The following is a 72,089-nucleotide window of genomic DNA, read 5'->3' on the forward strand; positions in this document are numbered from 1 at the left end:
ATCTATACAGTAGATCTTCATGAATGTTATGTTCCTTTATACTAGATTTCTCAAATGTATAATGAAAATTAGAAGAAACTATCCCTTTTCATAGGATATTTGATCTTGATGAATACATGTTTGCCTAAAAAATCTTAAAGTTAGAATATTTTCTGATTAATATTTTTCTATATAGCATGCCATTTATAATTTTTCACACTTGATAGTTTTTCATTTTGTGTTGCCTTAGGTTTTACTTTAAGGATTATTTTTTGCCTACTACAATTATTCCTTTTTTCTCTTAAAAAATATATGCATTTGTGCTTTATAACATGATATATATATATATAACATAATATGTTACATACTGACTATATTATGTATAACAGTGAATGATGAAATACAGTTAATTAATATATTCATATCTTCTTGGATTTTATATTTTGGAAAGAGGTTCTCATGTATCCTATGCTGTCCTTAAGCACACTTCGTAGTTGGCAATGATCTTGAGGTCCAAATCTTCCTGCCTGTACTTCTCAAGTGCTGAAGTTACAGGCATGTACCACTATACCAGTTTTCTGTAGAAGCAGGGACCAAACCCAGAGTTTCTTTGTGACAATTGAACTACATCCTCAGCTTTTGCGGGAATTTTTTTTCTTACACTTAGCTATTTTTCTACTTTGGGTAATTTCCTTCATACACATGCAAACCTGTAACAATTTATAGGTCATGATTTCAATGAGCTGATCAATCAGAGTTTTGAGGACAGCTAGTAGACACACTGTCATTCATCTGATGTTTCTTCAATGTGCCAACACTCAAGAGTTAGCTAATGTCAGTGTTCTATGGCAGAATTGTTTCCCATTTCCTTTAGATAGTTGTATATTTGAACATGATAAACTGATAGAACTTAGAACAAATGTCCAAATTAATCAGAACAAAAGACAGCTTTGATACATTCTTTACATTTATTTTGTCCCCTAACCTGAAAATAATGGAAGAAAACAGGCCCTTTATTAATGATGCACAAACTTGATTTGTTCACGTGGGGCTGGAAATAAGGACTGTCAAACACTGTTCCTTCAACATCTCAGGTATCTATGGACCCTGTGTATAGAAAGTCTGCTTTTACCATTCACACAGTAACAGTGCAACAGTCATTGTCATCACCTAACTATGACTGGCTCTAACTTCTTCTTCTGTCTTTTTCTTTCATCTCTTATTAGGACCAACCCACACAGATTCCATTACTTTCACTGAAAATCACTTATTTGCACTGTTATTGACAGCATCCCATTTTTGTAAGGAAATTAAGGACAATACTGAAAAGGGTTTCTGTCATGGTAGAGTTTACTCCTTTCCCATCTCACCTTCATGTCAAACTGTTCTTCAGTAGAATACAAGGAAAATATTTAAATTTCTAAGGTCATAATTGTGTGAAAGTTTAATCATTAGAACTTTCAGGATAAGTCCTTCTTACTCCTTAGAATCCTTTGATGGAGAAGGGGACAAGCTTCCCAGGGTGCACAATGGGGACCCTATACGCTGTGCAGGGACTTTAGTTTCCTCCACCAGTGCAGAGAATAGAACAGAGTTCCTTCAGAAAGTACACATAGAACTGCTACCCTGATCCAGAATTACTTTCTTTATTAAAGTTGCATCTCACAATTTATCAGCTTCCATGTTCCTAAAAGCAATTGTTTAGCTAAGAAATATAAAAATATGCTGATAAATTTCAAAATTTTAGGAAAATATTCTTTTCATAAGAAATTGAATATATTTTAACATTAAAATATATTGAAAAAAGCCCCAAGGATTTCATTAAAAAATATTCTCCATAGTGCTAAATGCTCCATCTAGTGGCATAATTGAACCTTGATGTATTTTGTCACACCAAATATATCGCACCATTTCTTCTTTCATGCATGCTAGTTTGTGGTTAAGAGAAGACACTGACATGATACGAACCCACACACCTACAAACACTTGATTTTTGACAAAGAAGCTAAAAGTATACATTGGAAAAAGCATCTTCAACAAATGGTGCTGGCAGAACTGAATGCTGAAATGTAAAAGACTGCAGATAGACTCATGTCTATTGCCATGCACAAAACTTAAGTCCAAATGGATCAAAGACCTCAACATAAATCCAGCCACACTGACACTCTTAGAAGAGAAAGTGAGATGTACCCTTGAACGAACTGGTACAGGAGACATCTTCCTGAACATAATACCAGTAGTACAGACACTGAGATTGAGAATTAATAAATGGGTTCTCCTGAAACTGAGAAGCTTCTGTAAGGCAAAGGACACAGTCAACAAGATAAGAAGGCAGCCACTGAATGGGAAAAGGTTTTCACAAATCCCACATCTGACAGAGGGCTTATATCCAGAATTTAAAAAGAACTCAAGAAACTAGTCTCCAAAACACCAATAAATCCAATTAAAAAGTGGGGCAGAGAACTAAATAGAGAATTGTAAATAGAGGAGTCTAAAATGGCTTGAGGCATGTGAGAAAGTGCTCAACATCCTTAGCCATCAGGAAAGTGCAAATCAAAATAACTCTGAGATATCATCTTACTCCTGTCAGAATGGCTAAAATCAAAAACACCAATGACAGTTTATGCTGGAGAGTATATGGCGAGAGGAGGACACTTCTCCACTGCTGGTGAAGTGCAACTCGTACAGCTACTTTGGAAATCAGTATGGGGTTTCCTCAGGAAAATGGGAATCAATATATCACAAGATCCAGCAATTCCACTCTTAGGCATATACCCAAAGTATGCACATTCATACAACAAGGACATCTGTTTCACTATGTTTATAACAGCATTATTTGTAATAGCCAGAACCTGGAAGCAACCTAGATGCCCCTCAACTGTAGAGTGGATAGAGAAAATGTGGTACATTTACACAATGGAGTACTACTCAGCAGAAAAAAAACATGTCATCTTTAAATTTGTTGACAAATCGATGGCACTAAAAGAAACCATCATGAATGAGGTAACCCAGTCACAAAAATATAAGCGTATTTTTGTATGGATTTTAGGCCTAAAACGGGGGAGTGCTAGCCTACAATCCCAAGCCAGAAACTATGGAATACAGGGAGGATCCTAAGAGGGATATGCATGGTAATAGGACAGAATCTTATGAGGGGATTGGGAGCATGGGGGGAGGGATGAGGAAGCTGGAAGAAAGAGAGGGCATGAAGAGGAGTAGAGAGGAGGACATGGGGGAGCAGGAAAATTGAGTAGGGGGAAAAATAGAGTAGAGAAAATGAGAGATAGCATAATAGAAGGAGACATTATAGGGCTGAACAGAGATCTGGTACTAGTGAGATGTCCAGAGGCCTACAATATGACACCAACTGGCTATTTAACCAATAGTGGAGAGGCTACCTTAAATGCCCTTCCCTATAAAATGATTGAAAACTTCCTTGTGTGCCATCCTAGAACTTTCATCCAGTGGCTAAAGGAAGCAGAGACAGACATCAACAGCTAAACACTTAATTGATCCCCAGGAACCTAGTTGCCGAGAGGGAGGAGTGATGAGCAAAGGGGTTATGACTTGACGGGTGAAACCCACAGAATCAGCTGACCTAAAAAAGGGGGAGCTCATAGACCCCAGATTGAGAGCTGAGAGACCAGCATGGGATTGATCCAGACCCCCTGAATGTGGGTGCCAGTGAGGAGGCCTCAGGCAATAAATCAGCATTTAGCCCTGTCATCCAGATGGACTTTGGGAGCCCATTCCACGTGGAGGGATGCTGTCTTTGCCTGAACACATGGGGAATTTCTTAGGCCCTGCCCAGATCATATGACAGACTTTCAAGATCCCCCATGAAGTGCCTCATCCTCCTTGGAGAGTGGAGTGGTAATTGGGTAAGGGGTTGGGGGAGGGCTGAAGGGGGCCAGGAGAAGAGGGTAGGGAGAAGGAACTAGGATTGACATGTGAAGAAAACTTGTTTCTAATTTAAATTAAAAAAAAGTTCATGCATGATCTTCAAATTTTCCCATGTTATCAAGCCAAGGAACCGTTAATATAGGCATAAATAATTACACGCAAATTTTAGCTTACAAATTCATCTTCTCAATTTAATACTTAACTGTACTTTCTACCTCTTGTGTATGTGTGTACACATATTTTAATTTAAACATATATATCAAGCCATAAACAGAGAAAAGACACTGACAAAAGACTCCAAAATGTACATAATCAATACTTCTCTGTTTAAACATTCTTGATATCTTACTCAGAAAATTATACTACAGACTGAAAATTAGATACTTGTTTAATTATTTAATAATAATAATAATAATAATAATAATAATAATAAAGCAATTGAAATCCAAGATGAGGAAAATGTTTGCAAACAGACCTAATTATGGTAAGTGTAACTCTGTGACTTATGTGTACATAAATATATTCATTCATTGTCCCAGTAGGGCTATCGTTATTTTTAGAACACTTCAATGTTGAAATGAAAGCAAATATCTTAGCATTTAGATTTTTTTAAAAAAAGAAAGAAAAGAGTATATGGTTAGAATATAAACTATTAAAATTCTTCAAAGAAGTTAAACAGATGCATATTGTCAAGCTCATTTGGTTATGAAGGAAATATCAAAAACAGAATGATAATATAGTTCTATTAACTTGGCAAAATAACATTCTACAGCATAATCAAATTTTAAAGTTAAGAACATGAGCTTATGTGGAGAAACAGGAATCAAAACTTATGATGATATCATGATATAAGGAGAGTACAATCTTGTGTCCATAAAAACTAATGCAATATTGATTACAGTTTTATCAAAATCAGAGCAGGATATATTTCTTTTATTTTTACTTTAATTTTTTGTGTGCTTGTGTAATGTGTGAATTTGTGTTTTCTAATAACTATCACGATGTACATGTGTAGGTCAGAGGATAAACACATATGTCCATTTTTTCTTCCAACCATGTGAGACGAGGGGTTAAAGCTCAGGCATTTAATTCCTTCCCCTCCTGTTACTTTATTCATACATTTGTTTCCAGTTGCACCTAGGGAACGATCGTTTTATGTTTTCTTTTGTCTTCACCATTGACATGACATTTTTTATCATGAAGCCAAGAATTTTATCTCTAAAGAAATGTGAGCACAGTTGATGATGACCATTTTATCAGAACATAATTCAGAAGGATTACTGCCAGGGATAGTAGATTGATAGGCAGATTCTTGCAATAGTAAAAAACAGAACAGTACATTAAACAGCATATCCAGACCATCAGACATGCAAGCATCTAAAGGATTGTATTAATTGGTGATCTGCTTGTTTTTCTTATTCAGGAAGTAATCTGGGCATCAAACAGAAAACGGGATGGGTCAGAGTAGCATAGCACACTCCTTATCTTCAATGCTGCCGCTTTTCCTTGGCATGTTTTCAGGAAGGTTCTTTATCTTGACTCATGCTGAGGCTAGGCCAAAGTTCAGCAGCTTAGGAGGGAATCATCTTAACTAGGGAATCCCGCCTCAGTCTAATCTATACCGGTGTGCTGGTTATTTTGGAACACAAAGAAGAGAAATTTCTTCAGTGTACTTTTTTCCCACCCCCAATATCTCTGGGATCGCAAGGTTCAGATAAAATCCAACACCATCAAAAATACTACTTGCCATAGCAACCAGAAACTTTTTCCTTGTACAATTTCTGCAACTGGGGATATTTGACTGACAGAAATTGCCCCTTTCTTGGCAAGCAAAGATTGGTTCTCCAGACTGCAAATAGATTTGGATTTTTTTGTTTTCTTTTGTTTTCTTTTATTTTCCAGTTTAAATTTAGATAAGAAACAAGGTTGCTTCACAAGTCAGTTCCAGGTCCCTCTCCCTTTCTCTCCCTTCCTCCCGTGCCCTCCCCCCAACCCCCCCCCCCGGTTATCCCCTCATTCCCCCAGGGTGGGTGAGGCCCTCCATGGGGGTGTCCATAGTCTGTCATTTCATATAGGGCAGGGCCTAGACCCTTCCACAAGAGTTCAGGGTGAGAGTGCACCTCACATTGTTCTATGGGAGTCCAAAGTCCGTGTGTATACTTGGGATGGGTACTAATCTGCTGCCCAAGGCTCAATAGATTACCTAGGCCTCCTCACTGACACCCAGATTCAGGGGGTCTTGATCAGTCCCATGCTGGATTCCCAGGCTGATGCCTGGGATTTAAGTGTTAACCTTTGTCTGGTCAGCTGTTTCTGGGGGTTAAACCAGCCCAGTCTTAATCTCTTTGATCATCAGTCCTCCCTCTCTGTTACTGGCTATCTTGAGTTCAGCGCAGTACTTAACTGAGGGAGTCTGCCTCTTCTTTGATCAGCCACTAAATGAAGTTTCTGTTTCCCAGACTCTCTGGCCATAGGATTGTAGGCTGGCACTCCCCAGATCTATGTCTAAAATCCATATATGAGAGAGTACATGCCATGTTTCTCTTTTTGTGACTGGGTTACCTCACTCAGGATGGTTTCTTCTAGTGTCATCCATTTGCCTGCGATTCTCATGATTCCATTATTTTTTTCTGCTGAATAGCAGTCCATTGTGTAGACGTAACACATTTTCTCTATCCACTCTTTGGTTGAGGGGCATCTAGGTTGCTCCCAAGTTCTGGCTATTAAAATAAGGCTGCTATGAACATAGTGGAACAAACATCCTTGTTGTATGAATGGGCATCTTTTGGATATATGCCTAAGAGTGGAGTTGCTGGGTCTTGTGGTAGGTTTATTCCCATTTTTCTGAGGAATCTCCATACTGATTTCCAAAGTGGCTGAACTAGTTGGCACTCCCACCAGCAATGGAGGAGTGTTCCCCTTTCACCACATCCTCTCAAGCATAAATTGTCATTGGTGTTTTTGATTTTAGCCATTCTGACAGGAGTGAGATGGTATCTCAGAGTTGTTTTGATTTGCATTTGCCGGATGGCTAAGGGTGTTGGGCACTTTCTCAAGTGCCTCTTAGCAATTTTAGACTCCTCTATTAAAAACTCTCTATTTAGTTCTGCAGCCCACTTTTTAATTGGGTCCTTTTATGTTTTGGAGACTTGCTTCTTGAGTTCTTTGTAAATTTTGGAGATCAACCCTCTGTCAGATGTGGGATTAGTGAATATTTTTTCCCCATTCTGTGGGCTGCCTTTTTGTCTTGCTGACTGTGTCCTTTGCCTTACAGAAGCTTCTCAGTTTCAGTAGGACCTACATTGATCCTACCTATCCAAGAGCATGGGAGATCTTTCCATTTTCTGAGTGCTTCTTTAATTTCTTTCTTTAAAGATTCAAAGTTCTTACGATACAGGTCTTTCACTTGTTTGGTTAGCGTTACCCCAAGGTATTTTATGTTGTTTGTGGCAATTGTAAAGGGTGATGTTTCTCTGATTTCTTTTTCAGCCCTTTTATCATCTGTATATAGTAGGGCTACTGATTTTCTTGAGTTGATCTTGTAGCCTGCCACTTTGCTGAAGGTGTTAATCAGCTGTAAGAGTTCCCTGGTAGAGTTCTTTGGGTCATTGATGTAAACTATCATATCGTCTGCAAACAGTGAGAGTTTGACCTCTTCCTTCCCAATTTGTATCCCCTTGATCCCCCTTTGTTGTCGTATGGCGATAGCTAGAACTTCAAGTACCATGTTGAATAGGTATGGAGAGAGTGGACAGCCTTGTTTTGTTCCTGATTTTAGAGGAATTGCATTGAGTTTCTGTCCATTTAGTTTGATGTTGGCTGTTGGTTTACTGTATATAGCTTTTATTATGTTTAAGTATGTCCTGTTATCCCAGATCTCTCCAAGACCTTTATCATGAAGGGGTGTTGGATTTTGTCAAAGGCTTTTTCAGCATCTAGTGAGATGATCATGTGATTTTTTTCACCTTGTTTATATGGTGGATTACGTTGATGGATTTTCATATGTTGAACCATCCCTGCATCCCTGGGATGAAACCTACTTGATCGTGGTGACTGATTGTTTTGATGGGTTCTTGGATCCGATTTGCCAGTATTTTATTGAGTATTTTTGCATCAATGTTCATGAGGGATATTGGTCTGAAGTTCTCTTTCTTAGTTGTATCTTTGTGTGGCTTGGGGATCAAGCTTATTGAAGCCTCATAGAAAGAGTTTGGCAAAGACCCTTCTGCTTCTATTGTGTGGAACACTTTGAGAAGAATTGGTATAAGCTGTTCTGTGAATGTCTGGTAGAATTCTGCACTGAGGCCATCTGGACCTGGACTTTTTTTGGTTGGGAGACGTTTGATGAATGCTTGTATTTCCATAGGGGTTATAGGTCTATTTAAATTGATTATCTGTTCTTGATTTAGTTTTGGCAAGTGATAGCTATCCAGGAAGTCATCCATTTCCTTTAAATTTTCAAATTTTATGGAGTACAGGTTTTCAAAGTGTGACCTAATGATTCTCTGGATTTCCTCAGAGTCTGTTGGTATGTCCCCCTTTTCATTTCTGATTTTGTTAATTTGCGTGTTCACTCTCTGCTGTTTGGTAAGTTTGGACAAAGGTTTGTCTATCTTGTTGATTTTCTCAAAGAACCAACTCTTCGTTGCATTGATTCTTCGTATTGTTTTCCTAGTTTCTACTTTATTTATTTCAGCCCTCAATTTGATTATTTCCTGGCGTCTACTCCTCCTGGGGGAGTTTGCTTCCTTGTGTTCTAGAGCTTTCAGCTGTGATGTTAATTCTCTGGTATAACTGTTCTCCTCTGTCTTCATGTGAGCACTTAGTGCTATGAACTTCCCCCGTAGCACTGCTTTCAAAGTGTCCCATAGGTTTGTGTATGTTGTGTCTTCATTCTCATTGAATTTGAGGAAGTCTTTAATTTCTTTTTTTATTTCCTCTTTGACCCAGGGATGGTGCAGTTCAGCAGTATTCAACTTCCATGAGTTTGTAGGTTTTCTGCAATTTGTGTTCTTGTTGAATTCTAATTTTGAAGCATGGTGGTCTGATAAGATGCATGGAGTTATTCCAATTTTTTGTAGCTGCTGAGGTTTGATATGTTGCCAAGTATGTGTTCGATTTTTGAGAAGGTTCCATGTGGTGCTGAGAAGAAGGTATATTCTTGTTTATGTGGATGAAATGTTCTATAGATATCTGTTAATCCCAGTTGTGTCATTACTTCTATTAGACCCTTTGCTTCTTTGTTGAGTTTCTGTCTGGTATTCCTGTCTAGTGGTGAGAGTGGTGTGTTGAAATCTCCCACTATAACTGTGTGGGGCTTTAGATGAGATTTAAGTTCTAATAACGAATGTGGATGCCTTTGTATTTGGGGCATAGATGTTCAGGATAGACACTTCATCTTGGTGGGTTTCACCTGTGATGAGTATGTAATGACCTCCTTCATCTCTTTGGATTGATTTTATTTTAAAGTCCAGTTTGTTAGATATTAGGATTGCTACCCCTGCTTGTTTCTTGGGTCCATTTGATTGAAAAATTTTTTCCCAACCTTTAACTCTCAGGTAATGTCTGTCTTTGAGGGTGAGGTGTGTTTCTTTAATTCAGCAGAAGGAAGGGTTCTGTCTTCGAATCCATTCTGCTCGTCTGTGTCTTTTTATGGGTGAGTTAAGGCCATTAATATTGAGGGATATTAATGACCATTGATTGCTCATCCTTCTTCGATTTGCAATGGTTGTTGTTGGTGGAATTATGTGTGGAATTTCACCCCTTTGTTCTTTTGGCTGTTGGTAGAGAGGGATTCTCTAATGCCTATGTTTTTCTGGTTGTAGTTAGCTTCCTTGGGTTGGAGTTTTCCTTCCAAAATTTTCTGTAGGGCTGGGTTAGTGGACACATATTGCTTGAATCTAGTTTTGTCATGGAATATCTTGTTTTCTTCATCTATAGTGATTGAGAGCTTTGCCGGGTATAGTAGTCTGGGCTGGCATCCATGGTCTCTTAGTGTAGGTGGAATATCTATCCAGGACCTTCTAGCTTTCAGAGTTTCCATGGAGAAATCAGGTGTAATTCTGATAGGTCTGCCTTTATATGTTACTTGACCTTTTTCCTTAGCTGCTCTTAATATTCTTTCTTTATTCTGTATGTTTGGGGTCTTGATTATTATGTGGCGAGGGAATTTTTTTTTGTGGTCCAATCTATTTGGTGTTCTGCAGGCTTCTTGTACCTTCATTAGCATGTCTTTCTTAAGGTTGGGAAAGTTTTCTTCTATGATTTTGTTGAATATGCCTTCTGCCCCTTTGAGGTGGATTTCTTCTCCTTCTATACCTATTATTCTTAGGTTTGGTCTTTTCATGGTGTCCCATATTTCCTGGATGTTTTGTGTTAAGGATTTGTTGGATTTAAGGTTTTCTTTGGTTGATAAATCCATTTCTCCTAGTGTATCTTCAACACTTGAGATTCTCTCTTCCATCTCTTCTATTCTGTTGGTAATGCTTGTATCGGTAGTGCCTGACTGTTTGTCCAGCTTTTCTATTTTCTGCCTTTCTTCAGATTGTGTTTTTTTTAATGTCTCTATTTCAGTTTTCAACCCTTGCAGCGTTTGCATTGCTTCTTGCAATTTTCTGTTCATTTTTTCATCCATTTGTTGCCTTTTATGAATTTTTTGGTTTGTTCTTTATTTCATTTCTTGCGTTTTTTGGTTTGCTTTTTGTTCCATTTCTCGCATTTTGTGCTTTGTTTCTTCTTCCATTTCCTGCCTTTTTTGGTTTGTTTCTTCTTCCATTTTTTTCACTTTTTGCTTTGTTTTTTCTTCCATTTCTTGCACTTTTTGGTTTGTTTTTTTCTTCCATTTCTTTGAGGGATTTTCCTATATCCTCTTTTAGGGCCTCTATCATTTTCATGAAAGTGCTTTTAAGGTCGTTCTCTTCTGCTTCATTGGCATTGGAATGTTGGGGTCTTGCTGGTGTGGAGTCTCTAGAATCTGGAGGTGTCATATTTGTTTTTCTGTTGCTGAGTGTGTTTTTGTATTGTCTCTTTCCCATCTCTTCTTCTAGTAGGTGCAGAAAGCACCCCTTACTGGTCTAGTGACCAGAGTTCCCTTTTGGTGGGTGCTAGCAAGTCCAATAATCTGGTGGTTCTTCTATTCCTTGTCCAAATGCTGGTCCCGTGGGTGGAGAAGAAGAACAGGAATCTGGGGTGCTTAGCCTTCTACCTGGTCCCTTGGACCCTATGCTGGGTCCTGTTGTACCTGCTCCGGAACAGCTACTCCCCTGGTTTACCTGCTGCTGCTGGAGGAACAGCTGCTTCCCTGGACTCCCAGCCTCCTCAGGTTTCCTGGTCTCATTGGTGGGAGAGAAGACCTGGAGTCTGGGGTGCATGGCTGCTGCCAGGATTGGGAGCTCTGTGCAGTTCCCAGGTGATCTGCAGGTACTGGAACACAGGCCGGGAAGCTGGCCTGTTTACCTGATGCTGCTGCAGGAACTGCTGCTTCCCTGGACTCCCAGCCTCCTCTTGCAAATAGATTTGTAACAAAGTACATATCGTTTGTTTTGAGCCACTGAAAATTTATTTGCATGTTTATGTACCCTAATTTTGTGGAACCTAATACACTTAAGATTGCTTTGTTTGGACATTAATTTTTTCCTGAAGTACTCTCTGTTGAATGATAGGCAAGGAGAATACAGAGGTACTGTTGAGAGGTGGTATAAAACTTAGAACATTGGTCCAGATGGGAGGAGAAAGATTGGGAGAAAAGAGTGAGGGAGATACTAGAATGAACGCCTTTTCTCTCTCTTTTAGTGTCTCAGAAACTCAGATGTGAACATGATCCTCCACCGCTTCTCAGTCAAAACAGGAGGGACAAGCAATCAATGACCTCTGAAATCATTCACAGAATTAATGTTATATTTATTAAAAATTTATTCGGGTTTGTTAACATACTGACAGAATGCTGACTAATATACTAATATAAAGTTTTATTATTTATTTATTTAGTATGGATTATTTATATTTCCTGGCCTCACTTTTGGTAGGTAAGTATTCTACCAATGAGCTATGTCTTCAGTTTTTTTTTTACTTGTTATTTTGAGATGGTCTCTCATTAATTTGCTCACATTGGCCTTGAATGTTTGATCCCATTTTGCCTTCTGAGTCTCTCTGATTATAGCCTACACCAACAAGCCTGAATTAGGTAGCATTAATGGACCTTTTAATTGAAGTTATTAGTATTATGATAACAATGAGATTTGTATGTACTTCTTGACATTTATCCTAGCAAATCTTGTTCTTGGATAGAAAGTATCTGTTTATAATTCACAAAAGGAAATATTTAGACTGAAAATATATTAGTTGGCATTGGAAAACCTTTTAGGGGGTTTATTCCCTAAAATTATACATATACAGGCAAAATGAGAGATTTAGCAGGTTATATATTTTGTATTTGCTTGTTTATGTGTGTATGTTTTTTATTTGCATGTAAGAAGTATGTGAAAGAAAATGAGGTCATGAATTGGCTGAGGGGAAGGATTAGAGAAAGAAAGGGAAAGGGGAATGATGCAATTACATTTTAATTTTAAAAATTAAAACCAAAATATGCTGCATATGCCTGATTTAAATTTGAGAATTAATTCTAGATATTTAATAATCTCTGTCACATTACATGTAGAACCCCAGGCAACCTTGAAATAAGTCAAAGCATATAATTAAATACAATAAATGAATGTACATAAATATTTCTTAAAAGTAAAGGACTGTTTATAAATTTGTGTGTGAAGATTAAAATTTATATAAAATATGGACTATGGAGACATAGGTACTTGTTATACATTTGTATTGATTAGTATTACTAATAATTACCAAAATTTACTGCAATATTGAAAAATATAGTCCTCTAGAATGAAAATTATGAATCTAATAAATTGAAGAATAAGAATTAGTTCAAATTAGAGAACTCGGGCCTTCACATAAAGCATCCCTGATCAATTTACAATTACACAAAAACAGTTCAAGCCTCAGTGTTTAAGGTTCATGAGACGAGGACAATTTCCCATGGAACATTTGGAGTTAGATTAAATGGTTCAAAGAAGAAAGGGGCATGGTTTAGACTGTAAATCCACATCTATGCCATTGAGATGATACTTTTTCTGGTGAAAGATGCACATGGTATTTCTATTTAGTGAAAACAAAGGAGACAATTACATGTGATAGTAGAAATGGCCAAACTTATAAATTGTGGTGTTTAATTTACTTGAAAAAAATCCAGTATATATTATTTAATATAGGAAGTTGATATCATGTTTCAATATTCACATTTATTTTGTGTAAGTAGATCACAAATAATGTACTATATGAAATAAGAAAATCATCTGAAAAGTTATTTAAATAAATAAATAATATACTTTTATAAAATATCTGAACGCATTTGCATTTATTTTATTTAAATTTTATTTAAAAACAAGCATAAGTGTGAAGTAATTCCATGTATTCATTATACATAAAAAACAGAATGTTTTTCAGTATTTATTTTAACCATCTTTTACCTTAGCTAGATTCCATTTTGATCAAAATAAAATCTTTACTGTACATACAGTCTTCTGAGATTACAGCTGACTTCAATTTGTTCAACAGAAAGTTAACTGGTACTCCGAATAGCTATGATGTCAGGATTTCGTGCCTCATTAACTTTATATAAGCCAATTATGTAAACTTGGTTTAGTTTGTCAAATAAGAATAAGTGACACACAATTCTACTTCATTAAAAATTTATACAAAGCACAAGAACTTATGCCAGATATTCCAATATCAAATGCATCATGTAACTACGGTAATAATTGAGCCCACCAAGACCACAGTGGCTTTCAAATACGCAATCTTCTGTCAATTTTCTTCAAAAGACTAATGAAAGAATTTTGGATCAGTAGTTTTATATTTTGTTTAGTTTGGTGAAGGGAGCTATTAAAGAGCAGTAAAATGAACATATTACAAGATTTGGTAGCAAGTAAATTATATAATTTATTGCTCACATTGACATCTGTTTTCTGTCATGTAATCTTACTTGTTTTGACTAGGCAATAATATCATTCACCTTGTGCCAGGACAGAGCTTTGCCTTCTGAAGTGAGAATTGTCACCAAAGGGTACTGATTATGTAACTTCATGTAGATGTGAATTAGTTCTCAGACACATAAAATGAGTTAGCATGGTAAAACTTGTTTGATTTTATGCTTTCCAGTTGAAGATTTGCAAATGATTGTTCTAACATAGATATACCTATAAAGAATTGTATCTTTGAGTTTTTCTTACAATAATTTGTCTAACAAAATAGATGTCAGGTTATCTCACATTTATTAAGACATGCCAGACCACTTCAACATTGGCATATAAAATTCTTGGTACATAAAATATTTAACATAAAATAAGCTTTTGTATTAAATCATTGTGTAGATGTTTGGAGAATTTCTCTAAAATAAAAAAAAATGAAATTTGAATACATAAGTCATGAATGATGGTAATTTTTTGTCTAATACCAGAAGAATTCTTAAAATAATTTACGACACATGATGACATCAGTATTTTATTTTACCTTATATTTCCTTTTATTTTGTATGTATTTGAGTCATTTACCTACATATATGTATGTGTGCCACATTCATGCCTGATGGTAGTGGGAGTCAAAAGACAGCATCAAATTTCCTAGTTACTGATCTTGATGCCAGCCATGCCAATTTTGGAAACTGAACTAGTGTCCTCTGCAAGAGCTGCAAGTTCACTTAAGTATTAAAACATCCTTCTAGTACCAATTTCATTTTTACCAAATGTCCTTCAAAACAAGTTAACTATTATAATAGACTGCTGAAACTCATAACTTATCTTTAAGTATTGAAATATTGTATTTTCCTCATCTTTTTTACAGAATACATGACAAAAACAATTTTAAAGAGGAAAGTTATACTATGGCTTACAGTTTAATGGGATCCAGTTTGTGTGGTGGGAAAGCATAGGCAGTGGACAGCTGCTTCTTTTTTTTTTTCAGGTTCACCTTTTTTTTATTATTATTATTATTTATTTTTAAGTTTAAATTTAGATTAGAAACAAGGTTTCTTCACAAGTCAGTTCCAGGTCCCTCTCCCTTTCCCTCCCCTCCTCCAGTGCCCTCCCCCCAACCCCCCCATTATCCCCTCATTTCCCCAGGGAGGGTGAGGCCCTCCATGGGTGTGTCCATAGTCTGTCATTTCTTTCAGGGCAGGGCCTAGACCCTCCCCCCAAGAGTTCAGGGTGAGAGTGCATCTCACATTGTTGGATGTGAGTCCAAAGTCCGTGTGTATACTTGGGATAAATACTGATCTATTGCCCAAGGCTTAATAGATTACCTAGGACTGACACCCACATTCAGGGGGTCTTGATCAGTCCCATGCTGGATTACCAGGCTGATGCCTGGGATTCAAGAGTTAACCTTTGTCAGGTCAGTTGTTTCTGGGGGTTAAACCAACCCAGTCTTAACCCTTTGGTCATCAATCCTCCCTCTCTGTCACTGGATTTCTTGAGTTCAGCTCAGTGCTTAGCCATGGGAGTATGCCTCTTCTTCCATCAGCCACTGAATGAAGTTTCTGTTTCCCAGACTCTCTGGCCATGGGATTGTAGGTTGGCACTCCCCAGATCTATGTCTAAAATCCATATATGAGAGAGCACATGCCATGTTTCTCTTTTTGTGACTGTGTTACCTCATTCAGGATGGTTTCTTCTAGTGTCATCCATTTGCCTGCAAATTTCAGGATTCCATTGTTTTTTTTTTCTGCTGAATAGTACTCCATTGTGTAAATATACCACATTTTCTCTATCCACTCTTCGGGTGAGGGGCATCTAGGTTGCTTCCAAGTTCTGGCTATTACAAATAACGCTGCTATGAACATAGTGGAACAGACATCTTTTGGATATAGGCCTAAGAGTGGAGTTGCTGGGTCTTGTGGTAGGTTTATTCCCATTTTTCTGAGGAATCTCCATAATGATTTCCAAAGTGTCTGAACAAATTGGCACTCCCACCAGCAATGGAGGAATGTTCCCCTTTAACCACATCCTCTCCAGCATAAATTGTCATTGGTGTTTTTGATTATTGCCATTCTGACAGGAGTGAGATATCACAGAGTTGTTTTGATTTGCATTTCCCGGATGGCTAAGAATGTTGAACATTTTCTCATGTGCCTCTCAGCCATTTTAAACTCCTCTATTGAAAATTCTCTATTTAGTTCTGCAGCCCACTTTTTAATTGGATCCTTTGGTGTTTTAGAGACTTGCTTCTTGAGTTCTTTGTAAATTTTGGAGATCAACCCTCTGTCAGATTGTGGGAATAGTGAATATTTTTCCCATTCTGTGGGCTGCCTTTTTGTCTTGCTGACTGTGTCCTTTGCCTTACAGAAGCTTCTCAGTTTCAGGAGGTCCCATTTATTAACTGTTGATCTCACTGTCTGTGCTACTGGTGTTATGTTCAGGAAGCTGTCTCCTGTATCAATTCGTTCAAGGGTACCACCCACTTTCTCTTCTAAGAGGTTCAGTGTGGCTGGATTTATGTTGACAGCTGCTTCTTATTTGGCACCAAGCAGGAAATGTAGGAGTCTTGAGAGGACGACCGGATTCTGATCCCAGTGCTTACCATTCTTGTCATCCCACATCCTTATTTTGGGTTCCATCTCCTAATGGATTTAGTGTTTCCAAACACTACCACCAAATGGAGACCAAATCATTAAACAGACATATAAACCATAAATGTCATTACATTCTAAATCCATAAAGAGTGTTAGGTGAAACTTAGGAATGAATGTAATCTGTTAATTAGGTCAACTTGATTTTTGACAAAAGCATAATCAGTTTGCAGTACTAAGGGTTTTAAAACTGATCAAGCAATCACAATCAACCTATGTCCAGACTTGAGAACAAATGATTCAAGGTTCAATGTGATGTTTTAAACACAGCTCTGTCCTCCCTCACTAGCAGACCTTGTTGTAAATACTTGATTACTTCTAGGACCCCATACATCTTGGTATTGCACACAGATGCATAGTTTTGTGCCTGTTTCATCATCGTGCTATAATTAAATTACTATGATTTAAAATATTTCTTCTCAGTTAGAAAATAGCCTTGTTCTCCTAAGGTTAAAAAAATACCAATCCCCCACCCGGAATCTGACACATTTCCCTAATACTAACAGTACGTTAGAGCTTCTAGGAATTAATTTTTAATTTTCACTGTCTACTATTAATTTTCTACTAGTTTTTATACTACTTGGATAAAGAAACCAAGGTACATATGGTAGCCTGACAGCAAAGGATGTTCCAGGACAAAAGAGATTGAAAAATTATGTTATTTTTATTTGTACGTGTGTGTGTGTGTGTGTGTTTGTGTGTGTGTGTGTGTGTGCATGTTCATGTGTGTGTCCATGGAGGGCCACATATGATTTCAAATCCACTACAGCCTTTTATGAACCTAACATGAGTCCTCTTCAAATTCGACATGTGTTCCTAACCATTGAGGCATCTTCCTAGTCCTATCTGGATGGTTTTTAAGCACTTTTCTTGTATAGTATAAATCCAAGATCTTTAAATCTTGAACACTATACTAATGAGGATGAGATAACTGTCATAAATATCTATAATAAGGTGCATGTTAGGAATTACATTGTTTAGTATAATAACCAGAGTCCTTGAGTCAAGTTTATGCTGGTCTTATTAATTCTAAAGAAAACTAAATAGGACATATTTTGGGTTTATACTATCAAAATGAAAACCTGGATAGAAAGTGATGGGACAAACTTTTAAGCTAAAGGTTTACATCAAAAACATGCAAGAAGAACATTGGACTCGTTAATCTTGACTGTTTTTTTTTATTTGTTTTTATCATCCATAGGAATAGCATAAGGATAAGAAATCATTTATCGAAGCAAGGTACTTCTTCAGTCCTTTTAAAGAGTTGTGATGAAATGTGTCTGAGAATGCTAGTATCCTTTTTCAAATCACATATATTTCATCACTTAATCATCTACATATAATTTTTAAAATATATATAAATGTCGTGGAAACCGAAGAGAAAATTTCATCAATATAATTCACTACACACACCATACTATTCTGTTTGTTTGTTACAAAAAAGTTCTGTAAATATCAACAATCAGAATTTTAATAGTATGGTTTATATTAGAAATTGTGCATCCCAGATTAAATACTTCTCAGATTCTGACAATATTGCCCAGCTCAACTTTTTTGTCCAAGGTGAATTCACTACCCTGGCCATTGAAGGTATTATCCATGCCCCCAGGCTTAAATTAAGCCCTGGGGGTACTCTTTCTGTACTTAGAGTTCGCTGCATATAAAAAATAGGTTAATCCTACAAAAAAGGTTTAGAGGAAAGAATTCAATATCAAAGTGGAGCACATCATTCAATTTTCAATACATACAGTGGGCCAACTGAGACACCACGAAATGGGATGGAAGTATAGAGCATTTCAGCACAGTAAGAAGGGTCATAGCAAGTATCAACTTATGAAAGCATTTAACAAGATTAATACTTTGGAAGACATCACACAATAAATTTTAGTATTTCTCTAGTGAGAAACAAGAAAGGTACATTTTGGCATGTAAATAAAAATGGAACTACATCAAGAGTTTTTTAAATTGAAATGACTTTGTTAAATGGTTTGCATCGCAGAAATATTAGAAAACCAAAAATAAGACCATAATTAATAAAACATACACAATTTCATCTTCACTATTCATCCTGTGAGTCAATGATTTGGGAAATAAGATTTATAAATATACTCACCTACATTCCATTGTTCTTTTGACAAAAAAGTTAGAATTTGGGTTATGTACTAGCCAAACATCTCTCATACAACTATATTGAATTACTTGTGAAAATCTAAGAAGCATGAGTTTTCATTGCCTAGGATAAACTTTAAATCTTTTCCATCATACTTCTCCAAAGACTTACATACAAATAAAGAATGGTGAAATGTTATTTTTGACCTTTAAATGTGAAGCATAGTGAAAGAAAGAATGAATGAATAAATAAATGCAATAATATTTTTAAATATAAAAAACAAAGCATTTGAAATAAAAATAAAGTTTGTAAAGTTGCAATACATGTGGTCAATATAAAAATGGATGTTTTATATGAGCAAAAGACTTTCTAAAAAGAAATGTAGAAAAATTTGTTATTTGTAAAACCAAATCCATTTTATACTTAAAAAATTTACCAAGAAATTATATATTCCCTAAAATTACGTATCTATGAAACCTCTATAAAAAAACTAGAGAATGCATAAACAAGTTGGAAAATGTTCTTTTTTCATTTTGAGAATTATATTATTAATTGATGTGCACATTCAATGCCTCTAAAATAGCAATGATGACTGATGAAATAGCTCATCTGGAAAAGGTATTTATCACCACACTTGATAACCTGAATTTATTCAGCCCTCAGTAACATAGTGGAAGGAATAAAACAATTTTTACAAATTGTCCTCTGACCTCCACAAATTCATTCTGTGGCTCGCACACGTGCGCGCGCACACACACGCAGACACACACACATGCACACAGAGGGATAAAAGGGTAGGGGGATTAAATGAACTTAATAGAACATTAAAAATCCCAATGTCATTTTTGTGATAATAAAACGTCCAAATTTCAAACACTATAGAATCTAAATGGTATTTCCATGGGAATAGCACATCCATTTTGGTTGTCTATTGACAGGAGGTTAGTTCTGAAAACATATATCCAAGTAACATATGAACTCTAAAGGCTATATTTAGGAATATGTTTGTATATACAAGTGCATGCATGCATGCAATAACAATTATTATTTTAAAAAGGGGCCATGAATTTAAAAAAGACCAGGGAAAGGTATACGTTTGGAGGGAGGAAACAGAAGGTAGAAATGTAGACCAACTGCAAACTTGAAAATAAAATATTGAAAAAAATGATTATAAAGGAAAAGAAATGCAATCCCAAAGACACAACACTGTCTGACTTCAAAACATTACATTACAATTATCAAAAGACCATGGATGGTATAGCCAAATGCTTCTAACACATATTAAAGTGGTCTAACTGGCATTCAGAGCCTGGGTTATTACTTGTGTGGCTCCAAGTGCATCCCTGTGGTCACTTTTCACTCTTCCATAGAGAAGGAATATGAACCCAGTCTTTGGCATCCACACAGAAAAAAGGGGAGTGGGGAAGCTAAGCAAGTGTAGATTATTGCAAACAGTCTGCAAGGAATCTAGGCAACTGCCAATGTCTATGTGACCTGAAGCTTGCCAAAGCTGAACAAAAAATTAGTGAGCTGCCAAGATGCATAATACTACCATAGCTCTAAGGAGGAAACAAAGTGGAGGGCAAACCCAAAAATGTGGACGAGGAGGAAAAGGAGGGTACCTCCTGGGAGTCATTGGAGAGGGAGCAACATCATTGGCTATCAGGAAGCATCTATCCCCTGGGACAGGACATTGTACCCAACTCATAGTCACCTTCCAGCCCCATAGCAAATTACCATGTCATCAGCAGACTGTGAGGTGGCTGTAGGAACACATTTTTTTTTATAAATTTTAGTTTTAAATTTATATTAGAAACATTTTTGCTTCACATGTCAATCCCAGTTCCCTGTCCCTTTCCCTCCCCTCCTCCCACGCCATCCCACTACTCCTCCCATACCCCTCCCCCAATCCCCACTTCCTTTCCCCAGGGAGGGTGATACCCTCCATAGGGGATCTCCAGAGTCTATCATTTCATTCAGGGTAGGGCCTAGTTCCTCCCCACGAGTCCAGGCTGAGAAAGCATCACTCATTTGTGGGATGGGCACCTAAAATCCATTTGTATGCCAGAGAAATACTGGTCTACTACCCAAGGCCCACAGATTGCCTAGGCCTCCTCACTGATGCCCACATTCAGGGTGTCTGTATAGGTCCCATGCTGGCCTCACAGCCATCAGTCTGGGATCCAAGAAATCCCCTTAGTTCATGTCAGCTGTTTCTGTGAGCTAAACCAACCCAGACTTGACCCCTTTGGTCCTTAGTCCTCCCTCTTGGTCACTGGATTCCAAAAGTTCAGCAATGTATTTAGCTGTGGGTGTCTGCCACTGTTTCCCAGACTTTCTGGCAGTGGGAATGTAGGCCAGCACTCCGCTGATCCGTGTATAAAATCCATATATGAGTGAGTACATGCCGCGTTTGTCTTTTTGTTACTGGTTACCTCACTCAGCATGGTTTCTTCTAGTGCTGTCCATTTGCCTGCAAATTTTAAGACACCATTGCTTTTAGTAACGCAGTTTTAACTCATTCTTATCTCTCTCCTCCACAGTGTGGGTTTACCCTCTCCTAAAAAGTCTTGCTACTCATTTAGTCATAATTATTCTGTATTCTGTGGAGACATTGTTTTCCATGGTCTTGGTTTGGGAGCTCCTTTGGCTTTGCTGTTTAGGCCCTCCCTCTAGAGGATCCCCTGTCTCAGACAGATGTCATTCTAGCAAGCACCACTGACTGACCTGGCAGCAACAGGTTTGGTTATTGTAGAGGATGCTTGGATCCCTTTAAGTCCCTGAACCAAGAAAGTGTCACCAGCTGGATGTACCTTGTATTCCACCTTATCGAGTTCCTGCATATGTTGGAAAGCCCTCATCACTTGGTGCTCACCTGGGACTTGGGATCGAGTACAGCGATAGATGATGAGTTGACACCTATCTCCAAGATGAAGTCCTGTTCCTCGGTTGTATCTGATGCAGGCCGATTGATTACTCAGCTCTCTGCTTCTGTTCTATGCTGTTTTCCTACCTCTGATGAGACACTAATTAGGAGCCTGCCTGTGCCACCTCCTGCTCCTTCCTGCAGACAAAGGTACTGGTTCAATCTATTCCACTATTCACAAACTACCTCTCAACAGTTGTGTTGCTTTATGTGCAATGTGAATTCTCTGTGAGTATGAGACCAGCCTGGTCTACAGAGCGAGTTCCAGGACAGGCTCCAAAGCTATACAGAGAAACCTTGTCTCAAAAAAAATTGTGTTTATTTATTTACTTTTAGAAACAATTCTCCCAAACCTTTACCCTCCCACCCTCCCATGCCCCCCACCAACCCACCCAAGTCACCCCCCACCTACCTCCCAAGTATAGTGAGGTCTTCCACAGGAAGTCTGTCACATTATTTGAGGGAGGGCCTTGGACCTCTTTCATTTATCGGGGCCACAATTTATCCCTCCCTAGGGAATGGGCTCCCAAAGTCTATTTGTGCACTAAAAATGAATACTGGCTCCATTGTTAGAAGTCTCATAGACTTCCCAGGCCTCCTAGCTGGCACCCACATTTAGAGGTCTTTTTTCAGTTCAATGCTGGTTCTCCAGCTTTGCAACTGGGGTCCCTGTGCTCTGACTAGATCAGGTCAACACTTTCTGTGGGTTTCTTCAGCATGGCCTTTGCTCATCTGTCCTCCCTCTCTACAAGAGGATTCCAGGAGTATGGCTCAGTGTAAAGCTGTGGGTTGCTGCTTCTGCTTTGATCAGCTACTGGAGAAGGCTCCAGGATGGCAATAAATGTAGTCATCAATCTAACTATGGAGGAAGGGCATCAAAGGCAGCCTCACCACTACTGGCTAGATTCTTAGTTGGGGTCATCCCTGTGTATCCCTGAAAACTTCTTAAAAATTGTACAGGAAGCACAGATATAATAGGTACATATATAATAAGCTGGTCTTTGATGCAGACACAAACAGGACAATATAGTGACACACCATCACTTCACTGAATATTTCGTGGTAAGTAGATATCCTTATGTAGAAGAACTAGTTGCATAACAAGCCACATATACAAAATCACCTCAAAGTGGGTAAAATATTTTAATGTAATTTCTGAAATCATATAATCTCCAGTAATAAAGCAGACAAAGGTCTGTATATCCACTCTGGGTAATAAATTTTAGGGGCTGTGTATTCAAAATCAAACCCAAACAAAAACACTACATCACAACAACAGCTTTCAGTCTAACATGGGAAACAAACCGATGACTGAGGAGAGAAACTATGAAACAGAAGAATGCATTCACAGATTGTATATCACTCTAGGCTTTACTATCAAATTTGGGTAAGGACTTCAATAGAAAGACAGGTAACTTACTGGAGAAATAACCATAGACTGAGGGTATTACTCTGTGGGTAAATGAGTGATTGATATGTATTAGCTTGGCTAATGTTGATTTCATTACTGATGAACATTTTTTTAAAAATCAAGGAAATATTGGTATATCATTTAAGAGGTTTCATTTGATAATCCTTGACCCCACTGATGCCAGGCCTATAGTAAAGTCTTAAAGTAAAATGGTAAGAGCCATATTGTAGAGAATACTTACCTTTGGTAGACAGGAAGTGCAGAGAGGAGTGACCAGTACCTATATGATACTTTCAGAGTTATTCATTCAATGATCAATTCTTCCTTTCAGTTTAAAGATTCAACATTTCCTGATTTATTACCACCAGATAGAGATCACATATCAGAAATATGAGCCAATAGCTGATATTTCATATTCAAACAATAACTGTGTTTGAACACCTAGGTATCTATATATATATAATGACTAAAAATTTTTATGAATATAATATTGACTGATGATATGACTCCTTCAAAAAAGAGATTACTGAAAACAGCTTGAGAACCTGAGTTTGGATTCAAGGACTCATTAAAACTCTAGGCATAGGAATGTAAGCTACAAGAAATCCCTGTACTATGGTGAGCAAAGATTAGGGGATTACTGGGGCTTGCTGTCTCACCAGTCTAACTTGAAATCAGTGAGAGACTCTGTCTCAAGGAATAAGGAAGACAGTGATAGAGCAGGATACTAAATATACTTTCCTGCTCAAGGTAAACACACACACACACACACATGCATATATATATCTACACACCAAACTCATACACATACAAACACACACATACACACATGAAAGAAAAGGAAAGATAGCAATGTATAGAGGATCTGAATATTTCAAAAAAGAAGACATATATTTTTCAAGTAAATGTACACTATAGCTAATTATAAGAAACATGAATTAAACCACAGCCACTTATTGCTTCACACATGGTGGAGGGGATATGGTTGACCCAGAACAGTACACTGAGTACTGAGAAGGCCATGAACTGAAGTATATCCTTTCACACCACTGACAGAAACTTAAACAATCACAGTTGTTATGGAAAAGCATATAGGTACCATGTTATTTCAGAAAGCATCAAATGAGTTACAATATTTGTGTTACAGAAGTAAGCAAAGGGCACACATAAAATATCTCACCAGATCATTTCTCCCATGAATCTAAAGAAGTTGAAATCATAAAATTACAGAGTAAACTAGCAATTCATTTAACTAGTAGAATACACTTGCCAGAACAGAAGTTGAACATCATTGACTAACCACTCCCCCCAAAAAAGAAACCTCACATATTAGTAATCAGATTTGTACAATGTTACCAGAGGGTGGGATCATGGTTGAGGTTAATTTTTCATAATAAAGTGGTCTCAAATAGAAAGAAACAAGAAGTTCAAGAGGTGCATTTTACAGTGAAGCATCTACAGTTTGTAACGCCATTAATAAAAGATCAGAGACTGATATTTTGTTTGCAGAGTGCAGCCTTCCCTCTAGCCCAATTCCAGAGCCACATCAGTCCCAAATAAACAAACAGGAAGCTATATTAATTATGAAGCTATTGGCCATTTGCTGGTTTCTTCCTGGATATCTCTGACCTAAGTATTTACACTATATTTGCTAATCTAAGTATTTCTGTTACTTCTGTTCTGAAAGGGTTTGGACCTGTTATTTTATGGTGGCTATATGATGTCTCTCTGTGTTTCTCTTTCCCAGAATCCTCCTTGATTCCTAGTCCCACCTATCTTGCTTCCCTATTGGCCAACAGTACTTTATTGACATATACCTAGGACTTTCCCATCACCTCCTCTTTTCTGTCTAAATAAAAAGAAAGATCTTAACTATAGCACAGTCAAATTTATATATAACAGAACAGTTACCATGAAAAAACACAGTTACAATATTTTGTCCAACAATATTCAGCAAGATTTAAAGAAAACATAATCTATGGCATCCTTGTGAGTTCAAAGTCCTATATGTAGCTTATCTTTTATCATAACTAAGTAAAACTATAATTATAAGTATCTGTCTTCAACTCCATCAAAGACCACAGAAGGATAATATATAAACACTAGAATTGACAGAGATATCTTGCTACCTGGACAGTCATCCGAAGTTCCTCTGTAATGTTAGGGCATCCATCTTCTGCCCATATGGCCACAGTGTGTCTGGAACACTTCTCAGCAAAGTAGGAAATTTCTAACTGTCCATCTGCACTGGTAGTCTGTCATTCATTTTTCTGTGTACTGCAGAAAGTCTTGTAGACTTTTCCATGAATCAGGAACGCTAAAGGACTGTTTGAGTTCACCAGTCACTTTCCTGTGGGTCCTACATGTCCAGTTTGTTCAGCAACAGTCAAGCAGTCTAGGCAAGAGCAGTTTCTTGCCCAAATGGCTAATCTTGTCATGTTGAAAGCAAATTCCATAATGAGTTTCTTCGATGCCCATCTTCCTCTCAGACATCATTGATGTGACATTTCTCATTGTCAAGAAAAACCCTAAACCATTTTAAATACCACTTTCTGAAGGTCTTTGAAAGGTTTGAAGACTGTCTAACTCAAATACAACTATGTATCTAGAAAACCTAACTAACTTAAGTTCTGAATATAATAAGTCTATATTCTGTATTTAATTATGCATTACATTTTAAAAGATCAGTGTAAGTACATTACTTAATCAAGAGGAAAAATATACATATCACAAAATTGACCTTGAATTTGTATCAATAAATGAAAAACTATACCCATACCAAGTATTCATTTCCATACCATAATCCCCCTTTTACCATGAAAAAGAGATCAGTTGTGATCATTAACCAATTACAAGCAACCCAACTTAAATGAAAACAAGGATTTATAAACAATATATTAGTTTGGACAATGCTCATTCCAAACTACTTCCTGCTGGATGGGGGTGCTGTTCATACCATCGGGATCATGACAAAACTCCGACACCTGGCTAAGTCCTTTTTTGTAGTCTGTAAGACTGCATCATCTTAGCTGTCTTAATTGTTGGAACACCTGGCCCATTGCTTCCAGGGGTCTTGGTTCATCAAACCACAGAAGACTGGAAGGAATCCACAGTTTTCTATTTTCTGTGGAAGCAGAAATAAAATATATTTTCCAAAGTAACATATCCTTATACTTAAATTTTGAATTCAAGGCATTTTCAAAAGACATAAGTTGAATTAATTCAGCAGCATTTATAATCAAGTGTATTTCAGCAGTTGTTACTTCCTTAGCCATTGAACAACTGAAAAACACAATAGTATACAATATCCAGATTTTCTGTGTATTTTCCATCTTTACATGGCTTAAATTGCTCTATTTCTTTTACTTTTATTTATTTATGTATTTCTCCAAGACAGGGTTTTTCTGGAATTTTCCTGCCTCTGCCTCTGGAGCAAATCCTACTGGTGTGAGCCACCACAGCTGGCTTCTCTATTTATTTTCCATTAAGCTGTTTCTCTTTCTCTCTCAATCCTACATATATTTTCAAACACACTGTAAACCTTTAGAGGTTTTTCTTCATCTGAATCTGACTTTACTATAACTCCAGCTAATCGCATCAGTCTATGCTGACATCCAGCAAAAGCTGCCTGCTTGGAGATATGGTCACTGCCACTTTCAGCTGTACATACACACCTTCAATTGTTAGCAGAGCCTCTTAAAAGAACCTTGCTTTTTTATGCTGAGTCAGGAAGACTAACTTAAGTGAGCCACATGAATCTCTGCTAACAAAACAGAGCCCACCTGAGTAAAATGCTGCTACAAAGAAGCTGTGCTTCTGTCTGTTCTTTTGTTTCTAAAATTCTTTTTAAGCTTTTGTCATTCTATGTGGAAATTCAATCCCATTCCTGCTTCTTTGGTTTCTTACTGTCTATCTCTTACTTAGGTATTTACCCTGTAGTTTCTTTTTTTTTTATTTTATCATTTTTTATTTTAATTTTAAATAGCTTGTTTTACATGTCAATCCCAGTTCCCTCTCCCTCCCCTCCTCCAGTACTCCCCTCCCCCCCACCCTCCCACCCTATTGCCAAATCCTTCCACATAGGGGATATCTAGAGTCTGTCATTTCACTCTGGGTAGGGTGAGGCACTCCCCTAAGAGTCCAGGCTGAGAGAGCATCCCTCTTTGTGCTATAGGCACACGATGACTGTTTGTATTCCAGGGATAGACACTGATCCACAGCTCAGGGCCCCATAGGTTGCCCAGGCCTTCTCGCTGACACTCACATTTGGGGGGGTCCAGATCAGTCTCATGCTGGCCTCCCCACTGTCGCTCTGGGGTCCAAGAGCTCTCCCCTGTTCAGATCAGCTGTCTCTGCTTGTTTTGCCAGCCCATTCTTTGCCAATTTGCTCATCACTCATCTCTCTCTGTCACTGGGTTCCTTGGGTTCAGTTCAGTGATTGTGTCTTTGCCTCTGCTTCCATCAGTCACAGGATGAAGGCTCCCGGATGGTTATAGACATCAAGTTCATTATCAGGAATGGGCATTCGAGGTGGTCTCTCCACTATTGCTTAGCTTGCCAATTGATGTTATCCCTTTAGATCACTCGAGGTCACTCTGGTGCCTGATCTGTCTTCTATCCTATGATTCCCTCTTCCCCCTATTCTACCCCCACCCACTCAACTTCCTGTTCGCCCATGACCAACTCTCTTCCTCTTCACCCACTCTCTTCTTCCCAGCTCCCACTCCCCCCCACCTCTTGCCATGTTCCCCATCCATTCAGAGGTTCTTGTCTCAATCCTCTTCTCTTGGGTACTATGCATATATGCATATCTTTTAGGTTCTTTCCTGTTTCCCAGACTCTCTATCAGTGGAACTGCAGACTAGCACTATCCTGATCCACGTCTTACATCCATAAATGAGTGAGTACATACTATGTTTGTCTTTTTGCGACTGGGTTACCACACTCAGGAATGGCTAAAATCAAAAACACGGAAGACAATTTATGTTGGAGAGGATGTGGAGAGAGGGGAACACTCCTTCACTGCTGGTGGGAGTGCCGACTCATACAGCCTCTTTGGAAATCAGTATGGAGATTCCTCAGGAAAATGGGAATTAATCTACCACTAGACCCAGCAATTCCACTCTTAGGCACATATCCAAATGAGGCAAATTCATACAACAAGGGCATCTGCTCCACTATGTTCATAGCAGCATTATTTGTAATAGCCAGAACCTGGAAGCAACCTAGATGCCCCTCAACTGAAGAGTGGATAGAGAAAATGTGGTACATTTACACAATGGAGTATTACTCAGCAGAAAAAAACAATGGAATTTTGAAATTCGCAGGTAAATGGATACCCTGTAATTTCTAATCTAAGTATTTCTTTTACTGGAGAAAGGGTCCGGACCTGTTACTTCTATGGCAGCTACATAATGTCTCTCTGTATTTCTCTTTCCCAGAAACTTCCTCGACTCCTAGCCCCACCTATCTTGCTTCCTTATAGGCCAACAGTGCATTATTGACATATACACAGGACTTTCCCATCATGTGTTCAAGTTTCAAACTGAAGTTCAGAGAAGCAAAGCAGCCAAGCCAGTATATTTTACTTCTACAAAACTGGCAATACTTTGGCCACGAATCCTAAGGGGCAAGATCTCTCAGATTCTGTCTCCTACTTCTATTCCTTTCTCTGCCCAGCCATATCACTCTGTTCTCTACCTCTCTAGGCATGAGTTATGCTATTCTTTACTCTTGTGTAGAACAAGGTGGCCTTGAACTCAGAGAGATCCATCTGCCTGCCACCTGGGATTAAAGGTGTGTGCCACTACTAGCTGGCTCTAAATTTTGCTACTATGGCTGCAGGGATTAAAGGTATATATCACCATTGCCTGGACTCTATGGCTTGCTGCTAGCTTTGAATTCTAAACCTCAACTTTTAATGAATCATACAGAATATGTCACCACTGTAAAAGGAGGATTTTTCCTTGAGAGAAGCCTTCCCGCCAGCCTGATTCCAGAGCCGCATGAGTCCCAAATAAACACACAGGAGGCTATATTAATTATGAAGCTGTTGGCCTTGCTTGTTTCTTACTGGCTAGCTCTGACTTAAGTAATTATCTCATAATTGTTAATCTATGTATTTTTCTTACTGGAGAGGCTTCCAGGCTTCCTACCCCATGGCGTTACATCTCGACTCTCCTATATTTCTCCTTCCCAGAGTTCTCCTGGACTCCTAGTCCCACCTATCTAGATTCCTATTGGCTCAACAGTGCTTTATTGACATAATCACAGGACTTCCTCTACATCTCCTCTTTTCTGTTTAAACAAAAGAAAGGTTTTAACTTTAACATATTCAAATTATATACAACAGAACAGCTATCAAGCAAGAACACAGTTACAACATTTTGTCTATCAACATTTAACAAGATTTAAAGAAAATATCATCTATCTCTTCTTGTGAGTCCAAAGTCCTATATGTAGTTTATCTCTTATCATAACTAAGGAAAACTATAATTATAACTATCTGTCTTCAACTCCATCAAAGACCTCAGAAGGATAATATGTAAACACTAGACCTGACAGAGACATCTTGCTTCCTGGACAGTCACCTGAAGTTCCTCTGTAGCGTTGGGGCATCCATCTTCAGCCCATAGGCCACAGTGTGTCTGGAACACTTCTCAGCAAAGCAGGAAATTTCAAACTGTCCATCTGCATTGGCAGTCTGTCAGTCATTTCTCTGTGTCCTGCAGAACATCTCGTAGACTCTTCCATGAGGCAGGAACCCTGTAAGACTGAGTTCAGCAGTCACTTTCCTGTGGGTCCTGCATGTCCAGATTATACAACATCAGTCAAGCAGTACAGGCCAGATTGGTTTCTTGCCCAAATGGCTAATCTTGCCATGTTGAAAGCAAACTCCATAACAAGTTTCTTCGATGCCCATCTTCCGCTCAAAACTCCTGACACCAAACTGATGCTGTAACAATATACGACACACTTACTGAAAGTAAAACTAAGTATTTATTGTAGAAATTACTCACAAGATACCAAGCAAGTAACCCAGATGAGCCCAGTAGTTTTCTGCTGCCAAACTGGAAGCCGAAATCCGGGAAAAGAGACCAAGACTTCCTGTGTGCTGTCTTTTATGCCTTCCCCCGTAACGCCCCCTAGCCATGCCCAAAAGTGGGCCTGGCTAGTGACGTAGTGCACTGCCTATGTACGTATATGTCTTTATGTCAGTCATTATACGTCTTTAGTCATGCCTAAAGTGGGTGTGGTTAGCGGTGTGGTAAACTGTTCTTTTATTACCTCATCTGTATGCGCCTCTAGTAAGTCACATGGTTAATGGTGGTATACAGGCTTCCTCCTACACACCACAACAGTTAATAATGATTATTCAAATACTATAGGGGTAGATCTGAGTCATTCAAATGACAAAACAAAAGACAATGCTTCGGTCAATGCATAGTCCCATGCTCATGAGACTTAGGACAAAACACCCCACACAAAATCCTACAGGTCCATATCATCTAGGTAATACTTCAGCAGAGGTTACTTTTTAACAATTATAGTTTGTGAAGATGACAGTAAATCTGAACAGTGTAACAGAATATCAGCTTTCAGCTTTAATAGCTGCCAACAGTGATGGCAAAAGATATCAGTGTCTTGACAGGAAACTGCCCTTCAGAAACTCTGGTGTCGTGGTGTTCTGTTCTGCCACAGAGCTTATTCTGCAGCTTCCTCAAGAAAGTTCAATGCAAATACAGGAGGGAAACCTCTCACTATCTATCTACCTCCACAGTTCCCAGATGGAAAGGAGTTACTCACACAGTGAGAATAGGCATGTTTGCCAGGGATTATGGATGACTTGTTCTTGTGACTCAGATACTGCCAAACTTACCTAACATTGAAGGCATTTGTTCACAAGCAGCTTAAAGTGGGAGAGTAACAATGAAAAATCGTGAATCGATGGCTCCATGACTGACAGGACAACTTTGGATTTGCTCTGTAACTCCATCTTCCTCTTTGTTTTTCAAAGGCTGTGTGGTGTTTGTGAGCAAATAGGCTTTTTCACACTTATGTCTGTAACATTGTTAAGAGTAAGTTAAAGTACAGTTTGTTAGGGATATAATTCTTATAGGAAATAATACTGAAAAGAAGAAGTTGGGAGGTAGAAAGGGAGGAGCAGAGTATTAACATGACTAAATATGTGCTCCCTCTGGTCCTCCTAATGAATTATTTATAGTGTTGCTCATGTTTACTTAGTTTAGTTCTTGAATTTTTACTCTAAAATTCATCATATTCATGAATTTTCTAATTTCCTAAAAATAATGAGGTACCCTGGGGAAACTTGCTGACAAAGTTAGAAGTGCCCATGCCAGTAGTGTTCAATGTGTTTACACCAGACTATATTTGATTCTGCCAATGCCAGGTCTATTTATAAACTGTATTGGCTAGAGACAGTGGAATATGCACTCCTGAATGTGTCTCATAGATGATATGTTTAGATAGGTGGCTTAGAGATAAAATAGGAGGCATGATTGATCAAGTTGGACCTTAATAGGCCAAGATATAATAGTATATAATCAAGAAAAAGATTGTGTTTTTATAATACACAAGTAAAGTTTAAATATCAAACAGAAAACCTGTATATCCAGGAATGAAAATTTTACATACAATGAAAAATAACTCATACAACACCTCCTTATTTATGTATTTCTTAGATAAGTGAAAACCTTTTTAGGCAAAAAAGGTCTTATATTTATTTTATAGATATATATTAATGGGTTTCAATGTGGCTTTTCATGTATATGTGTCCTTATGCTTTGCTACAAATCATCCATCTCCCCACCTATCATATTCCCCACAGTAGTTCATTTCCTTACCCTCGCCCCTTCCTCCCTTTCATATTCCCTGTCTGCTTTCCTAGTTTTCCTGTCACATGTGTCTAATTACACTCCATTGTCACATGTTTCCCTCCCTTAAGGTTTTTTTCCCTATCTTTCATGGCTCCCTTTCTACTATTCTTATGTACACACACACATACACACACACACACACACACACACACACACACACACACACACACACAAGCTTAAATATAGGTTTGACACAGGAGAAAAGAAAAGTGATTTCCCCACTTTGATGAGCTTATTTTGCTTAATAAAATGATTTCTAGTTCTGTTCATTTTCTACTAAATATCATTTTTCTTGTTATCTAAATACAATTCTATTGTATATGTGTACCATGTGTTATGATTCCATTCAATGATGGGCATCTAGACTGGTTCTATTTTCTAGATATAAATTATGCACTGATACAAATGTTTTGGTGATGAGCTCTATGGTATGTTTACTTGGTGACATTCTGGTATACCTAGAACACGCAAAGTAGCTGTTCCTCCTCTTCCTTACTCCTCCATTTCTTCTTGCCTTCTCTTTCTCCTTTGATCTTCTTCCCTCCTTCCCCCTCCTCCAGTTCTGTCTCTCCCTCATGTTGTCCAGTGTATCTTCTCCTTCTTTCCTAGCTTCTCCTCTTCTGCCTCATTATTGTCATCATATCCTTTTCTCTACCTTCCTCTTTGTCTTCTCACTCTTCATCACTAAATAAGGAAATAAGGGATTCCCTTGATTCACCTCCTTGCTAGCATGTGTTGCTACTTGTTTTCTGCACAATAGACATTATAGGTGGGGTAGAATTTCAAACAGGTTTCATTTGTATTCTTTCTGAAAATAATTATTTGACCATTTATTGTTTTGAAAGTTGACCATTAAATTCTTTTGTCTGGTTGTTCGTTTCGAGATAGGGTTTCTCTATGTAACAGTCCTAACTCTGCTGGAACTCACTCTGCAGAGTACATTTCTTTGTTTTTAAGTTTATTCATTTATTTAAGTATTTAGTTAGTTGTCAGGTAGCTGTTTATTGTATTCAAGTCAGGAATTCTCTGTGTAGCTTTGACTGCCCTGGAACTGCTTTGTAGAGCATGGAAGTCTTGAACTCACAGAGATTCTCATGCCTCTGCCTCCTAAGTGCTAGAATTAAAGGCATAAATGAAAACCAATGGGCTCATAAAGGTCTTTTCCCCTTATCGATTTGGTTTCAGTTTTTTTCATTTAAATTAGAAACAGTCTTGTATTACATGGCAATCCCACTTCTCTCTCCCTTACCTCCTCCCCTGACTCCCACTAACCCCCTATCCCATGCCCTTTCTGCTCCCCTGAGAGAGTAAGGCCTTCCATGGGGTATCTTCAAAGTGTGTCATATCATTTGGAGCAGGATCTAGGCCTTCCCACATATGTCTAGGCTGAGAGAGAATCCCTTTATGTGGAATGGGCTCCCAAAGTCCATTAGTATACTAGGGAAAAACACTGATCCACTGCCAGACGCCCCATAGGTTACCAAGGCCACCTAATTGACACCTAGTAACTGTAAACATGTAAAACAATACAAAGAATCAATGTAACAAAGGGGTGGTTCTTAGAGAAAATCAACAAGATAGACAACCTTTTATCCAAACTAAGCAAAAGACAGAGAGAACATGCAAATTAACAAAATCATAAATGAAAAGGGAGATATAACAATGAACACTGAGGATATCCGGACAATCTTTAGGTCATATTTTGAAAATCTTTAGCATATTCATTTATTAAGTGTATTTGTTAACAACATGACTTGGCTATTTTTGTTCATATTTTTTTCGGCTTATATAATGTTCATACACAAAATGAGTCTTCCAGTTCTGCATTCTGCCATGTCACTCTTATGAATATTTTTTTTGCTGGGCAAGTTTATTTTTTATAAAATATTGCATTAATTATATCACGATCTTTACATTACTCTATGAGTTAAATCTTGGGATTTCACACTTTTCTAACAACAAGTCCTCAAATGACCAATTGAAATTCTTTACCTGTGCTTTTCGTTGACAATTTTAAAGGTTCATATCTTATATTAAGTTTTGAAATATAGATCATCTTTTGTTCTTTTATATAAACATATCTAACCCTGCGAAACACCATTTGCTTCTTGAGGATATTTCTCCAGTATACAGTTTTGGCACCTTTGTGGAAAATCACGCGGCTGTAGCTGTGGATATTTATTTCTCTATTTATTTCATTGGTTTCATGTTTGCTGAGATTTCATCTCACACCAGTCAGAATGGCAGTCATTCTGCAATCAAACTACAGCATATGCTGGGACAGATGTTGACAAAATTGAGGTCTTTTATACTGTGAATGGGAATGTAAACAAGTCTAGACCTTGGAAAACAGTATGGAGGAGACTCAAAACACAAGAGAAATTGATATGGCTCTGCTGCACCAATCCTAAGGATGTAGACTAAAGACTCCAGGTCAACACATCACAGAGATTATGGCACACAAGTGTTTACTAATGAACTGTTTTCCATAGCTAAGTTGTAAAAACAGGCTTGATTTCTTAAACAGGGAAATATATAAGGGGAAATTACCACGACACAAAATTCAATTTTTTGGCAATAAAAACTGAAGGTTTGCATAGATAAAGAATGAAGTTTTGCCATTTTATGTAAATTGGATGATACTAGATTACATATTGAGAGGAAAAAAAGGCCTAACAAAGGCAAGCCTCATATGCTTCTGTTAACTTCATTTCTTTATTGAAAAAAATTCATGTATGTATGAAAGTAAAAGTAAACTGTTTTAGGGGAACAGAGTAGATAAATGGAAAGCTGAGGTGACAATAAAGAGAATTTAGGAGGTATGGGGGGTTGAAGTCAGACACTCAGGTGATTGTTGCGACAGAGCACAGGGCAAAAGCAAGTTAAGGAAGGAAGGACATACTTTAGCTCACAGCTTGAGTCCACAGAATGTCATGATCCAGAAGGCATAGCTTTAGAAACATGAAGGAGCTGGTCACTTTCCTCTCACTTCCAGGAATCAAAAAGTGATGGATGCCAGTGCTCAGCACATTGCTGCTTCTTTATTAAGACCAGGACCTTAGCCCATTGAATATAACTACTTGCCAGGTGTTGGTGGCACACTTCTTTAATCCCAGCAATCGGGAGGCAAAGGCAGGCGATGGATCTCTGTGAGTTCGAGGCCAGCCTGGTCTACAGAGCAAGTTCCAGGACAGCTTACAAAACAATACAGAGAAACCCTGTCTCAATAAAACAACAAAAGAAAATACTGACTGTAGCTACTCACCTTTAGTTCCAAGACTGTCCAAAGGTGTAAGTGAACACTCTCTTAGGAGATTGAGGCAGCTGCTTATCTGTGAGACACTACAATGAAAAATTAATTTGCATTATTTCAACATGAGTAGATTTTACCATTCAAACGAGAGGAGCAGTTACCAAGGAAACTTAGATAAGGCAAGAAAGAAATTCAGATGGGCAAGTGTCAACTCCTGCAGGACTATGTAGCCAGGTATTTGGAATTCATTATGACATAATTATAGCTCCACAGTGCTTTGGCAGCACTGCCCCTCCAGCTGCATCAACCTTTTGGTACATAGGTTTATCTTGCAGCAGTCATTCTCTGTGTCCAGTTTTCTTGGACAGACATCCTGTATTTTTGTCACTACCAATATCATATGGCATTATTGCAGCTTACACTTCTTCCCAGATTCACAAAATAGATCTCCCTGATTCCTGACCAAGCCACACATTGTCTCAGCTAAGCAGTTCTATGGTAAAAAAACTACATGACTCCCTAATGTCTCATCTTTCATGATGAAGTTCAGCTGTCAGCTCCACATGGAGTCTATAGTCCTTCTACCATAGTTCCATCTTCTTTGAGTGTTATCTATAGCTGTGGAAATATTCTTTTAGAATGTTGTTTAGGGGCACATACCAATTTTTCAGTGACATTCTTAGCTCTGGTTCACCTTTTAAATAACTTTGCATTTTTAATGAGTGATGTTTGCTCCCAGGAAAGACATTTTTGTTGACCTGCTGTAGAAGGTAATTTCCTTTTTAAATGCTACTACAATCATGAATTACAAATGCTTTTAAACCCTGCTTGCCTATAATATTGAACATGCTGAAATGATTTTGCTTGCTAAACTGGACCTTTTCCACAAGTTTCTCCTTTTTATTTTACTCCTTTTTACTCTAGACAAAGATGAAATCAGTAAGTAACTATGCCTTAGCTAGAATGTTCTCTATAATTTTTTCAACATGATCATACTTGAGATAAACTAAGGGCATATTTCTTACCAAGTGTGTGAAGGTATTTCCTGAAGGTTGAAAAGGAAAGATCCTCCCGCAAATTGGCAGTACTTTCTGACAATAGCCCAGATATCAAGAGGTCTACCAGCATAGCAAGATTTTCTTTTATTTTGCCTGAATACCTTCCTTCAATCTTTGCTAATATGTGCCTTTCCTCTTTTGTTACACCTGCTTGCTTTTGACTCTATAATGCAGCATCTTTCATTTTCCAACATGAAATCCAGCTGCTTTCCAGAAATTCTTTTCCTGTCTTCAGCACCAAATTGAAGCAGCTGAAGCACAGCAATCTACAGATTAAGCCATTAGTGTGTTCTCAGGATCTCTAGTGTGTGGTCAGCTATTACCTGATTCTATTGCGTACATTGTGTAAACAAAACTATTAACCCTTTTTGCAATATATATCTATCCAGTCAGTTATGTTCTAGATAATTCTGAAGGATATCCAATGCTATCTTGAAATTTACAGTGTCAAATAAATTATTTCATTATCATTGTACACTTTAAGTTATCAAGTTTTCATAGGAAGGCAAAATGTGTCTAGATCCTTTGCTGGCATATAACATGGACAGATTTTACTACAATTACTCATAAAGTCCTTGTTCTTTACAGAAAACTTATAAGCCAGGTTGCCACTCTCTAGATGTCTCTCAGTATGACAGTCTCTCAAATCTCACAAGAATGGTTAATTAAACTCTACGTAGTGTATATTACAACATCTCTAGCCTCAAATCCCCAACTCTGCTTCATTCCATCCACAAACCAGTTCCAAAATTTAGGAACCATATAGTTTTACCATAGTGTCTGCCCCATTAGCTGGTACTGATTTTGTGTATTAGCTATTTCTCTCGTGTGGGAAATTTTATGATAAAGGCAATTTAATGAAATTAGGACTTTTGACCTACAGTTTAAGGCTACAGTCTATCAGGAGTATGAAACAGCTGGTAATATTACATCTGTAATCAGGAAACAGAAAGCTCTGCATGTCAGGACTAAGTTTACTTTATCACTTATGTTTATGTCAGTACCCAAGCATATGAAATGGAACCATCAACATCAAAAGTGATCATTTTCCTTAATTAACTTGTTCCTTTGCCCAACAGTCTGTTTCTCTAGTTATTCTAATTTCTTTCAAGTTGTAAGTTATAAGAGAGTATGATGAACTTGTATAAAAATTTAAATACATTAATATTAAAAAGTAAAAATTTCATCTAATAACATAAAATACTACTATATGTTTGGTTAAAATAAAAAAGAAATCTTTTGGGGAAAACTAACAAAAATGCTATTTGAAAATTAAAATAAAAGGTATACTTTTATCATACCCTTTCAGGATTTTTTGAAGTTGAGCATGTGCAACGAAAGAGGAAGATGAGTTCAACTGTGGACTATTGCTTATCCTGTAGTTTATACTTATAATGAACAAATGTCTAAAAGAACTGTCACCTTAATAGCTTCCCTATTTTTGTGTGTGTGTAGTCTCCCTCTCCTGATCATATTAGCTTAACAGATATGATTTGAATATAATTTTCCTTCCCAAGCTTCACAGATCTTTTATCTTGAGGTCTGTAAATTTCTGACTGGGGGTTATTTTCTAGTTTTATTTGGAAATACAGGGGAAATATCAAGAGAACCTGCTGCCGTCCATTTAGGACCTCCTGGTTACTAAACACCCTGGTGGAGTGATGCAGCTGCTGATGTCATGTATGCAGTTGAAACTTCAGAATTTTGGGGGTCTCCAGAAATAATGGCCAACACGTGGCCCCTAACTTTGTCCACCCCCTGATGATAAATTCCTCAGAAAATATTCAGAGACAAGGCTACAAAATTATACAGTTTAGGGATTTTGACTGACTTAGTTTCCTCTGAGAATTAAAATATTAAAACCCAAGAACAAAATCTGAAGCACAACAGGTTACAGTGGAGAAATTTCAAGCTCAAGAGAGAAAATCAAATGTTGAAGAATCAGGGATGCAAAGATGGCTAGGTGGTCCAGAACAGTAGCTGGTCTCTTAGAGGTCCTGAGTTCAATTCCCAGCAACCAGATGGTGGTTCACAACCATCTGTAATGAGATCAGATCTGAATCCCTCTTCTGGTCTGCAGGCATCCATCTAGACAGAACACTGTGTATATGATAAAATAAATCTATTTATTTATTAATTTGTTTTCAAGACAGATTACTTTGTGGCTTTGGAGAATGTCCTGGAACTAGCTCTTGTAGACTAGACTGGTCTTGAACTCACAGAGATACTCCTGCCTCTGCCTCCCTAGTACTGAGATTAAAGGCATGCACCACCAATGCTTAAAAACAAAGAGTTGAAGAATCGTATTAGTTGTGAATTAGAAAACACATGTACACAACAGACAAACAGAGAAAAAGACATTCTACAAATCAGAGCCAAACTCAGGAAGCCAAACATTCAATCTCTTTTTCAAAGATGCATAGTTAAAGTGTCTTCAAAGTTTCCTTATCCTAATATGGGTTTGGACAGTTTAAAGAAAGATGTCATTCCTTATGGGCCACAAATTATTGTGCAACATATTTCAATCTGTCCTTGAAATTGTTGAGTCAGTCCATTAGCCAGGACCATGTTGGTGGGAAACAGAGCTTCAAGTCCTTTGTTTTAGGTTGCAAATCTTTGTGTCAAATCTGGAGGGTGAGGAAAAGCCTCAGTCTTGGAAATTTGCCTCCTTTATTACCTATTCATGAATTATCTCCTATTTGTTTGCCTACCGAGGAGTCTAACTTGTAGTTTCTCAGGTTTCTCTTAGTTGCTCAACTCTTCAAATACCATGAGAATTCTCAGGTAATATGTGATTTCCCCCTCCTGTTAAGATTGGAGTTACCTTTCTTTGTGCAGCTGAAATGAATTTACTGCTGCCTACATCCTTTGCCTAGCTTCACAGGGGTTCTCTTCCCATACCTGCCTCCAAAGACTGTGGCTCACCCTTAAGTTAAATGTAGATTTCTGAACTTATGCTTATCCCCTCAGAGTAGTTAATATTTAAACAAGACATTTCCTCTGAACTATGCCTCGTCACCATGTCCATGGTGATGCAGTAGCAGGATGGAATTCCTTGGACGGCTGATGCATCTGCTGAAATCCCCAAGTGGATCTAAGGCTTATGAGAACTCTTAGCTTTTCCTGAGTGTTAGGCTCCCAATATTTCACTGCAAAGATTACAAATCCAACATGTGGATGAATCTTATGCCTCTTTTTTCAATGAAGCGAGCAGATGGAGTCATGATCAGCATGGACTGTGTCTTTGTAACACATCATGCTTTATATAGATCTAGATAGCTTATCACTGCCTTTGGCTATTTTTGAGAAATTTTCCTTCCATTTCTCTTTCTGGGACAGTGATTTCTTCTTGTTCTAACTCTCTTCTTCACCATATACCAGAGAAACACCCTATCCCATCAGGGTACCCAGTCTTCTCCATGTTGAATTTTTTAAAAGGAGAAATTTATGAACTTAGAATCTTATTATCATTTTAGCTACATGTTTCAGGGACAGTGATATTTCAGCCTGCAAAACTTTATAAGGATGTAAACTATATAAAACTCAAGTATGTAGCTATAAAAATTAAAAAGTAGCAAAAATTTGAACTTCAAAGTTACAAGACATGCTGCTTTATTAATATCTGGAGATTTTTATAAAATCCATATATACCCAAATAGTTATTCTTATAATTTTCATTTATTTTCATTGATTGTTAACTTAGCATATATCTACACACAGACTATGAAATGAAGCAAATAATCCAATCCACAGAATATCATAATTGTGATTTACGAATTTTTCTTCAAGCGTCATTTGTATGATATGGGATGACTACAGCTTTAAAATGACTCACCTAATTCAACAGTGGTGGCAAAGATTCACCTTTTGAGACTTGGAGTCAATTTCAAGCTCATTATTTATTGACATTTCTCAGAGAGTGACAACTCACTTCTACAAACTATGTTAACTTTTCCTCAGTGTCATTCTTAAATATAAACATATCAGATGGATGCCCACTATATCCTTGTGAATGCTGTTTTAATTTACTTATTTTCCTTCCAAACCTAATTGTAAAGTCTTTGATGTTTAATAGCCACACTACTATATAAAAAGTGGGATTTACTTTTGATTTAAATATAATACAGGGGGAGATGGTAAGGGAGGGAATGAGATAGAGTAAGAACGGGAGAGAGAGAGCAGAAAGACAAAGAGAGAAGGAGAGAGAGAGAGAGGGAGAGAGAGGGAGAGAGAGAGAGGGGAGAGAGAGACTTTTGACTGTGTTACCAAAAATTTTGGTTATAATGACAAATAAAGTCAAATATAGCATTCTATTTTTATTTAGAATGCAATAATATTATTCTGTATTAGCCACAACCAAATGTTGCTTCTAAATTCATATGTTTGTAACACTATTGCCTAAACCACTGTGTCCACATCACAGTAAAGGCAAGACTGCTGTGGGAAATGCCTCACAGCTCTGCTGACCAATCATGAGGGACCACTTGGCCCCAGGGGCAGATTTAAAGAGAAAGATACATGACCACAACACCTGAATAAAAGCCTGAGACAGGGTGAAGACCACTCTCTTGGGCTGAGGAGGGCTAGAGGTTTTGAGATTTCCCAAGACCAAAATATTTTTTTTTTGTAATCATGCTCACAAATTCACAGCTTCAATGCACAGGCTGACAATCTGCCTCCTACATTTGATGATGTGGAATATACAGATCTCAACGGCATTATAAATTTTTTCCTTTCTCATTATTTGCATTACCATAATTCTTAGTATTTTACACACTTTTTTTTAACCAGGCAAGAGGTGGTTATAACACATGTAAGAAAAAAATATTCAAAACTTCCAAAGAAAATTTTATTTGTGATACTAATGATATAAACTGGTATCTAGATAGATATTTTTCAATCTCTATTTTATGCCACACACTGTAAGCTTACTATTATTTTGAAACTTCCACATAAAAGCTAACAAAGTTTTCAGACAAGTCTTTTACTTTGAAACAACTTTCTTCATATTACTTCAGAAGCCTGAAGGTTGTTTCTCATTTTTACTTTCTTTATTTTTGTTCTTAGTAACAGTTCCTGAAACTTTTACAGCTTAAATACTCTCAGTCATAAACTGTGTTGATTAAATTTTGACATTTAAACTATATGATTTAGAAGATTTTTCCATTCTGATTAAACATGAGAATGTTCATAATTTTCAGTTTTTATTACATAATTTTGAGCTCTGAATATATTAAGCATTAGCAAGAAGATGGTAGTTATTTTTCTTGAAATAAACATGCTGATTTAGATTTGACTTTTTATTCTTACTCTGACAGTGTCAAAGTATGTTTCTGACACTTCTAAGTGTTCAATGTGTCAAAAATAAATTCTATACTAAAGTTCATTTTTAGCTCCCTTGTTATCTCTCACTATTTTTGTAATGTTTAAAGGAAACTATAAGAAAATTCTTGACCTTAGTTATGTTTTCAATGTCTTTTCCCATTTTTATCATAAATTCTTGAGGTTTTTAATATACTCTGCTTTGAAAGAAAAATATATAAATAAAAATAAGCCTAAACCAGGTTCATGAAATTTCAACTGTGCTGAAGATCACTGTAAACTGCTGATTGTCCCAATGGTAGACTCCTTAAAGCATCCTCAGTCTTGCCACATTGTCCAACTCTTCAAAGGAAACTGAGCAGTTGTAGCATTAGACACACAGATTCACTTCTCTGGGAACACTATGAAACTGAACCACTAACATCAGAAGCATCAACTTAATCTATTTGTGTCAAGTGTCCTAGAACAGAGACAATATGACATTCTGTGAAAGAGCCATGTGACACTATTATCTTGATTCTTTAATTGTCAAGTATATTAACATTTCCCTAAGGATGATATCATCATCACTACAGACTCAGATAAAGAACAGTGATGGTGAGAAATAATGTATTAAATTATTAAATAATGTATGGAAGAAACCTAAGGACTATACTGGAATTAATATTTTTTGTTAGAGCTCACAATATGCTTGTACCATTTAGACATATTATTTTGATCAAACTTAGTATCAATGATTTCTATCGTTCAATTTTGTCATTTTTTAAATTTAGACAAGATAATTTTTATAACAAGATTTAACTGTGTACTATTTGTAAATTATGGTATATGAATCAGAACATTAAGTTATCAAGGAATTCTTGGGGAAAAATCTCAAGTGGATGTCCAGTATCAAATCATAATATCATTTATAAATTCATCCAGTTGTGGGCCTTGATAAGTAGAAAAATTTAAAATCATTTATTTCTTTATGAATATCCCATTGATCACTCTATGCTCTCTTAGTTATTAATGTAAACTTGTACTGAGTCAACAAGGCTAACTGCTATTAAATGATCTAATTTTGTGTTTTGCAATTATCATTGACCTCAAGGGAGCCTCATCTCACAGTTCAAAGATAAAAATAGGCAGAAGCCGTGTTGTTTTCTGATGAGACGGTCAGGACAGAACCCCACGAGCTGCATGGGGCAGCTCATGCACACTGTTGCAGATTTGCTGACTCACCTTTGTGATCTGTTGGTGCTGTCACTCACAGCTCCATAATCTTCCTCCAGATAACTTGCTTTTGTTCTGTAGCTATTCATTGGTTACACATGTCTCTAGAATGTTAGCTTTGCCAGAAGAACTGTAGGCTTTGAGATGTCAGTGATGTCTAGTGTCGATATGTCTGGGTCCACATTTATAATTTCTGTCCTGCCTGACAGAACTCTACTCTCCACTCACAGCAGAAGAAATATCTGTGGAATCAATTATATAATGAGCATCTAACATGTAGAGGTTGAAGACTTTTGTATAAATTCTTTATTCTGCCAGTCCCAGCAACTCTCTTTTTATGATCAAACCCAGTATATTATACTCACTATTTTGAATTTTAATGTAATTCTGTTCCATGATGAATATTAACATTATGATGTGAGAGATGAAAGATTAAATTAAATAATGGGAAACTTTAAAGATCTTCTACTAAAAAATTTAAACATTTTCATACAATTAAAATATTCTTTCCAAATTCACAAATGAGTAATTGACAATATGTATTTTTTTCTGGTACTAAATAACAACATCAAATTTAGAATTAAAAAAAAGCAGAGATATTTAAACCCAAAACAGTAACTGGAATAGCATGAAGAAAAGTAAAAAGGAAGGACTCAAGGATAAAAAAATATTGTATCTGAATATTTTTGTAATCTTCCCTAGAGTAGACTACTTCTGCTGCTTCCAGAAGTCCTACCCAGCTATGACGTCTATGAACCGAAACACCAACCACAACTACCCTAACAGTGTAGTAGTAGCACATATAACTTTGCCATTTCTGGTCCTGGAAACTTTCCTGAGTGCTGCAGCTTGGAAGGGAAAGGTCAGTTGCCTCCCAAACCATAGCGGGCAGGGGCAGGTGGTGATGGGCAGGGATAGCATGTCCTGCTGTTGGTGATACAGATGGTGCTGCAGGTGAGGAGGGGCAGAGGTGTCTCTACTGCTCTTATGGTTTCAGGGCCAGCTCTCCACCCACATCAGGCATAGAAGGATGCAGGAGAGCACATCTCTTCCCTGCCCATACCATCATACGGCAGATAAGGAGCAGGGGAAATGTTGTCTTATTCATGTCTTAGACCATAGAAGATGGAACTATTGTGCAAGCACTCTAGACTCCATGTGGAGCTGGCAGCTGAACTTGACGATGCTCTCTGGAAGATATTGGTTTGACAGTCATGAAAGATGAAACATTAGGGAGTCATGTAGTCTGCTGAGGTGAGACAATGTGTGGCATGATCAGGAATCAGGGAGATCTATTTTGTGAATCTGGGAAGAAGTGTAAGCTGCTATGATGCCATATGATATTTTTAGTGACAAAAATACAGGATGTCTGTCCAAGAAAACTGGACAGAGACTGACTGCTGCAAGATAAACCTATGAGTCAAAAAGTTGATACAGCTGGAGGGGAAGTGCTATCAAAGCACTGTGGAGACAAAATTATGCCATAATGAATCCCAAATACCTGACCACATAGTTCTGCAGGAGTTGACACTTGCACACCTGAATTTCTTTCTTGCCTTAGCTAAGTTTCCTTGGTAATTTCTTCTCTCGTTTCAATGGGAAAATCTACTCATGTTGAAATACCATCAGGAGAAACAGACATCAACAGAGATCATGGCTGCATCAGAACATGAACCCAGACATGGGTCCCAGCAGCATCCCGGACCCAGAAGTCATGGTGTCTCTGGGCATCAATCAAGTTACCCACTTCAGTCTGCTCTTCACTTCCTTTGCCTCTTCAGATATGCCTCTGTCCACAGAACATGAACCATTCTGTCTCTTTTTCTCTCCCATACCACACTATATATTTGCTATCTATAGTAGTGTCTATCTGGCTGGTGCCACCAGGTGCCATGCTGGTCTTGTTTTCCTCTTGGACCCTGGTGTGGACTGCCCAAGGCCTAAATGTATGTATTACTCTTCTGCTCAATCAGTCATGATGCAAGGCAGGAAAGACCATGTTTCCTCATCCTAAAGAGACTATAATTGTGACACACCTCCTGATGTCTCTGCTATCCAGTTGGCTCCTGGTTGGTGTGCAACTGTTGCTGGAATTTTTTGAGGGCTGGGTCTAGAAAGCCCAGGCAGTGTTTGCTTGAGTTCACAGATCATGGTGTCAGGGACATGAAGTTTTAAGGACGCAAGGGTGGTATATGGGAGGTTTTGAAAAAAATAAAACTCACAAAGGAAAATAATTTTGTGTATAAATTTCAACTGAATTATGTTCCTGAAAATACCAAAGTATGCTCAGAACTATAGTTTAAATTTACTCATATTTTATATTGCATTGTAAACACTTTAACAGAACATTAAATATGAGGAATCAGTATGTACAATGAGTTTAAATGTACTTATTTCACTTTCTTTTATGAAGAGCTGTCGTGTTTTTCAAAAGCTTCACACACTTTCATAGTTTCTAGATTATCATATGGTCAGGTAAATGCCACCCACACAGAAAAGAACAGTAAACAAGCTATTGTGTTCAGGAATAACTATTTGAATATTTTATGGTTGAAACATGTTTTAAGCATTAGTGACTTCAAGTTGAAAATAACAATTGACTTTTATCTTGAAAACATCAAGCTCTGAGTTCAGTTTCTTCCTCAAAGGACACTCAGTTGAAGCCATGGATGTGCTTAGTTGTTATTCCAGTACTCAATATGCTGAGTCAGGAGGATTTTGAGTGCAAAGTTAGCTGGTGCTATTTAGAGATTTTTGTCTTGAAATCAAAACAAAACAAATCACAAAAATAAAGGCTTCCAACTCCTGATATTTCCCAAATATAAATTCTATGAATATTCATTTGTCTAGAAATACATTTTTTTGTATTAGAAAAATAGTTTCAAGGGATTAGTCATATCATTAAGTGAGGCCCTCCATGTGAGATCTCCAAAGTCTGTTATATCATCTGTGACATTCTCTAGGCCCTGTCCCATGTGTCCAGGATGAGAGAACATCCCTCCATGTGGAATGGACTCCTGAAGTCCATTCATATGCCAAGGATAAATACTGATCTACTACCTGAGGCACCATAGGCTGCTGAGGCCTCCTCACTGACACCGAAATTTAGGGGAACTGAATCAGTCTCATGCTGGACTCTCAGCCATCAGTCTGGGGTCCAAGATCTTCCTCAGTTCATCAGTTTCTGTGGGTTTCACAAGCCTGTTCTTAATCCCTTTGCTCATCACTCCTCCTTCTCTTCAACTGGGTTCCAGGAATTCAGGTCAGTGTTTAGCTGTGGGTGTCTGACTCTGCTTCCATCAGTCATTGGGTGAAGGTAGTCATCAATCTCATTATCAGGGAGGGGAAATTAAGGTAGTTTCTCCATTATTGCTTAGATTGACAGTCTGTGTCATCCTTGTGGATCTCTGGACATCTCACTAGTGCCAGATCTCTCCTCAAACCTATAATGATTCCCTCAATTATGGTATCTCTCATCCCGCTCTCTGCTATTCTACCCCTGATTCAACCTTCCTGCTCCCCCATGTCTTCCTCTCTCTTCCTCTTCTCCCCCTCTCTTTCTCTCAGCTCCCTGTCTCCTCCCCAAATACTCCCAATCTGCTGAGGAGATACTGGGTTTTTGGTTGTTGAATGTGTTCTTATATTGGTTTCTTCCTATCCATTCTACCAGTGAGTATAGTTGGGGTCTCTTCCTCTCCTGGTGGGTAGGGAGAACTTCCTCTCCACAGTTCTCTTCTGATAGGTACTAGCAGGTTAATACTCTAATGGGTCTCTTGGTGGGTGCAGGCAGGTCTGAGGCACTCCTTCTTCTGGTGGGTGGGAGCTATATTACCACAATGTAGTAAGCAAATTTGAAGTAGGTTGGTGAACCAGGGAAGTTGACCTGCTTGCAATTCCCAGGCCAGGAGATCCCAGAGTGGGCAAGCAGAAGTCAGATCCAAGAAGAGGGCTGGAGCTCACCTCTGCCCTGAAACAGGGCAGGTGTAGCCTAACAATCTCAACAGACTCACAGTTGTTAAAGTATTTAATTTCATTAGAAGCAATGATCATATATATATATATATATATGAATACATATTTTCTTCTAACAAAATATATCTGTTGCATGTAAATGTATGGGTATATTTCTGTGTGTGATGTGTATGATGTGGGTGTAACTGTGTTTATGCTATTGATGTGCATGTTTGCAGCAGCACATGTTATAGAATGCATGCAAAGGTCACCAGTAAACTTACTAGTATTGGCCCTTGTCCTTCCACCTTGAGACACCATCTTTTCACTACTGAGGATGCCAGGCTAGGTAGCTCACAACCCTTCTGAGATTCTCCTCTCTGCCTCCCATTTTCCATAGACTCAGTGGCAATTCAGACACTTAGCATAGTGCATCTAGCTTTTAACATGAGACTTATGGCTAAACACTGGCCATCAAGGTGTTTCTCCAGCTCTGAATGTCTTTTTAAACATAATACAACCATATCGATTTATAAAGTATAAGATAGATATAAGTATTATATGTTTATGAAAATGTAATATTACATTAAACTAGCATTGAACAAAGGAACAATGAAATGGCTATTTTAAAAAATCAGTTAGATTTTATGTTGATTTTTAATTTCTTATTTAAATATATTCACTTAAACCTAGCTTTAGCCAGGCAATGGTGGTGTACACCTTAATCCCAGCACTCGGGAGGCAGAAGCAGGCAGATCTCTGTGAGTTTGAGAGCAGCCTGGTCTACAAGAGCTAATTCCATGACAGCCTCCAAAGAAATACAGAGAAACCCGGTCTCGAAACCCCATCCCAAAAAGATAACCTAGCTTTATATTTTACTATTACACACATGAGCTATTTATGCATATACTTATTTTTATGACCTCAAGCATATTCATCTCATCCATGCTAGACAGCTCATATTAACTGTCTATTTTTCTCCATAAGACAGATACTCAGTGTCCTAGTTCTCTTTTTTCTTCTGGTGATAAGAAACATGTGAAAAGAAAAGAGTATCTGCCTTATAGCTAACAGTTCATCAGGAAGGTTAAGTCAAGGTAGGAATCTGGAGGCATGAACTAAAGCAGAGACCCAGGAAGAATTCTATTAACTGATCTAGAACCCATGACTTTCTCTGCTTGTTTTCTTATGTAAACCAAGGTCACCCTACTCAGTACTGGCACTGCCCATGGTGAGTTTGACTGTCCTGCATCAATAATTAACAGAGACAATTTCCCATAGAGATGGCTCCAAACTAATCTCACAGATGCAAATATTAAATCAAGTCTCACCGTACATATTAAAAACTAACCAGCACACTCAATATGCTTTAAGAGCTGTCTCTACTCACATTTTAGTTTCTTTTACCTTTAAGGGTAAATCTAAGATTCTTATGGTATGATTCTACAAAAACATCACAAGATAAAATCATAACAGATAACATGGAGTCCTCTATTAAAAAATGAATTCAGTATCCATAATTTCCCATTTCAGTCTCTATGAGCCCATGTGAGCCTGCGTAGTTGATTCAGTGAGCCATGTTCTCCTGGTGTCCTCTGACACCTCTGACTCCTACTGTTTTCCTCACCCTCTTCTGTGGGATTTCCTAATCTCCTAGGGGATAGGCCAGAAGAAAACCTCCAACTTAGACTATCTCTCTGCTTAAGGACTGGCTATGGGTCTCTGCATCTGCTCCTATCTGCAACCTTAGGAAGTCTCTCCAATGATGACTGAATATGATAATAATTTATGAGAACATCATTGGGAACCATTTTATTTATTTATCTATATGTCTATCTATGTATCTATCTATTTATTTGTCTGTCATTCATGTTTTGTTCTTTTCTTGGTCTCTGGACTGTCTGGCCACCCATGAAGTGTAGGCCATGGACTCCTTTTCAGGGCATGGGCCTCAAGTTAAACCAAAAATATCAGTCATATCAGTCTCACAAGTTCTACAGAACCATTGCCCCAGTATATCCTGCAGGTAGGGCAGATATTAGGTTGTGGTTTGTATGACTGGGTTGGTGTCACTTCCCAAGTATTCTTGTATCAAAGACATTGGAAGAAAGGGGTGAAGTCTCCAAAAACAGACCAGGTGGATTTCTACAAATTCAATTAGCTGTGTGGAACTTACCTTTAGCAATGGGACTCACTGGCAGTTTTCAGATAGTGACCTTCTATGACATCATCAGTCTGAGTTGTTAATTATCTTCATATGACCTCCTTGGCCAAAAACTCGATTGAAGGTAACAGAGAGCCATGATTGATAACCTGGCTACAAATGAACACTTCAGACTCTGAATCCTTTATTACTATTGTTCCTCACTAGTGTTACCCTCATAGTTTCCAGGAAATTTCCACTACTCTAAGTTTTCACATAACCTCTCAAATATTTCCCCAATTCCTGCTGTATCTCCCTGCACTCTCTCCCCCATACTCACCTGACCCCTCCTGTTAGTTCTTTAAGACTGTAAGGTAAATCGTAAACATATATTGGCTCCAAATAAAAGGAACTATGAGTAGATCTGCATAATGAGAATGAATTCTGAGACTTGGTTAAGAGTTTATCATGAAAACTATGCATCATCAAACCCTCTGTTTTCATAACATAAAAGCTGCTACTAAAATAAAGGCTATTACTCATTGAAAATAATCCTCAGGCATAGTGTCCCTGGCACAGGAAAAAAGATTAGTGAATGAATCAGATTCTACTTCTCAGTATAAAATTACTGAGTTGTCTTTGCCCTCAAATACGGAATTTTCTCAAACATTTGCCAAAAGAACCCTGAAATTCTTAGTAGTGATCACACAGACACAGATCCACTTATATTATATTCAAAATGAGTATAAAGCCGTGAATCATCGTGTAAATGTGACAAATCTTTTCTCAAATACTGGAATCTGAAGACAAAGAAGACAATAAGAATACTTTACATGAGATTTAATTTGACAAAATTTAAATCACCCCAATATCCATAACAACAGATTAATTACAATAGGGTTTTGTATTAAGGTAATAGTAAACATATTAAAAAGCAGTTTAAAAATTTTACAGTCAGGTAACAGCTACAGCCTGCATTGTAAAGACTGATCTTTCCAAGGGTAGAACAATGCCTTTGCAGTTTAGGGAGACATTACCAGTCAAGACTTAAGTAACAGTATGCTTCCTGGGTTAGTTCTATCTGTTCATTTGGACAGTTTCATTTAATATTTTTTTCTAGCACCTAATGTTCTCTTATGGTACAAAGAATTTGCATAAAGAGATTTAAATATTCAATTACATGATGCAAAAAGGCAGAGCCTTCATTAATTTGCTTTAATGAATGTACTATTTCTCAAATTAATAAAGGGGAACTTACTGTAGATCAGAAATATTAAAGACTTTAATAACTATCATCCAATAATCTAAAAGAAGTAATATTTCCTTATCAAATGAAGCTAACAATGAGTATTTATGTAATTTCCTGGTAAAATTTATATAATTTATATATATTTTATAAAATTTACATAATTTCCTGGAATCGTCTGGCCTGGGAACTACAGGGAGGTTGATTTATCCTTGGCAGACAAAGCAACTGAGACCCTGATGAGATTGCTGGAACACTCCTGCCCCAACCCAGGGCAGAGGTGAGCTCTGGCTCTGCCTCCTGCCCTACTTCAGCTTGTCCACTCTGGGATCTCCTGGCATGGGAACTGCAGGAAGTTCACCTTATCACCCAAGCAATCTGGAATCTTCTGACAGCAGTGATCTAATCCAGATCCCACCAACATGATGGGGAGAGCCTCAGACCTACCTGCAACCCCCATAAGACCCATCAGAGCATTGGACCTGCATACACCCACCAGAATAGCCTTGGACCCCTACCCACCAGGAGATGAAGAGACTCCACCTGCCCCCACTGGAAGAAGGGAAGGTAAGAAGATAATATAAGAACACATCAATGACAGAAAAACTATATGACACCACAAGAATCTAGAGACTATCCACCACCAATACTTGAACAATTCAATCTCAAGCTTTGACAATACACTAGGAGAAATAGATTCATCCCTCAAAGAATATCTTAAGTCCAACAAATTGCTAACACCAAATATCCAGGAAATACGGGAGACCATGAGAAGGCCAATCCTAAGAGTAATAGGTATAGAAGAAGGTGAAGAAACCAATATCAAACGTGCAGAAAACATATTCAACAAAATCATAGGAGAAAACTTTTCCAACCTAAAGAAAGATATGCCTAGGAAAGTACAAGAAGTCTACAGAAAATGAAATAGAGTGAAACACAAATAAACATCCTATTGGCACATAATAATTAAAACACCAAAAATACAGAATAAAGAAATAATATTAAGAGCAGAAAGGGAAAAATGAAGTAACATATAAAGGCAAATCTGTCAGAATCACACCTGACTTCTCCATTGAAACTCTGAAAGTCAGAAGATCGGGAAAGATATTCTACAAACACAAAGAGTCCTCGGATGCTATCTCAGGCAACTATACGCAGGAAAGCTTTCAATCACTATAGATGGGGAAAACAATACATTCCACAACAAAACCAGATTTAAAGAATACATATTCACTAATCCAGTCATACAGAAAGTACTGTAAGTAAAACTCCAACCTAAGGAAGTTAACTACACTCACAAAATTATATGCAATAGATAATCACACTTTACCAAAAGCCAAAAGAAAAAGGAGGGTAAATCCACAAACAATACCAACAACAACAACAAATTGAAAACAAACAAGAATTAACACTCAATGGTCCTTAATTTCCTTCATTAATAATGATCTTAATCTGTCTATAAAAAGACACAGGCTAACAGCATGCATATGAATACAGATTCCATCCCTCTATTGCATACAAGAAACACACTTTAACTTCAAAGACAGACATTACCTCAGAGTAAAGTGTTGGGATAAGATTTTCCAATCAAATGAACCCAAGAAACAAGCTGGTACAGCTATCCTAGTGTCTATCAAATTAGACTTCACACTAAGATCAGTCAAAAGAGATGAAGAAGGCAATTTCATATTCATTACAGGAAAAATCCATCAGGAAGAAGTCTCAATTCTGAACATCTATGCCCCAAATACAAAGGCATCACGTTCGTAAAAGAAACATTACTAATATTCAAAATACACATAAGACCTCACACACAATGGAAAAAGCCTGGTGTGGACTTGCTTTCTACATTGGACTCTGTATCCTAGACTAACCTCATAATGACTTTGAAATCTGTGACAACCCTTCATTCCTATGATTCCTGCTGTCTACAATTGTTAAAATGGGAATAAAAATTTCTTATACTCTGTATTAGGAGAGACTGCAATCACCACAGCATAATATCTGAGTCATAGAGGAATTTCAATGAGGTTTTCTTTTTCTTTCTTTTTTTTTTTTTTTTTTTTTTTTTTTGGTTTTTCGAGACAGGGTTTCTCTGTATTGTCTTGGAGGCTGTCCTGGAACTCCCTTGGTAGACCAGGCTGGCCTTGAACTCACAGAGATCCGCCTGCCTCTGCCTCCCAAGTGCTGGGATTAAAGGCGTGTGCCACCAACGCCCGGCTCAATGAGGTTTTCTTAATATTCTTATGCATGGATAATAGCTGTTTCAGGATTTATGTAATTAATCAACTGTTTCTACGTAGTGACCAGTAGAAAGTTTTGAACAAAGTTTTCTGAACCTTCCTTACAGAAGTACACATGAGGTGTTTAAACTGTCCTATTCCTTTTATCAGGAAACAATTTTATCTATTTGTCTTTAGGAATATCACTCTTTCCAGGCATTGGTGGTGTGGTGCATGATTTTTAATTCCAGCACTTGGGAGGCAGAGGCAAATGAATATCTTTGAGTTCGAGGCCAGCCTTGTATACAGAGTGAGTTGCAGATCTGCCTCCAAAAAAATGCAGAGAAACCCTGTCTCGAAAAACAAAAAAAAGTAATATCACTGTTTCATTATTGTAATATAGACTTTGGTGATTCGAAGGGACTTGTACTATACTCCAGAACTGCTGTACTATGGTATAGTAGTAAAGTTTGTTTCCCCTAAGGTCACTCTTCTGATGATATTTGAGCTGTCTCTGAAGCACGACCATCTTGGCCTACTGGGGGAGAGAGTGAGACTCCATAGGAGGAAACTGACTTTTCTTTTCCAAGCATTTTTCCACTGGAGACGGCGTCTGTTTTAGGGATGGAACACCCTGTCCATTTCTCCCTTATAGCACTAGCTGGGATCTCATCTGACTAGTGAAGACTTAGCTGTTAAAATCCACATAAAAGGAATACATATGGTAATTGTCTTTTGGGATCTGAGCTACCTCATTTAGGCTGTTTTTTTTCTAGTTTCATCTATTTACCTGAATATTTAATAATTTATTTTTTAAAAAGCTCAATCATAGTCCATTGTGTTGTAATTGTGCTACATTTTCATTATCTATTCATCTCTTATTAGACACCTATATTGTTTTCTCTATCTGGATATTATGAATAGTGTAGCAATGATTATAAATAAGCAACTGTCCCTGTAGGAGGATGTAGTCTTTTGTGCAAAATCCAAGAATAATATAGCTGGATTATGAGATACAGCAATTCACAGCTCCTGAAAACTATCCACACTAGTTTCCATAGTTTCTGTACAACTTTGCAGTTTCACCAGCAATGGATGAGTGTTCCCCATAAAACACAGAAAGAAATGAAGAAAATTTGAAATATAAAAATGTTGTTAGTGTACACATGTGTGTATGTGTGTGTGTGCAGGTCAGAGTACAATCTCAAACTACTTCCCCCAAACCTGTTAGAAATTTTGACTGATTTCAGCAACTATGTGCAGTATACAATAGACATATTAGATCAATTCAATAGCATTGTTATACACTGCAAATGAGTAATTTCAGAGTGAATTTTCCACAGCAACAGTTTACATTATTATTAAAACTCTAGACACTTTGAAATAAATTTAACCAAGGAGGTGACCACACACTAATGTATTACTATTTTTATAATATTGTAATGAAACAAACATTACCCAAGGCAGCCTAAGGGAGAAAGAGTTTATTTTGCCTCACTATTTCAATGTTATGGGTCATCACACAGACGACATTGCAGTAAACAGAAGCTGGATGATCACACCTTCAAATTCAAGAATGAAGAAGAGAGTGAACTAGAAGTGAGGTAATGACATAAACCATAAAACCATGCCCCCAGTGACATCCTTTCTAGCAATGCCCAATAGCCTTCTTAATAGTGACACTTACTGGCAACAAAGTATTCAGATATATTCAACCTATTCGACATTTCTCAATCAAGCAGAGACAGCTAGTATACATAAACAGTTGAGGAAAAAATTAGAAGGAAAATAAAAATGGAAAAATAAATCCATTCATGGTTAGAAAGAATTAAATTTAAATTTAAAATGTCTATCAAGCTTACCAGGTACTCAGGTATTTTACAATTCATTTTAAAGTTACATACTTCAAAGAAATAAAATGAAAATTAATATAGTATCATAAACTTCCCAAAGTTTCAAAGCAGTATTGAGTAAAAGAACAAAGCTGGAGGCATCTCTCTAGCAGGTCTGAAAACTTACTGTAAAGCAAAGAAAGGTACATAAGCAGACACTTCACTTAAGCCAAAGGATCAAAGCAGTGAAACCAACAATGACTCTATAATCAGCCAATTAATTTTTGACAACGATAGGGTGAGATTTAAGTGATATAGGGCAATCTCATCAATAAATAGTATAGGGACAATTCCGTATCCATACATGCTCAATTCTAAGTTGCATCTTGATTTCACATTAAAAATCTAGCCAGTTTGGATCAAAGGCTTAAAAGCATAGGATAAAACTGTGAAACAACTTCAAAATGATTGGGAGAACTGCCTCAGAGCATTTTTTGTGTTAGATGTCAGACACAAGAAATAAAAAATTGAAGTAAGGTTACATAAAACTAAAAGGCTTTGAGACAGAAATAAAATGATTGTTCAATAGAGTAAAGACAGCAATCAGCATGGCAGACGATTTTATAAACTATATATGCATTAAATATTTAATATTCCAAACATGATAATTCACATTAATAGGCAACAACACAATACAACCACCACCACCAACAAAACTTGAAGCATCTGATCATGATTGTAATCTAAGCACTCTAGAGATCCATTAAAAGGACTGGGAGTTTGAGGTAATTCTGAGAAATAATATAATATCCAGCTTCAAGTGAACAAACAAAAATCACAACAGAAACACTAAAAACATATAAAAAAGCAATCATCCCAATGTGATATCAGCAAACATTTGGTTGTAATCAACGAATGAAAGTTGTCAGGAGCTGGTGTTGGGGATGGAGAGACATGTACTGGTTAGGGTAACTTACTGCACTTGCATAGTGTTTGAGTTCATTTTCCAATACATTCTTAGGATGTATTGATTTTTCATATCATTTATTAGATAATGAGATTAAAACACATTGGTTGTATATTATACTTTAAAACTGTTAATATTTCAAAGAGCAGATAGAAGTTATAAGAATGTATAATTTGGAAACTGTAGTTTTAAACTCCAAAATATTTGATGATCTAACTTTAGTAGAGAGAGGGGAACATATCTGATGGATTAGATTTTCTGATGTAATACATTGGATAATCCTGTTTTATGGTCATTGTGATGTTCTCAGTCTTTAATTTTTGTTCTCTTTCCAACTGAAATTTCAATTGAATTTTTGAGGTTTTTCATCTCAAGAAAGCTAAAGCATCGCAGTACAATTCATTGTTGATTAGAACTATAGTATTGTAAATCCATGTGCAACATTTTAGTTCTCTCATCAATTAATGTGAAAGTCAACATTCTTACCTATTTTTATTGGTAAATTTAATACATAGATTTCAAAAAATATTTAACATGCATTATTTTAAGGTATGAAGGGAATCAAATATTATGTAATCCACATGTAACTAAACCTGAATCCCAAATATATAAATTAATTCAAATGATTATATTTTATATAGCAAAAGCTCATAACAACATGACTATATACATTTAATACATTTATTCACTCATTTTTTTCTTTGTTATGTGAGCTACCATTTCAAACTTTAACCTTATTTTAACCTCAGAGCTACTTTGTATATGAGCAGACAGAAAACTGCAATCATATTATACACTATTAAAACATTATAAAGAAAAAATTCAGAAGTGATTAACTTGTCAAATGAAAATAGCCTTAAAGTGTACAAAAATATAAATAGATAAATATGAATTAACTGAATTGTGAAGGAGTTTCTAGTAAGCAAGCTAAGTGAAAATGTTTCAAATGATAAAAGTTCATTTTATTTTAAAAGATAAATTGCAAATATATTTTATGGGATTTTAAATTTGTTGGAAAATATTTGCAAAAAAGAAGAAAATCACTTTCAAATGAAAACTAAATATATTATGAAATTTTACCTGTGTCTCCTGTTCTATAAAATGCATATCTAGCTTTAATATTGATGTAAATTATTTCCAGGATGTTAATTTAAAAAGTGTGTTTTTTAAAATTATGTTCACATCTCATGCCATTGTGATGTCTCATGCCTTCCCTGAAATATGTCATGTAAGAGTCATAAATGCACAGAAAAAATGAAATTCTAATATAAATACCTGAAATCCAGGAGATCATTTTGGTTCTTCAATTATTTATTTACTGGTAGACAAGAAAGAAAACTACATTTGTTTCTATCTATCATGTCCGTGGGTCTCTATAATAGAAGTAGATTATTAAAAATAAAAAACATAAAGGTATCCTTGCATAGTATTTCAAAAGGATGAGAAGAAGAAAAGAAACAGTGGACTGTCATATCATTTTCAAATAGTGAAAGTCTGAATTCTTCCTTTTCAAGTTGTATCCACCTGATCTCCATTTGTTGTCTTTTTTCTCTAGCAAGAACTTCTGGTACAATATTGAATAGATATGGAGAGAGAGGACAGCCTTGTCTTGTTCCTTATTTTAGAAGAATTGCCTTGAGTTTTTCTCCATTTAGTTTTATGTTGGCTGTCGGTTTGCTGTACATTGCCTTTATTATGTTTACATATGTTTCTGTTAACCCTGATATCTCCAAGACCTTTACCATGAAGGGATGTTAGATTTTTGTCAAAGGATTTTTCAGCATCTAGTGAGATGATCATGTGGTTTTCCTTTCTCAGGTTGTTGATATGGTGGATCACATTGACATATTTTTGTATGTTGAACTATCCCTGTATCCCTAATTAATATTGCAGAGGCTACCTTAAAGGCCCTCCCACATAATGAGATTGAAGACTATCTTATATGCCATCCAAAAGCCTTCATTCAGTAGCTGATGGAAGCAGAGGGAGACACCCACAGCTAAATCCTGAACTGAACTACTGGAACCCAGTTTCAGAAAGTAAGGAATGACTAGCAATGGGGTCAAGACCAGGCTGTTAAAACACACAGAAACAGCTGACATGAACAAGGAGGAGCTCATGAACCCCAAACTGATGACTGAGAGGCCAGCATGGGACTGATCCAGGCCCCCTGAACATGGTGTGAATGAGGAGGCTTTGGCAATCTATGGGGCCTTGGGTAGTAAATCAGTATTTATCCCTGGTGTATGAAAAGACTTTGGGGGTCCATTCCACATGGAGGGATGCTTTCTCAGCCTGGACACATGGGGGAGGGCCTAGGCCCTGCCCTGGATTATATGACAGATTTTGGAGATTCTCCAAAATCCCTGGAGAGTGGAGGGGGAATGGGGTAGGGGTTTGGGGAACGATGGTGGTAGGTGAGGGAGGAGGGGTGGGAGAGGGAGCTGGGATTGACTTGTGAAGCACGCTGGTTTATAATTTAAATAAAAAACAGTAGAATCCCTGGGCATTTGTTGAGTTTGGTGGACACAATAATGGCAGAGAGAGACAGTGTGTGCAATGATACTGTAAGTGGCTCTGTGTACATTTTGCTTTTGAGGTAAGATCATTGTTCTTCTGTGAGTGTATAGGAGTTCACATATAGGGGTTCACACAACTTTTTTTCAGTGGTAGATTCAAAAGTCTTTTTGTTTTGAAATGCTATTTCTCAACTTCTTTCTGTGCAAAACTTTTAAAATGGCATGGACAGTTTTCTACTAAGTGAGGGTTAAACCCTGTTTGGAATGAAAATGTTTCCACTTAAAATGTATCACAGACCATGGTCTTGACAACTGGGTCTCATATAAGGCACAAAATGTGTCAGAACACAATTTATTTAATTTCATTATAATGCTACATCTATTTCATGTAGTCACAGCATATTACTATGCCAGCTGATTTTAACAAGAAATTAATGTTTTCTTTTGATACTTACAGATATTTGAGAATTGAAAGAATTTCTCAATTTCAGACTAGTAAAAGGTTCAATAAATGTGTTTTTGAAATGTACAATTTTTAATCAGTATTTTTAATATGCGACCCCCGGGAAGGGACCCCCGACCCGCGGGGATGAGGTGATGAGGGTCGCTACTAATTTGGTGGGCCTTCACGAGCAGATCCGATCTGGAAAGTGAACTTCAAGAGGTTAATGGAATCAGGCTCAAGACAACGTTCGCTGATCAAGAGCCTTTATTTTTTGGGGCGCGCTGGAACTTATAGAGGAAGGACCTCAGGGGGTGGTACAAGCATGTCAATCAAGTCTCAATTCAAATATACACCAAATACGGTAAAGACAAAGCTGTAGTTTTCCATCAGTCATTAGTTGCATTCCACAAATGCTTGTCAGTGTAAGTCAGGTGCAGGAATTAGGGAGGGGTAGGGAGTATACAACAGAACACTTTAATCTTTTGTTAACAAAGACAATTACTCAGTAAGGGTTATTTCCCCCTGGCTAGGCGGGTGGGCTGCCCTGTGTAAATTTAACTTTTATGGTTAGCCTTTTCCTTTGTCTCAAGGGCATGTGTGCTCGCAGTCACGTAGGCAGAAGGCCAAGGAATGGTTGACAGACTCCATTTTGTTCAAGGTTCTAGCAGTCCCCAACATTAATATTCCACATAATCTTGCATAATATAAGCCTCAGGACCCAAGATATTTTTTCAAAAGAAAATTATGCCAGATCTACAATTTTACCATATAAAAATGTAATTTTTCCAATAAAAATAGATAACCAAAAGTATTACTTGGGTATGGAGATTCAAAATTTATATCAGGCCTTTGCAGATCTGAGTTAACAGAATTTCAATGAAAAAAAATGCGAAGTTTGATTCACTGAAATGAGTAGAACAATTCACCTTACGTATTGTCAGCCTGCACTTTCTAGGTCAAATTCCCTTCACATTTAGTATTAGTATAGACTAAAATTCTAGCCTCAAACAGATTGTAGGTTTTCAGTGCTCCAAAGGCTTAAAAAATCAATTTGTACTTTGTCCTACGTGTTAGTTGGTAGAGGAGTTGAAGCACAGTATCTGTCACTGTAAATCACTTCTGGCATTTCTTTTTGTTTCATTTCTCCCTTTTCACTGGGAAGCTGTGTCAACTTTTACAACCTTTTCAAACTTGACTTTCTCTCTAAATTCTTTCCCTTCTTCCTTGTGGATATTTACTACTGCAGAATAAACAGAGCATCAATTATAATGGTGAACTTCCTTCATTTGCTTCCCAATCACACCCTGGATGAAGCTCATACCAAATGTATCAATTAAGTTATTTCCATACCCTACCTCTTATAAAGGAACCCTACATAAAACTAGCAATTTATTTTCTGCAGAAGAAACCAAGTATTAAACTATGGTGTTCTGTTTACATTACTTTAAAGTAGATTAGTGCATTTTTATTTCATTGACAACCTACAATAAAGGCCAGATTTCAATTTATATCAATTGAATGTAATTCCTGACCACCTAAGGAATCAAATTCTACTTTTGTATCATAGTAAAGATGACCATATCATTAATATCCAATCCAAGTGAGAAAGATAATCAAGCTCATATACATAATTTTTGATAATATTATTTTAAGAGAAAGGATGTAATATGATTCATTTATAAATGTCAATGCCTTGAGGAAATATTTAATTTACTATTCATTAAATAGCAATGAATATGTTGAACAAATTCTTGATAATTTTGAGAGAACTGCAAAATTACACATCAGAAACTGGCAAACCAAATATATGAACACATAAAAATATCATCCACCATCAAGTATGCTTCATCCTAGAAATGATGTAATGGTTCATTGTATGAAATTCAGTAAATGTAATCCACCATATAAATAATCTGGAAGAAAAAAATACACAGGGTCATTTCTGTAAATGCAGAAAAGCCTTTGAGAAAAAACAACACCACTTCATGATGAAAGTACTGAGTGATCATGAATAAAGGACCTCACCTAAACATAATAAAGATAATTTACAGAAAACCCATATCCAACATCAAATTTAATTAAATATCAACAAGGCAATTCAACTAAAGTCAGGAACTAGAAAAAGTTGTCTAGTCTCTCCAAATCAATTCAGTATAAGAATTGATGTTTTAGTTACAGCAATAAGACAACTGAAGAAGATCAAGGGGATACAATTTGGAAAGTCAGAATTCAAAGTATAGTTCTTGGCAGATGCTATGATGGTATATATAAGTGACCATAAAATTTCCACTTAGAAACTCCTACAGCAGATAAACATTTAAAGCGAACTTGTTGGATACAAGATTAACTTACAAAATCAGTAGCACTCGTATATATTGAAGTAAAATTGACTGAATAGGAAATCACCAGAGCCATACCTTTCACAGTAACTTCAAATAATACAAGATATTATGATTACTTCTAGCCAAGAAAGGGAAAGACATTTGTGACAAAAACTTCGAGTCATCGAAGACAGAAGCTGAAGATTTTTATCAGAAGATAGAAAGACAGCCCATGCTCATAGAGCTTTAGTATTTTTGATTCAATGTAATCCCCATCAAAATTCCAGCACAACTCTTTACATACAATGAAATTACAGTTAAGGAAAAGCAAAACCCCAGAATCACTAACATAGACTTGAACAATAAAAGAGGTGCTATAGGTATCACCATTTCTGATTTCAAGTTGTATTACACACCTATACAAAAAGAAAAGAAAAAGAAAAAAGACCTAATTTTTGTTGACATTTAAAACTGATATTTTGTTCAATGGAATTGAATTTCAGATCCAGACAGATATTCACAGAGCTATGGACAACTGAGTATTGATGAAGAAGCCAGAAATATACATTGAAAAATAAAGCATCTTTAACAAATAGTACTACTCTATATAGATGTCAACATATAGAATGAAAATAGGCCCATATTTATCATACTACACAAAACTCAAATCCAAGTGGATGAAGGATCTTAGCATAAAACCAGACATGCTTAAACTCATAGCCAAGGAAGTAGGGAACAGACTTGAATGTACCATTATAGCAGACAACTTTCTGAATAGAACACTGATCGTGCACAAACAACAATTAATAAATGGAACCTCATGAGATTTAAAAGATTCTTAAATGAAAAGGACACCATCAAATGGGTGAAGAAATAGCCTCCAGAATGGGAAAATAGTTTTAGCCACTCAATATCTGATATAGGATTAATATCCAAAACATATAAAGAACTCAAGGAATTAGATATCAAAACCCAAATAATTCTATTAAAAATGTGATACAGAACTGAATGAAGCAAGCATTGTCAATAGAGGAAACTCAACTGTATAAGAAACACTGAATGTTCAACATTCTTAGCCATAATGGAAGTACTAATCAAAACTACTTTGAGATTCTATCTTATAGCTGTGATAATGGCTAAGATCAATAACATCAGTGACAACTCATGCTGGCAAAAATGTCAGGCAAGGGGAAACATCACCATTACTGGTATGAGTGCAAAATTGTACATTATTTATTGAAATCCGTATGGTAGTTCCTCAGAACATTAAGAAGAAATCTTAACTCAAGATCAAGCAATAACACTCTTGGCCATATCTTCAAAGGATGCTCTATCCTACCACAATGTCATGTAGTCAAACATGTTCAGCACAACTTTATTCATAAAAGACACAAACTTGAAACATCTTAGATGTCCCTCAACAAAAGAATGGATAAAGATAATGTGGCCCATTTACACACGGGTTATTATTCAGCTGTTAAAAAATGGCACGATGAAATCATTAGAAAAATCACTCTAAGTGAGCTGAGACCCAGAAAAAAAAACACAGTATGTGTCTAATTTTATATTGATATTTGCTCTTAAGTACATGATAATAAATTTACAAAACAAAGAGCTGGAGGAGGATTCTAGGGAGAATGTATGAATCTCCTTAGGGAAGAAAGGACTGGGAGCAGTTGGTGATTGAGCAGTAGTTATCAGGTGATTGGTCTGGAAAGAGAAAGTTTCGGGAGAGACTGTGGAATAGAAGAGCATGGTGAGGTGTGGAAACCTAATGCAGTAGGGATTTTCTGGAATTTATGAAGGTGAACCTAGTAAGTACTCCTAGTAATGGAGGATATAGAGTCTGGGCTGGCCATCTTTTGTAGCCAGATAAGGTTTCCAGTGGTCAGACTTGGTTGGATTCTGTTAAGGTTTTGGTCAAGGCGACCTGTAGAGATCCATAAACAAGCCAGGCTGATGCTTGGAAAAAAGTCACTCTAAAACCTAACAACCAAGCCTCATTGCCCAGGAAATATCCACAGAGCTCAAGGAACACAAAGATGTCCATATAGTACCTGCCTGAGAACTTCACTCCTGTGTTCAAATCTCTTTGGTTCAAGAGAATATTCCGCAGGGCATGGAAAAACTTGGTCCCCAGTCAAACAAGCCTAGACCTACAATCTGACCAGACTGCAAGATGTGCTGGGGCGATGTTGGACAGAACTTGTGAGGGTGGCCAACCAAAGTTTGATTTAACTTGAGGTACAAGCCAGGAGATGCAGCTTATACCCTACACTACCAGGATAACCAGGAACTAGAGACTGGATAGACAGAAACAGCATAGGAACAAGTGGCAACAAATATAAAATCAATTAAATGATTTCCTAAGGATATTATGCTATACTCACAGGTTGGTGCCTTGTCTAGTTGACATCAAAGAGGTGTCTCCTAGCCATAGATAGAAGTGTGTCAACCTACAGCCAGACATTAGGCAGAGAGAAAGAATCCAAATTGAATGGCTCTGTCATGTCACTCTGCTATGAGATAAAGAATACCATGGAAGAGTGGGAGGAAACATTGTGGGAGTCAGAGAAGATTGAGGACACCATGAGAAGAGCATTGCTCACTTAATAATATAAGTAGTCTTCATATGGGTTCATAGTGACTGAAGTCAAGTAGGGTTCCTGCATTGGTCGCACTGGAGAGCTTCTGACTGTATGTTATGGCTGGCAGCTTTGTGTTTTCTGTGGAACTCCTAACAGTGGGAGAGGGTGTATTTCTGATTTGTTTGCCTGCTCTTGGGACACATTTTCTGGAATTGGGTTATCTTGTCTGTAACAATTATCTAAATTATTCTATTATTAATAAAAACTTGGGAGTCAGATAACAGAGAATTAAACTGGCATACAAAAAGCAAAGAAGAAAAGCCCAGATGACTATCATCTCTACTTTTCCAAGACCCACAACAGCCTTTGCAACTCCTGAATTCTCCTCATTCCTCCCTGTGTCCCCCACTCCCCATCCAAATTGTCAAATAACTCTGTGGTTTATACTAGTCTGCTGAGCATGGACTTCTTCCTCTGAATTGAGGTTCAGTTTATTGACAGATTCTTGTGACAGAACAAATGTCCCAAAACACTGTCTAGACTAAATACTAGTGATTTTCTCTTGTAGTATTGTGTCTTGTTTTGTTCTGTTTGACTGACTTCTCTTGGAGGCCTGCTCTTTTCTGAAGAGGAAAAGGAGGGGGAGTGGATCTTGGAAAGAGCAGAAGTGGGGGTTAGCTGGCATAAGCAGAGGGAGAGGATGTGTGAAAAATCTATTTTCCAAAATAAACTCTGATGTGAAAATAATAGCTCATTTTTATGACATTTTATAATTATTTGTTAAAGATATTATAACTTGCATTCCCTTCCTAACCAAAACAATGTTTTGAAGCAGTTACTTAAATTAATATATCATCTAAAGATTTATAGAATTTTGCTAATAAAATGATTTTAAATTTTGTCCAATAATTGACAAAAAAATTTAGAGAATGGATGATAAAGTTAAACTAATTATCCTCCCCTTGCAAATGAATCTTAGCAAAAGTACTCAATGGTCTTCCTAATACATAGGAAAAACATATTTGATATTATCAGTATTAGGAGCAGAATGATGTTTAACAGAGGGTAAACCCTTTTAATTAAAATTAACCCTTTTAATTACAATTAGGAATCATAAGATCTATGTGCAACTGCTCAGTGTAGAAATAAATGTATAATAATGTACTGTATATTTCGCAAAACAAGAATGAAGGTTTTTGATAGTTTCCAACACAAAATTGATCTGTGGACATGTTCAGTTTGCCTTACAATTGCAAAAAAAAAATAAACTCATGCATGACTGTTTGACACCAGACAACCCTGAAACCCTGACAACACAAACTCCAATAACACAAACTTGAAGAGCACATCTTATTGAGAAATAGATATGTATATTCATACAATAACAATAAACAAACAATGAGTACATGAACTGAGAAGAGTGTGGGACAGGGAGATTTCGGGAGTTATAAAGGAAGGGGGAATGTTATATTTATATTACAACCTCAAAAATTCTCATGGAGCCTGGTAAATGAAAATTATTATATTATTTAAATCAGCTTGAATTTTTTTAAGTTAAAAATGTAATGAGTAATTTTCTAATTTAAAAGATGCAGAGAAGTCCATAAGAAGAAACAAGTGAGAATGTTGAAATGAAAGATACCAGTAGCAGCTCACTGGGAGAAAAGTGGATGCATTTTGATTTCCAGTTACTTTTAGAAGAATCAGTAAGGAATATCATACATTCTTCCAAGACTTTGCAATTGTCTCTGAGCATTTGGGGTGGGTAGTTAGAGTCATCACAGACATGTTTTATTTGCCTATGCTGTACTTGGTGATTTGGTGGAGGTTCTACCTAAGTGAGCTTCTTCTTACAGTAATATGAATCAGTGCCCTCAATCATTCCTTCTTCAAAGATGCTTTTATGATTAGGCCTTAGGGCTAAGACATGATATGTAGAGCCTCCTATTTGGTAACAGACTCCAAAAATAATCAAAATTCATGCTTTTTGTACAGGAATTTTGGCAAAACCTTGTTGGATAATTCCCTAGTTACTGTGGATATAGCCACAAATACTCTTCAATCAGTATCTCTCTACAAATGCCCTTAAGACTAATTCACATCTGGCAGGCAGCCTTAATGTAGATTGCTTAATTAGAAATCTAATTTCTTCATCATATGCATGTGTCTACACACAAGCCAGAACGATGGTCTAAAGCAGTTAATGTGAATCCACTTCAAAGACACTCATTAAATGCTTGAAAACCATGGTAAAGAGGTCAGGATGATTAGAGAACAAGTAGGCATCCACTGGGGAGCTAATGTCATTTTTTTAGGATGAAAATTTAACCTTTCATGCCTGACTGTTCTTTTGAGTGTGACACTAACTGCAACTAGGACTGTCTGCATCACTCTCTGTGTTTGTGTAATGTTTAATATGTTCAGCTTTGATCCAGTCTCTAAAAGAAGCACTGGATGAAGAGCTACAGGCAATTAATGACTACTAAAAGAGGGAGAATTAATCTTTACCAGCAATGAGCTCCCCTAATGGTTATTCAATATCAAATGGTCAGTTCTGAAAACAAATACATAAGAGAAACACTGAAGAGATTCAGGATGATATATTTTATACTTTTGGGGCGGGGGGTTTTCAAGACAGGGTTTTTCTGTGAGTTTGGAGCCTATCCTGGAACTAGCTCTGTGATATTGAGACCAGTCTGGTCTACAAGAGCTAGTTCCAGGATAGGCTCCAAACTCACAGAAAAACCCTGTCTTGAAAGAAAACTGGTGAAGAGGTTTACGTTTAAAAAAATTTCCTAGAGTTCATATTAAAATAAAATTCTGCATATATAAAAAATTCTGTGAATTTTAAGGAGTTCCATACATGAGACATGGGTAGGTTTGTGGATGGTAGAGAGTGGAACAAATGATAAACAGTTATGATTTTTTTCTTTTGGGTTGTCTTCTTTTAATTAAGTTATTTTTATATCCTGTAAGAGATTATAGGTCAAAGGTTGTGTGGATGGTCTGGGGTCCCAATATCTCTCCTGGAAAACTTTCATGTTCGCAGATGATGGCTTGTCAGACAAGGTATCCCTTATTGTTGGAGTATTAGCTGAGATCATCCTTGCAGATTCCTGGGACTTTCCGTTACAGTAGATTTCTACCTCACCCTGAAATGCCTTCTCCTCCAGTATCTGCTTCAGTACTTTTCCCCTCCATCACCTACCACCTGATCAATCATGTTCCCATCAGCACTTGCCCCACTTCACCCAAGAAATATACCCCATGTTCCCTTCTCAGGGAGATCCAGGCACCCTCACTTGATACCTCCTTGTTACTATCATCTTTGGGTGTGTTGATTACAGCATGGTCCTCCCTTGACTTCAAATATCTCTTGAAGAGTAATTATATACCATGCTTGTCTTTCTGGATAGGCATTACCTCATTCTAGATTATCTTTTTTAGCTACATCCATTTGTCAGCAAATTTGTTATGTCATCGTTTTCAACAGCTGAGCAATACTTGATTCTGTATATGTACAACAAATTGTTCATTTATTCTTCTGTTGAGGGACATTTATGTTGTTTCCACGTTCTGGCTATTATTCAAAAAGCTACTGTGAAACTAGTTAAGCGACTGTACTTGTTGTATGGTACAGCATCCTTTGAGTATATGCCCAGGGGTGGTATAGCTGGATTCTGTGGTGGGATAGTTCCTAGTTTTCTGAGAAACCTCCATATTGATTTCCAAAATGATTGTACAAGTTATTGATCCCTTTGTTCCTTATCCTTTCCAACCTGAGCTGTCACTTAGGTTATTTATTTTTACAACTGTGACAGCTGTAAAGGTGGAAGATGGAGTATCAGAATTGTTTTGACTTGCGTTTCCCTGATGGCTAAGCATGATGAACATTTCTGTGATTGTTTCTCAGTCATTTGAAATTCATCTGCGAGGAATTCTGTTTCAATATGTACACAATTTTTAATTGGATTATTTGGTTTGTTGATGTCTAGTTTCCTGAGTTTTTTATGTATTTTGGAAACTAGTCCTCTGTCAAATGTGGGGTTGATGAAGGTATTTTCCTATTCTATAGGCTTCTGTTTTTGTCCTATTGATGGTGCCCTTGCCTTATAGAATCTATTTGATTTCAACCGGTCACATATGTTAGATGATTATATTCTTGCCTGCACTATTAGTGTTCTCAGAAAGTTGTCTCCTGTGCCAGTGCATGTAAAACCATCACATACACCTGCTTATATCAGGTTCAGTGCATCTGGGTCCATGTAGAGTTCTCTGATCCACTTGGAGTTGAATTTTGTACAGGATTATAAATGTGGGTCTATTTGCAATCTTCTACATGCTGGCATCCAGTTGTTATAACACTATTTGTTAAAGATGTTTTCTTTTATCCACTGTATCATTTTGACTTCTTTGTTGAAAATCAAGTATCCAATGGTGTATAGATTTACTTTTGCATCTTCAATTTGATTCAACTCATCTACTTTTTTGTTTTTATGTCAGTTCCATGCAGATTTTATTACTATAGCTTGATATGTCAACATGAATTCAGGGATGGTGATACCTGTGGAAGTTATTTTATTGTACAGGATCATTTCAGTAGGCCTTCTTGGTGTTTTGTTTTTTCATATGATGTTGAGTATTGTTTTATCAATGTCAGCAAAAAATGTGCTCAAATTTTAAGGAATTCCATTAAATTTATAGATTGCTTTTGGTGAGAGGCTGTTTTTACTATCTTAATTTTACAAGTCCATAAACATGTAAGATCTTTCTATTTTCTGGTATTTTTCCAAAATCTTTTAACACAGGTCTATCTCTTGTTTGGCTAGCATTACATTGATATAGTTCATATTATTTGTGGATATTGTGAAGAGTACTGATTAATGAATTTCTTTCTTTGCCTGTTTATTGCATAAAATATAATTTCTTGTCCTAATTTTGAATACAGGACCTTGACCTTTGATGAAGATGTTTATCATGTAGAACTTTCCTGATAGAATATTCGAAGTTACTTATATAATCTATCATATCACTTTTAAAGAATGATACTTTGAATTCTTTATTTTTTTTAATTTAAATTTGACTTTATTGTAGAATATCTTTTTTTCCCCATCTATGGTGTTTGAAAATTTTCTGTGTATAGTAGTCTAGGCTAGCATCTGTAGTCTCTTCAAACCTGAAAAACTTCTGTACAGGTATTTTTGACTTTCAGAGTCTCCATTGAGAAGTTGTGTGTAATTCTAATAGGTCTGACTTTATTTATTATTTTACTGTCATCTCTTGGAATTTTTATGGTTGTTTCTTTGTTCTGTGTTTTCAGTGTTTTGACTATTATGTGGCAAGGTGTCTTTAATTTTTGATCCAGTTGATTTGGTGTTCTTTAAGCATCCTTACCTTTATTGGAATAGGCTTGAAATAAAAATAAATAAATAAAATGGCTCTTGATTTTATAAAACATGTTTCTGTATTGACCAATTATTTTGATTTACAACATATGAATTTTAGTAAAATTTTTTATTGAACACAAGAGGTGATCTTAAATCAAAGTGATTTATTCACTAAATATAACACATTTCAAGAATTAATTTAGTTAATATGATGATTTTATGGTAAATCCTAACTTTTAACCACAGCATATTTAAGCAGAAATTTACATATTTGAAGCCCTATAATTATATAAAATATACTATAAAATGCAATACATACAAATAATCATACCTTAAAGGGATATATACGTCTAGACACAAATGCAGTTCCATTGTTAACTTGAGGAGAGCTTAATGAGTACATTCATGTCTTATGATTTCTTTATAGTCATGTGTTATATTTATTTTAAAACAATTATTTTTATTGACTTAGAATTAGATGCATGCATTATGTGTTTTTGTATGTGTCTACACGCACAGAATCATAGCTGTATCATTTTACACATATTCACTGAAATTCACTGTGTAACCCAGTTATTTGTGGCTCATCAGTTTTGATTTTTAATCAACTAAATTTATGCATTTATTTTATACCCTAGTTGTACTTTTCCCTCCCTACTCTCCTCCTATTCCCTTTCCTGAACGTCTCTCTGCCTCTACCAATCCACTCCTCCTCTGTTTCTATCCAGAACGAGGAAGGCCTCACATTGTTTCAACAAAGCATGGCATATCAAGTTGGGGTAGAAAAAAAAGTCCTCCCTTCCTATTAAGAATTGATAATGCAACACAGTATGAGGAAAAGGGTTCCCAAAAGCCTACCAAAGGGACAGGAATAGTGCCTGCTCTCACTATTAGGAATCCCACTAGTAGACTAAGCTATAGAACTGTCACACATACATAGAGTGCCCAGGTCTGTCCCATGTAGGCTCCTTATCTGTTGGCCCAGGGTCTGTGAACTCCTATGAACACAGGTTAGTTGTCTCTGTAGTTTGCCTTCTGATGACCTTGACTACCCTGGATCTTACAATTCTTCCTCTTTTTCTTAACAGGATACCAGGAGCTTGGCCCAGTACTTAGGTATGTTCACTTTTGATTTTTAACTTGTGGCTGAGACAATAAAACATATCATCTGACTAATCCAAAAATTTATGTTCGTAAGCTAGTTAGGGAAAATCCTGTATAGCTGTGTTTGCAAAAATAGAAGGTAATTGGTTTAGTTTTTACTTGATTTCCACATCAAACCTTAGTTTCTCATTGTATTTATGCTAAAATGATATATTTTTGTGTTGCTCATTACTAGCTAAATTTGAGATGAGGTCTGCAGCCCCTCACAGGAGAATAATTCTTCCAGAATTCCATTAGTCCATAGACTGATAGAATATAATGGTGTGTAGGAAAGCATCATCTTGAAGAGACAATTGGAAAGGTTGTATCACAGAAACTAGTCCAGTGATTCATATATTACCCTAATTATTTATAAATTGTTTGTGGGAAATTCTCAATTTTATACTAAACCACATGATATTTATGTGAATAATGCAAGTAAGTTATCTTAAAATGATATACTTGTAACTTACATGGAAATCCACATCCAGGCTTTAGGATAATAAGAGGATAGCAAGGCTTGAGAGATGAGTCAGCTGTTAAGGCTAGGCTTACAACCAAAAAATAAGAAGATAGCCACATAGCAAATAGCTAATTTACCCAGAATATATTTCTGTTTAACATAATTACTGATTGGTTTAGAGTCACAAAAAGTCAGTCAAAATAATGCACACTGTGAGTGTCATAATAGCTTGTTCTATTTTCTTCATTGTTATCATTATGGGGAAGTCAACACATTGTCATGTGATCCCCTTACCCAAGATCTACACATTCCCTAGATTTCTCAACATTTGTTTTATATTCAGTTGTTTTGAAAACACTTTAAATAGGTAAATTGATCCCATAAAATTTCAATATATGAACAGTTTTGTATCATCACATTTGCCTAAAATCTTTTAAAATGGTGAATGAGGGATAGAGAGAAAGAGAGACAGAGAGAGAGGGGAAGGAGAAAGAGAGAGAGAGGAAGAGAGAGAGAACAAGTTTTTAAATCCAAGAGGTCTTATCTGTATATGTGTATTTTCTTAGTGCTCTACCACTGTATTTTCTACCTGTCTTTCCTTAAAAGGAACCCTCATCTATTCCTTTTACATTCAATAGTTTTGGTTTCAAAGGTAATTTTCAGAATTACAATGATAATGGCAAAATTAAAATAAGATCTTGTTTGCTCATTCAATAATCTCAAAAACCCAGCACATGAACAAACCCAGGCAAAGATTAAACATGGTCTTTCCCTGGTTTACATAATGACATATTTCACTCCTTTGTATTTGCTCATAAGATGACTAATGCTATAGCATGTCTTTGGAGCTGACTAGTAGTTGTTTCAGTGCCCTTCCTTATTTCAGTTATTCACTTTGATGGGATGTTTCTTTTAAAAACCTTCACTCGATATTTTCATTCCTGTTTATTGATTCATTTTATGTTCCTATGCCTTTTCCTTTTCCTTATCTTCCTGTATTACTTAATTACATAGCTTTGTACATTTATTAGATGCAAGTCTTACTTCACTAGACATATTAGTAATTCTTTGTGTTAGCAACAGTTGCTTGTTAGTACAGGTTCTACTCCATTTTGAAAAACAAATCTTAATGTTACAATTGTTTAGCAAACATATAATTATGGTTTAGCTTATGGCAAATGATCTGTGTGTCATAAACCTAATAACAAAAGAACAAAGTCACAGCACATATGTCTCCGTGGGACACTCAGAAAGACAGGAATCATTGTTATTAATGATCTAAGCCTTTAACATCAAAAGCAGATGCTCTTCTGATAGCAAAGGAGGTGCTAACAGACACTGATTATCAGGGATAGAATACATAGAGACACAAGTCTAAGAGGACAACACAGAGTTCACTATCAATACATCTACCTTTGCCTTTAATAAAATTAAAGGACAATATTAAGATACATCAGAACCAGAGAGAGGTTATTGATGAACAGTGAAATTGTAAGTTCTGAAGGCAAAGTACTAAAATATATAGGAGGGAAGAAAACAGGTACCTCAGGCTTATAGGTATATGAGAAAACATCTTCTTTTCAACCATCTTCCTCCTAGCAGCATATCCTGTGCTACAAATCATATTTAAGAGAGTACATGCAAATGTCTACAAGTCATACAGTTGCTAATGTAGTAAAATTATTTACCTGGAATAATTATTTTTTTAACCATGATAAAGGCTCATTATAAAACATTCAGGCCATTCTTCTGAGTGCAGTGTATTTCATTTCAAGTTTATCATGCACCTTGGTTCCACCCTGTCATCTTGTCTTTAGGTAGACTGTTTGTTCATTACAGCTTCAAAACTTACAAAGTCAGTTACTAATTTTGACTGTAAAAGGCCCCACAAAATAATTGACTAAGCTATAGATATGAAAGTAATAAATGACAACTCATGTGGAAAATCAATGATGGGTCAAAATTCAGGCGGTTCGTGTTCCACCCTTTTAAGCATCACAAACATGAGCACAGTGATGGGAGCAGATGACCTGATTCATTAAAAAGCACCTAGTATAGCAGAAACTCCTGTCATTTCATGGAGAAAATTTCAATTATTTAAAT

Source organism: Mesocricetus auratus, unplaced genomic scaffold (genome assembly GCF_017639785.1).
Source record: "Mesocricetus auratus isolate SY011 unplaced genomic scaffold, BCM_Maur_2.0 Super-Scaffold_100021, whole genome shotgun sequence".
Classification (NCBI taxonomy): domain Eukaryota; kingdom Metazoa; phylum Chordata; class Mammalia; order Rodentia; family Cricetidae; genus Mesocricetus; species Mesocricetus auratus.